The sequence below is a fragment of the Oncorhynchus mykiss genome, chromosome 2 (assembly GCF_057628025.1).
Source record: "Oncorhynchus mykiss isolate SJ-2025 chromosome 2, ASM5762802v1, whole genome shotgun sequence".
Taxonomy (NCBI): domain Eukaryota; kingdom Metazoa; phylum Chordata; class Actinopteri; order Salmoniformes; family Salmonidae; genus Oncorhynchus; species Oncorhynchus mykiss.
The window spans coordinates 9,681,612-9,736,482 of record NC_143023.1 but is presented as its reverse complement, the minus strand read 5'-3'; the positions used below and the strand labels follow the sequence as shown (position 1 = coordinate 9,736,482).

The window sequence follows — 54,871 nt, the reverse complement described above, 5'->3', positions numbered from 1 at the left end:
TTGAAATGCAAAACTTCTCTAGAGCCACAAAATTATTCCCACGAAATAATATATTATATTTATTGCTTAAATATAGCCTATAGCCTGTCTATAGTATATATTTGAGTAATCTCGGCAGTAGCACCCAGAACCAAATCAGCTACTGGATTTGGGAAACAGTGCAGCGGTGCATGTTTCACCTGCTGTGGGAAAAATGTAGGCTACGTTAATATACACAACTCTTAGAACTATTAATAAAACAAATATGTAACGAAGTGAATACATTGGCGAAGAATAATACATGTCTCCCAAAATGTTTTAGGTTGACTTGACTGAGAAGAGCATGTACGATAGGGATAACTGGTTCATCGCTTCATGTTGGGCCTTTTGAAATAGGCCGACATCGTTTAACACCAAGCCTGGGACTATCACGATTTTATCATTTTACGATTTTGATGACAACAAAAATATTTTAACGTGTTTTTTAAATCATTTTCTTATGGCCAGCTTTAGACTTTTATTTCTGATTGAATTCGGGAGGTTGAAATACAATTAATGTTGCCGACGTGCAAGATAAGAAATGTTACCTTTACACCATTTTTTGGGGAATGTAAACCAAATAAGATAATTTCCATAACACTAGACTAAAACGACGTGGTCATATATTTCTACAATTATGCCACCTAGTGCTATTTAAACCTTCTTTTACAGTTGGAAAACAAGTGGCATTTTTACCGAAGTTAGCCGTGGTTTGAGATAGGCTACATTTAGCGGCATTTGAAATAGGCCTCAATCGAATGGAAGTCTTTTCAAAGTTCTACTACCCCACTAACGTGTTTCATTGGCAACGGGCGCCATCTTGTGTCCATCAGCCCTCTGTAGCCTTCAGTAGCCTATTTAGTCTCATTTAAAATGAACGAGTTCCAAGTTTATTTGAAAATGTATTGACATATTCCCCACAATCTAATTTAGATTGTAGATGAATCATTATGTCACTTTAGAATCAGGTTAAAAATGACATGTTATGGGATGTAATGTTTTATTTGAATGCATATTTACAAACAAGTAACAGCCTTACATAGTGTACTCATTTAAATATATAGATATTCTTCAAATGCATACTTTGCCTTTTAGAGCATAGTGTCCCTGTTTAAAATAATAAAAATATCACAGTATACAATAACATACAACAGTCTTCTGAACATCAACCTCTCATATTTACAGGTATACAACCTTTCCCAATCACTGCTTTTATCCAGTCATTTAACTGTGATAATGTGTCTTTCTGTTTTTCTTATAGAAATACATACTGTACCTGTTGTCTTCAGACAATGAAAGGTGCCATGGTCAAGAACAGTTCATTCATTCGAGGCAGCTTATCAAAACTTATTTGTGCTGATGTCCGTGCTCCAGCATTACTGCTAAAGTGAGTAATACAGTGAGTAACCAATAGCACAGTAACCCAATAGGCTACATTTCAGTGCACCACCTACATGTGATCAAACCAATTGACACTGAGACAGTTTGCATCATGCAATTGAACATCATTTTAGCAGTCCGTTCAAAGTGAGTTATGGCTGCCATATCATTGTCCATATAGATTCCTTATTCTTTATACATTTTTATAAATAACCTTCATTTAACCAGGAAGTCCCATTATGGACAGGAGACCTCTTTCTCAAGGGGGACCTGGCTAAGAAGTGCAGCTCAATAAAAAGAGCTCACAAAACAACATTCAACAGAACAGTACATACGCTGCAAAACATCAATCTGAATATGAGTTAGTGGTTGACCTGTGCGTTGACCAGGGCATAGTAAGCCCCCCTTTTAGCCATGAGGTCAGTATGTGTACCCTGCTCTGTCACCTGACCATACTGAATTACCGCTATCTGGTCTGCGTTCTGGATGGTAGACAGGCGGTGGGCGATCACGATGCAGGTGCGGCCCTGCCGGGCGGCGTCTAAAGCCTGTTGGACAATCTGGGGGAGGGAGGGATAGGGAGAGAAGGAGGGAGGAAACAGAAAGACAGAGAGGTTATTTGGGAAGGAGGGAGAGGACAGACTGTGTGAAGATAAGCATTTGTGTGTGACCTGGCCATTAAGTAATTAATGAATTAATGAATAGGTAGAAAATGAGATGGCTGGCACTCAATGTCCATGTGACTTACCTTCTCACTCTCTGTGTCCAGGGCGGAAGTGGCTTCATCCAGCAGCAGTACTTTAGGCTGCCTGACCAGTGCTCTGGCGATGGCTATCCTCTGTTTCTGACCTCCAGACATCTGGGTCCCCTTGTCCCCAACCCTGGTATTGTATTTCTGACAAAAACAGCACAAATTATAGTGTTTGTCTATATTGAACACTTTTAAAATATAAATTAAAATATAAAGTCATAACAGCCCGTCTTGGGCTAGTCAATAGCTATTCTACATGAATATCTGTAGAGACATTAGTTTAAGTTCTACTGTGACCTCACCAGTGACATTTTTTGGATCCCCTTTGAGAAGACTTCAAATATCATCCTACAGCTACAGCCTATCATGTCTCCTCCAATCTCCCTCACTATACTGTTACTATACCTCTGGCAGGCCCATGATGAAGTCATGGATGTTGGCGTTCTTGCCTGCCTCCTCTATCTCATCCTGGGAGACCTCTCTGCTGTTGTCCCCATACTGGATGTTCTCTGAGATGCTGCAGTCGAACAGGATGGGCTCCTGGGACACCAGGCCCAGCTGAGACCTCAGCCACGACAGGTTCAGGGTCTTAGTATCCAACCCATCCACTAACTGAGACACCACAATAATACCACAGATTAAGGTCAACCCCTTCATTAACTGAGACACCACAATAATACCACAGATTTAGGCCAACCCCTTCATTAACTGAGACACCACAATAATACCACATATTTAGGCCAACCCCTTCATTAACTGAGACACCACAATAATACCACAGATTTAGGCCAACCCCTTCATTAACTGAGACACCACAATAATACCACAGATTTAGGCCAACCCCTTCATTAACTGAGACACCACAATAATACCACAGATTTAGGCCAACCCCTTCATTAACTGAGACACCACAATAATACCACAGATTTAGGCCAACCCCTTCATTAACTGAGACACCACAATAATACCACAGATTTAGGCCAACCTTCACAAATATTAAAATGCTAAAAAGTGGCCTAACAGTTTTACTATATTTGTTACATTCCAATTCACAGTATACTGGTTTAGCACTTTGAAATAGTTCTGAAAGCGTGCTTTATATTACATTTATGATTTGATTATTTTTGGTGTTGGTCTCACCACTTGTCCTTCAGCAGGGCTATAGAAGCGCTCCAGTAGTTGTATGGAGGTGCTTTTACCACAGCCACTCTCCCCGACCAGGGCCAGGGTCTGACCAGGCCCCACTGACACGTTCAACCCCTGGAGAACCCTCACGTTCTGACGGGTCGGGTACGCAAAGTGGATCCCTCGGAACTCAATGTCCCCGACAAAGTCCGTCTGGAAAAGACAACATTGTCCCAGACAAAACACAATGTTATATCATTGTCCCAGACAAAACACAATATTATATCATTGTCCCAGACAAAGCACAATGTTATATCATTGTTTTTATGTTTATATTGGAGTAAGACACATTATATCTCACTCACTGGCTTCTCTCCCTCCTCACTGTAAATGTCAATCTCTGGTTTCTTCTCCAACAAGCCAAGAATTCTCCCCGCAGCTGCTTTCGCTTTGGCAAAGTCAGGAGCAAAAGATGCTGATTCTCCTATGTTCATGGCAGCAAATATGATCACAGAAAACACACTGCGAAAGAAAAGGACAATGTTGTACTATCACTGCCACTATATCGGCAGACCCTGGTCATGACCCAACTCAACGAGGCTGTCTCAGGGAGATTTGGGATATGCAAAAAACACACATGTGCATTAATACACATGTGTGAAATAGGACAAATATAAGCACCCACCAAATTAATGTTATAATTATATTATTACTATAATTTTTATGTTACCGTGTAGTGACAATGTGGCAGCCAAGGGTTCTAGTCAGGGTTGGGGTACATTCCATTTCAATTGCAGTCAATTCAAAACCCAATTCCAACAGCACATTTTCCTCAATGAAAAGCATTGAAGACAACTGGAATTGGAATTTCAGTGTACTTCCTGAATTGACTGGAATGTAAATGGAATGTACCCCAACCCTGGTGTGAATGTATTCATTTGAGATATAACAGTACCAGAATGTATACTCACAGGAAAACATTTTCATATTCTGTGTGACAGTGAGCAATAAGCCAGGACCCGAAGCGGAAGATTGCAGCATTGACCATGTAAGGGATTGCTTGGGCAACGGCAAATGTTAGTCCGTAGATGGGAGCCTTCACCAAACCGTTCCTGATGTATTCAGTTGAAATCTAATCAGTACTTGACTGTAGGTTATAAGGTCAAACAATCCAAAAGCTGAGTCTATAACAAAGTGAATTACTGTACTCTTACTGGTATGGTCTTTCTAGACTGTCCATGAACTTGTGAAAAAAGACGTCCTCCCGTGTCAATCCAACAACTGTCTTGAAGTTTTCAACGGTCTCTGTAGATATCTACAAAAGATGAATAAAGATTTATTAACGTTTTATTTGAACACATGGTGTCACACACTGATATAGCCCACTGTCTCAAAGTGCATTGCAATTAGGGTTGCATAATAGCAGTAACCTTCCTGAAATTCCCTGGTTATCCAGATATCCTGTTTTAAGGTTTCCCCGATTTTCTGCTTATTCCCTCCTGATTCCGGAAAACCTATAACTGGGATTACTGGAAAATCTGGGAATTTTGGAAACATTTTGCAACCCCAATTACAATAGAAAGTTGATGTTAACCTTCCCAGACTGCTCCAGGGCACCCTGGTCTTTGGAGGCGTGGCCTGCCATGGCCCTCATCTGAATGAAGTTGGCTCCAATGAGGAAGGGCACACAGGCGAGGATGAGGAGGGTGAGCTGCCAGCTGTGGATGAAGGCCACCACAATGGCGATGGTGAGAGCACAGACTGTGTTGGTGGCCAGACCCAACCTAGACCCAGTCGCCTGGTGGTGAGGAGAGAGGAAACAAGTAGGTTCCATCCATTATCAGACATTGCAACTCTAAAGAACGCAACTGTAAATACATGGAAGCATATGTACAGGTAGACATTTTTAAAGATTTGTACAGTAGAATGATTCTGAATTGACATCGACTTGATGTGATAGATTTTGATCTGTATCTCAATGTGTAAATCAGAGCATTGTGCTTACCCCTTTAACCAGAGATGCATCTGTGGCCAATCTGGTGGTTAGAACTCCCACTGCATTGTTGTTGTCATCAAACCATCCAATCTCCTGTAAGGAATGCATTTTAGCAAGGTTCTGAGGCAGAACACTGCAAAGTGGCAGTTCAGAATCGTAATTTTAGCAAGGTTCTGAGGCAGAACACCACAAAGTGGCATTTCAGCATCATCCTTTTGCTGGTATTATCAATACAGTAAAGTAAATTAGCAATGACAAGTCAGTCTTTTTAAATTGATGTACAATTGCTGAAGTATACATGTTCCCGCATGACAGTTTATCCTACCTGTCTCATCATGGCATGGAATACCTGCCTCCTCAGCCTCATGGTAAGAAGCTCTCCTGATTTTCCAAACATGTAACCCTGAAACATAGAACATACAGCAGAAATGTACCCAACCAGACATACCCACAACATATTACATGTTTGAGATAGTGCACTGTATAGGGCATAGGTTGCCATTTTGGACACAGTTTAGATCTATAAATTAGAAAACCTTTAGGAAGTAGGTGACAAAAGCCACTCCTCCGATGAGAAGGAAGAGCAGGGAAAACATCATGGTTTTCTGTCGTTTGACTTCCGGGTCAACCTCGGAAAACACCTAGAGAAGGTCACGGGGTGGAGAGAAACCCCCCCAAAAAATAGATAACAACAGAAAATGAAAAGGCTGCTTTGGAAAATAAGAGCCAAAACCCACCAACCAACGACCATCAAATAAATGATGTGGAAAAATAAGACCACCTTGTTTAAATCAAACTCAATGAAGACACCTAGGACATGTGAATAGTCTCTGCAGTATTTAACAGTGCTTCATATTATGAAGACAAGGAGGTGGTCTTGTGAAACACTTACTCCAATGATCTTGGCGAAGATGATGGCGACACAGGGATAAACGGCTCCCCCCACCAAGCTAGACAGGGTTCCTACCAACATGTACGGCCACTCGGGCTTGTTCAAGGCCAGGATTCTGGTGAAGGGGATGTCTGGAGCTTCATCTGGTTTCTTTTCCTTCTGTCATCAAACATTGTCATCAATGACAAAACTAAATGACCAAGGACCAACATGATGTAACAGATCTTATTTCTGAAGACAATGAACTACCACTATATACAGTAGGGTGGCAGGTTCGAATCCCCGAGCCGACTAGGTGAAAAATCTGTCGATATGCCCTTGAGCAAGGCACTTAAACCTAATTGCTTCTGTAAGTCGCTCAAGAGCTTCTGCTAAATTACTAAAATGTAAATGAATGCAACCATACATTATATACCATTCATTATATTCACCATACATTATAAACCATACATTATATACCATTCATTATATGCCATACATTATATAATAGGTATGATGATAGTTTAGCAATAGCACTATAACAAAGCCATGTTCCTATAGAGCACATGAAGGACGTCATAAAGGATTATCTATGTAATAGTACCTTCTTGTCCTTCTTGGACTTCTTAGATTTCCTCCTGGTCGGTTTCATTTCCACACGGCCACTGCTGATTGAGTTCTTTTCAAAGCCGCCATTTTCTATTCCTTCCTCGTTTCCCACTTCCAGCTCATCCATGTCAGATGAGTCATATAGGACATAATCCAGATCCTCATATTTAGGAGGGTTATCCTCTTCCACAGGGTCCTCTTCATCTTCCTCTGGCTTCCCTTGACTCTGAACAACAGACAAGGTGTGATAGTGGATTTGAACATGTTACACACAGAGCCTGTTTATTACTGATCATATAGAAACAGGCTTGATAAGGTATATTGCTCTGATACTGATGATATACGTCTCTAAATATGACTCTGATCAACATGATTTAGACGTTGGCTGATTCTACTGTTGAGGCAGAGTTGGGGCCCTGGTGGTCAAAAGCAGTGCACTATAAAGGGAATAGGGTGCCATTTGGGATGTAGTGAGCGTGATACAGTACCTGCTGCATGACCAGAGAGTAGTAAACCCCCTTCTTGGCCATGAGTTCCCTGTGTGTTCCCTGCTCCACCACCTCTCCGTTGCTGAAGCCAGCGATCACGTCAGCAGTTCTGATGGTGGACAGGCGGTGGGCGATCACTATTGTGGTGCGGCCCGCTCTGGCCTATGGGAATGGGAGGAGACAATATTGCCATCATTTGTTCCATATCATTTTTTTTATTACGTCTTCATTTTCGCTGAGATGGATTCCAACAGGATCTCATGGATTCACTCTGATTCTTGACGTTTGTCAACTGCTGCAAACGTGAACTTGCAAGGCTGCAGTCAAACAAATCCAATCAGGCTATTAGGTTGCGCAAAAGCAGGTTTGAGAACAACCTTAACCACGGGTCTGGTCCTCAGGGAGGGTACTGACCTTATCCAGAGCGGCCTGAACGACCGACTCACTCTGGGTGTCCAGGGCGGAGGTGGCCTCGTCCAGCAGGAGGATCTTCGGGTTTTTGACCAGGGCCCGGGCGATAGCTATCCTCTGCTTCTGTCCTCCACTGAGCTGGGCTCCCCGCTCCCCCACCATGGTGTTCAGCTTCTGTTAACGCCACATGAAATGGGATGGAGATGAAATAATCATGTTTAAATTTGTCCATTGGGATAACATCATCACTATTTGGCCATTTCCTTACACTGTATACAATTTCAAAACAAAAACAAAAAAACATTTCAATTCAACACAGTCGCCATAGAAACAACAGAATATCTGCTGTCCTACTCACTTCAAATCATTTGTACACCATAGATCATTTAATGTATAATACATGTGAAACACTAAAGCCATTGTATGTACTCATTTGTCAGTATCCCCACGTACATCGGGGAGTTTGGAGATGAAGTCGTACGCGTTGGCCTCTCTCACAGCCCGTTCGATGTCCTCATCTGTGGCGTCCTCTCTGCCATAGCGGATGTTTTCTGCAATGGTTGTTCCGAATAGCACAGGTTCCTGACTGACGATACCCATATTCTCCCTCAGCCACTTCACATTCAGGGTCCGGATGTCCCGACCATCCAGGGTAATCTGACAACAAACCAGGGTCATATTCATTAGGCATGCAAATGTCTCTGCTTTGCTGACAAGTATTTTCTATGCTCATACAGAAGTAATAAAGGTGGGAATGTTGTTTATTATTATTGTAATTATTTATTTCTTATTTTGATTTATCAGGAGGTGCTGCAGCAGCCTCAGCACCCCTACCACCCTCAGCTATGCAAACAAAACATACAGCGTTTCTGACAAATGATATATCAACATTCCACAAGAGGGCACTACAATACTATTTGACTTTTTACTGAACTGAATTCAACACTAAACCTGATAAACCAGAACTTGGGAATGAGTGTACGTGAGTGAATGTTTGTGTGTACATTACACGTGTGTGTGCATGTGAGTCTCTGTATGCACTATGGGTCAGGTGTTTGAACTTTAATGCGCTCGTGTACTGCATACCTCTCCTGAGGTTGGATCATAAAGCATGTGAGTCCTTCACTGGAGGATGGTGGGTGGAGCTATTGGAGGATGGGCTCATCAAATGCACTTTAAACACACTTTGAATAAGCCTCGATCAGATTTGTTCATACCTCTCCTGAGTCTGGATCATAAAAGCATGTGAGTCCTTCACTGGAGGATGGTGGGTGGAGCTATTGGAGGACGGGCTCATCAAATGCACTTTAAACACACTTTGAATAAGCCTTGATCAGATTTGTTCATACCTCTCCTGAGTCTGGATCATAAAAGCGCTGCAGCAGCTGAATGGTGGTGCTCTTCCCACATCCACTGGCTCCAACCAGAGCTATGGTCTTCCCACGAGGCACTGTCAGATTCACTCCTTGAAGAATCTACAGCGACAGGGAACACATCCCACAACGTATTTAACGTGTATTTTTACCTGTCATTTTACAATTGTACGGCTTGTCATTTTGTTTTTGCTAATCCAACTGGAAACTGAACATTTAACTTAGCTTCTTCCTTATTGTGCATTTTTTCAAATCATTTGGAGACAGGTTAGTGTCTGGATCTGGTTCGATTCAAATCCACTACTTACTTTGACGTCTTTCCTGGAGGGGTAGCTGAAGTGGATGTTCTTGAATTCAATGTCTCCTTTCACACAGTCTGGTTTGTGACCTTCCTTTGAACTGCTGTCTATGGGCCGCGGCTATGACAAACAAATCAACTCATCAACCGCGGCAGTAGGACAAATGTCTAAATTCGACTTGAGTTCTTGAAATCATGTTGTTCTGAGTGAGTTAGAGTGAGTTCATACGGAGTCAGTGCTATGGTGATTTAGGGGTTAAACTGAATACTTCCGGTACCTGGTCAATGGTATTGTAGACTTCATAGGCAGCACCCCGGGCTTTGGCGATGGCTTCCAAGTTAGGCGCACCCTGGCCCAAAGAGAACGCCCCAATCATCACAGAGAAGAAGACCTAAAAATAGCAGCAACAAAGAATGTAATGAAGAAAGGAATTATATTAATATCAGACAGAGTAACAGGTGTGAAGACATTGCAGAGGCCTCTTCACAATAAAATGTAAATGCATCTATTGGAAAATAGTACATTCCTACTTAAAATCTTCCATAAAAGCTTACTGTAATGGTTTTTCCAATGGTGTAGTTTTCAGGCTCGTCTACAGAGAGCTTGGTCCCGTACCAGAAAGCCAAGGCGTACGTCCCAAATATGACAAACTGGGTGAAGCCCATGGACACGTTAGTGGTGATGGCTTTCTTTATTCCAAAGTTTTTAGCATCCTCCAAGTTTCTTTCATACCTAAAATATATAGAAGACATGCCTAAATAGGGGAATGTGTCTTGGTTTTGGTAAATCATATGAATAATTATGGAAAGATCCACTGTTTTATGCAACTCATTAATTAGTTAGTAACTGACTAACCTTTCCACAGCTTTCTTCTGTCCATTGAAAGCCACAACTGTCCTGATAGCCACCAGTATCTCTTCAGCTACCGCCCCTGCTTTGGCATAGGCAGACAGCTCCTTACTGGTCAGGGTGGCAAGTATCTGAAATCAAATAGAAACTGTTCATGAATACGGTATCTTACAATGCTGATGTAAAAATGTCTGTGATGTGATTGTGGAAAACTGAGAGGATTGTATAAGCATAAACTAGGGGTGGATTTGGGATTGGGCACAAGAGTAGTGATGCGACCACTGTTTAGTGACACATATGAAAACAATATGGCACCTTATTCCCTATATACAGTGCCTTGCGAAAGTATTCGGCCCCCTTGAACTTTGCGACCTTTTGCCACATTTCAGGCTTCAAACATAAAGATATAAAACTGTATTTTTTTGTGAAGAATCAACAACAAGTGGGACACAATCATGAAGTGGAACGACATTTATTGGATATTTCAAACTTTTTTAACAAATCAAAAACTGAAAAATTGGGCGTGCAAAATTATTCAGCCCCTTTACATTCAGTGCAGCAAACTCTCTCCAGAAGTTCAGTGAGGATCTCTGAATGATCCAATGTTGACCTAAATTACTAATGATGATAAATACAATCCACCTGTGTGCAATCAAGTCTCCGTATAAATGCACCTGCACTGTGATAGTCTCAGAGGTCCGTTAAAAGCGCAGAGAGCATCATGAAGAACAAGGAACACACCAGGCAGGTCCGAGATGCTGTTGTGAAGAAGTTTAAAGCCGGATTTGGATACAAAAAGATTTCCCAAGCTTTAAACATCCCAAGGAGCACTGTGCAAGCGATAATATTGAAATGGAAGGAGTATCAGACCACTGCAAATCTACCAAGACCTGACCGTCCCTCTAAACTCTCAGCTCATACAAGGAGAAGACTGATCAGAGATGCAGCCAAGAGGCCCATGATAACTCTGGATGAACTGCAGAGATCTACAGCTGAGGTGGGAGACTCTGTCCATAGGACAACAATCAGTCGTATATTGCACAAATCTGGCCTTTATGGAAGAGTGGCAAGAAGAAAGCCATTTCTTAAAGATATCCATAAAAAAGTGTCATTTAAAGTTTGCCACAAGCCACCTGGGAGACACACCAAACATGTGGAAGAAGGTGCTCTGGTCAGATGAAACCAAAATTGAACTTTTTGGCAACAATGCAAAACGTTATGTTTGGCGTAAAAGCAACACAGCTGAACACACCATCCCCACTGTCAAACATGGTGGTGGCAGCATCATGGTTTGGGCCTGCTTTTCTTCAGCAGGGACAGGGAAGATGGTTAAAATTGATGGGAAGATGGATGGAGCCAAATACAGGACCATTCTGGAAGAAAACCTGATGGAGTCTGTTAAAAAAGTTTGAAATATCCTATAAATGTCGTTCCACTTCATGATTGTGTGCCACTTGTTGTTGATTCTTCACAAAAAAATACAGTTTTATATCTTTATGTTTGAAGCCTGAAATGTGGCAAAAGGTCGCAAAGTTCAAGGGGGCCGAATACTTTCGCAAGGCACTGTAGTCTACTACTTTCAAGTAGTGCACTATATAGGAAATAGGGTACCATTTGGGATGAAGCTTTTGTCTTTGCAGATCATTGGTAGTCTTACTTTGGACCAGACGGCAGCTGATCCTGCCAGGAGAGGACTGACGGCCAGGATGACGAGGGTTAGCTTCCAGCCGAAGATGAAACCAATGATGAACCCTGACAAGAAGGTGCAGAAGAACTGCACGAACACACAGATCTTGTCTCCAAGGCCTTCGTTGATTGTGTTGATGTCACTGTAGAAAGTAAAAGTATTAAATTATTTATATTATAATAATTTACATTATTGAAACAATCTGTAGTTGCTCAATGTGATCATATATGCTAAAATATGACATTGTCTTTGATTTAAAAAAAATCCCAATCATTCATCCAATGTATCAAACTCACTCTGTTAACCTGACGTTGAGAACTCCTATCTGGTGTGTATCAAACCAGGACATCTGTTGGTGGAGGATGGCATGGAAGTATTTCTCCCGGATCCGTTTGGTCTGTTTGGTGGCTGTCAACAAGAACAACATCACCTGAAAGGTCCCCAGCAGGAACACAGCACAACCGATCCCAACGAAGTAATAGGCATGTCTGGAAATTCAAATGTATGCATCACACAGTATGTTTTTAAGCAATAAGCAATGGGGGGGGGGGGGGTGTATATGGCCTGTTCTTATGCACAATGCAATGCAGAGTGCCTGGATACAGCCCTTAGCCGTGGTATATTGGCCATATACCACAAACCCCAGTGCCTTATTGCTATTATAAAATGGTTACCAAAGTAATTAGATACGTAAAAATGTATTTTTTTGTCATACCCGTGGTATACGGTCTAATATACCACGGCTGTCGGGCCAATCAGCATTCAGGGCTCAAACCACCCAGTTTATAATCAGAAATAAAAGCCACATTGTATTTACATGAGGATATATTTATGATATAATATATTGATAATGTGTGTCTGTTATCTACTGTACTCATTATCACTTGCCGAGTCATTAGAGCCTCTATATCAACTCCAGGAATTTGAATACATCCGTCAGTTGAGTTCAATAAAGCGCTGATCTCCTCCACAGTGAAATTGGCTATGGAGAAATGACAATACCAGTAGTCAATGTTCACAATCTGGCGTGCCTAACATATGATATGTGTAGTATAAAACATAATCCACAAATCACCATTGTACATGGTGAAGATATGCCTAAACAATGCAACCCATAATAGACATAATCACATATGTAGCTCACTGTAATACATGGCCACAAAGGATCCCTGCACTTTATAGCCAATACACAGATGTAAAATCTTAATTTGAGCCAGTTTGCAACAGCAGGAAAATAATCCTGCAGCAACAGGACAGGTGGATTATAATGAATGGGCATTGAATGGTGCTGGATTGGATAGCGGCCGTTTGACTAGTTCCTGACCAATTCTGCTGTTTAGTGTATTTTTTTGTGTGTGTTTTTTTTGCATATCCCCCTGTGTTTGATGGTCTTTTTTGTTAGGCTACATATACATTTTACACACGTTTTACATACATGGCACTTTTTTAATGATTAAAAAAACTATTTACATACCGTCAGGAGTCAATTATTTGAGTACACAATATGACATTTCATAGGAAGGAAGTAGAGTTTATAATACAATATGACATTTCATAGGAAGGAAGTAGAGTTTATAACACAATATGACATTTCATAGGAAGGAAGTAGAGTTTATAACACAATATGACATTTCATAGGAAGGAAGTAGAGTTTATAATACAATATGACATTTCATAGGAAGGAAGTAGAGTTTATAACACAATATGACATTTCATAGGAAGGAAGTAGAGTTTATAATACAATATGACATTTCATAGGAAGGAAGTAGAGTTTATAATACAATATGACATTTCATAGGAAGGAAGTAGAGTTTATAACACAATATGACATTTCATAGGAAGGAAGTAGAGTTTATAATACAATATGACATTTCATAGGAAGGAAGTAGAGTTTATAACACAATATGACATTTCATAGGAAGGAAGTAGAGTTTATAATACAATATGACATTTCATAGGAAGGAAGTAGAGTTTATAATACAATATGACATTTCATAGGAAGGAAGTAGAGTTTATAATACAATATGACATTTCATAGGAAGGAAGTAGAGTTTATAATACAATATGACATTTCATAGGAAGGAAGTAGAGTTTATAATACAATATGACATTTCATAGGAAGGAAGTAGAGTTTATAATACAATATGTTCTATATTATTCTCAGAAAATAAAATGTCGTCCCACCACTCACATTGTAGGTCTGTTGCTTGGTCAAGAGTTGTTGATACCTGATACAGTTTTACATAATACATCCCATGCATCAACTGTATTTGTCCGAGCATTGTTTATCACAGCCACGGATCGCTCTATGCAAACATTATCTTGAAAATATGATAACCATGTTTGTGGTGAGAGGATTGCAGGGGTAATCGAAGCACTAAGGATAACTTGTTTTGTTGCTGTTAACTCTGCATAAATGAAATGGTCATTTTCTGAACCAGCTGCAGTCATACATGGTACTTTTATACACAGTAATTACACAACAAATATATCTGTTTCTGGATTATACACATTACATTTTGGATAGATACTGGATATGTACTCAGACATCTATATAGTGTTTTCAGTAATAACTATCACTGATCATAAGCGTTTTAATCTCACCCCTCTGCTACTCTCAGTCCAGCCCACCTAAATGTATGTCCGTAAGACCATCCTCTTTTGATTTCCACGAGCCATATATCTTTCGACTGTGCTGTGATGTCTTATATGAATTTTGAACCTTTCTAATGACATAGTATCCAAAGATTGTAAGTTTTAAAGATGAATATTTTCACTAAAATTATTATAATTTTATTGAATGATTGACTTTCCAAATCTTCCAACAGTGCAAATAGCCGAGTTAATTTTAGGTAAATGTAATGATTTTTCAGCCATTCCTGAAACTGAGACCAGAAACAAACTCCATTGTGCTGATCTAAACTTTTTTGTACATAATGTTTCCCCCATGGTTTGCTATCACCAAAAAGAGCTTCTGGACATCAGAACAGCAATAAATAATCTTGTGTTGGATGAGGATTTCTACTTCAACCAGTTGGCGGTGCAGGACATACTTTTCACCCCGGACCAGACCCTAATCCTCTGCACTCGGAGGAGAAAGTGCAAGAGAGGCCGATGTGCGGGCACCCTGACAAAACTACAGTCGTGGCCAAAAGTTGAGAATGACACAAATATTAATTTTCACAAAGTCTGTTGCCTCAGTTTGTATGATGGCAATTTGCATATACTCCAGAATGTTATGAAGAGTGATCAGATGAATTGTAAATCATTCCAAAGTCCCTCTTTGCCATGCAAATGAACAGAATCCCCCAAAAACATTTCCACTGCATTTCAGCCCTGCCACAAAAGGACCAGCTGACATCATGTCAGGGATTCAGTGATTCGTTAACACAGGTGTGAGTGTTGACGAGGACAAGGCTGGAGATCCCTCTGTCATGCTGATTGAGTTCAAATAACAGACTGGAAGTTTCAAAAGGAGGGTGGTGCTTGGAATCATTGTTCTTCCTCGGTCAATCATGATTACCTGCAAGGAAACATTGCCATCATCAATGCTTTGCACAAAAAAGGCTTCACAGGCAAGGATATTGCTGCCAATAAGATTGCACCTAAATCAACCATTTATCGGATCATCAAGAAGTTCAATTGTTGTGAAGAAGGCTTCAGGACGCCCAAGAAAGTCCAGCAAGCGCCAGGACTGTCTCCTAAAGTTGATTCAGCTGCGGGATAGGGGCACCACCAGTCCAGAGCTTACTCAGGAATGGCAGCAGGCAGGTGTGAGTGCATCTGCACGCACAGTGAGGGGAAGACTTTTGGAGGATGGCCTGGTGTCAAGAAGGGCAGCAAAGAAGCCACTTCTCTCTAGGAAAAACATCAGGGACAGACTGATATTCTGTAAAAGGTACAGAGATTGGACTGCTGAGGACTGGGGTAAAGTCACTTTCTCGGAAGAATCCCCTTTCTGATTGTTTGGGGCATCTGGAAAAAAGCTTGTCCGGAGAAGACAAGGTGAGCGCTACCATCAGTCCTGTGTCATACCAACAGTAAAGCATCCTGAGACCATTCATGTGTGGGGTTGCTTCTCAGCCAAGGGAGTGGGCTCACTCACAAATGTACCTAAGAACACAGCCATGAATAAAGAATGGTACCAACACATCCTCCGAGAGCAACTTCTCCCAACCATCCAGGAACAGTTTGGTGACGAACAATACCTTTTCAAGCATGATGAAGCACCTTGCCATAAGGCAAAACTGAGGACTAATTGGCTGGGGGAACAAAACATCGATATTTTGGTTCCATGGCCAGGAAACTCCCCAGACCTTAATCCCATTGAGAACTTGTGGTCAATCCTCAAGAGGCAGGTGGATAAACAAAAACCCACAAATTCTGACAAACTCCAAGCATTGATTATGCAAGAATGGGCTGCCATCAGTCAGGATGTGGCCATGAAGTTAATTGACAGCATGCCAGGGCGGATTGCAGAGGTCTTGAAAAAGAAGGGTCAACACAGCAAATATTGACTCTTTGCATCAACTTCATGTAATTGTCAATAAAAGCTTTTGACACTTATGAAATGCTTGTAATTATACTTCAGTACTCCATAGTAACATCTGACAAAAATATCTAAAGACACTGAAGCAGCAAACTTTGTGAAAATTAACATTTGTGTCATTCTCAAATCTTTTGGCCACAATTGTACATAGATGAATACATAAACTGCCTCTACCCTCTGTTCTATTAGCGAACGTGCAAGAGAACAAACTGGACAAGCACTTTGAGACTATCCTATCAATAGAACCTGAAGAACTGTAATATCCTATGTTTCTTAGAGTCGTGGCTGAACAAGGACACGGATAATATACATCTAGCTCAGGTAAGATCAAGGGGGGAGGTGAGTGTCTCTGTTAACAACAGCTGGTGAGTGATATTAAGGAAGTCTCGAGGTTCTGCTCACCTGAGTAAGAATACCTCGTGATAAGCTGTAGACTATACTATTTACCAAGATAGCTGTGGATTTAACACCACAAGCCTAGAAGACGATGTGTGCCCTCAGACATGGAGGGAGGCAAAGGTAATTCCGCTACCCAAGAATAGAAGAGCACCCTTTAATGGTTAAAACACCTGACAAGTCAGCCTGTTACAAGTGCTTAGCAAACTTTTGGAGAGAAAAAAATAGTTTGATCAAATACAAAGTTATTTTACAGAGTTAACAACAGACTTTCAGCATGCTTATAGGGATGGGCACTCAACATGCCCAGCACTGACAAATGGCTGATGATTGGATGAAAGAAATGAATAGTAAGAAGATGGTGGGAGGTGTTTTGTTAGACTTCAGAGCAGCTTTTGATGTAGTGATCCTAACCTATTGCCGAGGATTTTCATCCGCTGCCTTATTATGGATTGAGAGTTACCTATCTGATAGAACACAGAGGGTTTTCGTTAATGGAAGCCTCTCTCATGCAAATTCCGTTGAGTGTGATGTACCGCAGGGCAGCCGGCTAGGGCCACTATTGTTTTCTGTTTTTACAAATGACCTTCCACTGAACTTGAATAAAACCTGTTTGTCTATGTACACAGACAAAATCAACAGCATACACGTCTTCTGCAACAGTAACATAAATAACTGACACCCTTAATATAGAGCTCCAGTCAGTTTTAGAATGGGTAACTAGCAATATTCTGGTGATACATATCTCAAAACAAAAAGCATTATTTATTTAACAAATCAATCAGTCAACGTTCAACCTTGATTAGATCTATTACTGAATAATGTGGCTATTGAGCAAGTTGATGAGACTAAATGTGAAAATTAGCGATGTAACCCTAGGTAGTAAGCTGTCATGGTCAAAACATATAGACTCAATGGTTGCTAAAATGGGAAGAGATCTGTCCATGATAGGGCATTGCTCTGCCTTCTTGATATCTCAGTCAACCAGACAGGTCCTACAGGCCCTAGTTTTGTCGCTTCTGGACTACTGTGGTCATGTGCAGCAAAGAAGGACATAGGTAAATTGCAGTTGGTCCAGAACAAAGGAGCACATATCGCACTTAGATGTACAGTACATGGAGGGTAAGTGTCAGTAACATGCATATCAGTCTCTCCTGGCTCAAAGTTGAGGAAAGATTGACTGAACCTCTATTGGTCTTTGTGCAAGGTATTGATGTGTTGAAGATACCAAACTGTTTGTTCAAGCAGTTGGAACACAGTTCGGACACTCATCGGTACAGCACATGACATGAACCAGAGGTTTCTTCACAGTCCCCAGGTCCAGAACAGAGGCTGGGAAACGTACAGTATTAAATAGAGCTGTGACTACATGGAACTCTATCACTCCAGGTAACTCAAGCTAGCAATACAATCAGTTTAAAAAACAGGTAAAAGAACACCTTGCTGCACTGCCATTTTATATATTTTGTACTGTAATGCTAATTGCACTGTTTAGATCTAGATATTGTGTGTATGTACTGATACGTAGGCTATGTGTGATGTTTCAAATGTATGCATTTCAGTGCTTAACTAATAATGTGCTGTACTATGTATGATGTTAGTATGTTTCATGTGGACCCCAGGAAGAGTAGCTGATGCTTCTGCAGCGGCTAATGGAGATCCTAATAAATGTCAAATACCAAAACGATGCTGGCACTAAGACCGCACTCAACAAGCTGTATAGGACCATAAGCAAACAAGAAAATGCTCACCCAGAGGCAGCGCTCCTAGTGGATGGTGATTTTAATGCTGGAAAACTGAAATCCTACCAGCATGTCACCTGTGCAACTAGAGGTGAAAAAAACTCTAAATCACCTTTACTCCACAAAGAGAGATACATACAAAGCTCTCCCTTGCCCTCCATTTCTGCAAATATGACCATAACGCTATCCTTCTATGCTCGCTTCGAGGAAAGCAACACTGAACCATGTAGAGCACCACCTGTTCTGGATGACTGTGTGATCACACTCTCCGTAGCCAGTCTGAGTAAGACCTGAAGGGCTCTTTTGCTCTCAAAACAGCCTCAATTCATCGGGACATGGACTCTACAAGGTGTCGACAGCGTTCCACAGGGATGCTGGCCCATGTTGACTCCAATGCTTCCCACAGTTGTGTCAAATTGGCTGGATGTCATTTGGGTGGTGGGCCAATCTTGATACACATGGGATACCAGCAGCGTTTCAGTTCTTGACACAAACCGGTGTGCCTGACACCTACTACCATACCCTGTTCAAAGGCACTTAAATATCTTGTCTTGCCCACTGACTGCTCCCCGAGAGCCAATGACATCGATTAAGGCAGCCCCCCGCACCTCTCTGATTCAGAAGGGTTGGGTTAAATGCAGAAGACAACAGTTGTGCAACTGACTAGAGATCCCCTTTCCCTTTCCTTGGCTGAGATGGGAGAAGCTGCCAGAATGACAACAGTCTCTACAGCACTTCACCAATCTAGGCTTTATGGGAGAGTGGCCAGATGGAAGCCACTCCTGAGAAAAAAAGAACATGACAGTTGGAGTTTGCAAAAAAAAGGCACATGAAAGACTGAGATCATAAGAGAAAAACATGCACAGCTCATCACCTATTTAACACCATCCCTACCGTGAAGCTTTTAAGTGGCAGGGACTGTGAGACTGGATAGAGGGAACAATAAATAGAGCCAAATCCTTGTTGTGAACATGCTTCAGAGTGTAAATTATCTTAGACTGGGGCGAAGATATTTTTAGGGGTGTACTTTTTACCCCAATTTTGTGATATCCAATTGGTAGTTACAGTGTAACTCGTTGCAACTCCCGTATGGACTCGGGAGAGGCGAAGGTCAAGAACCATGCATCCTTCAAAATACAACCCTGCCAAGCCGCACTGCTTCTTGACCCACTGCTTCCTTAACCCGGAAGTCAGCCGCACCAATGTGTCAGAGGAAACACCGTACAATTAGCGACACGAGTCAGCGTGCATGCGCCCGGCCCGCCACAAGGAGTCACTAGAGCACAATGGGACAAGGACATCCTGGCCGGCCAAACCCTCTCCTAACCCGGACAACGCTGGGCCAATTGTGCGCCACCTCATGGGTCCCCCGGTATCGAACCCGGGTCTGTAGTGATGCATCTATCACGGCAATGCAGTGCCTTAGACTGCTGTGTCACTCGGGGGGCTGGGGCAAAGATTTACATTCCAAAAGGACAATGACTGCTGACAGAACCAGGAAGTGCTGGAGTCAGTCAACATTCTCAGTGGGGAGGGGTGAGGTATATACAGTAAACATTCACAAGGTGGGATACACTAGCAGGGGGGACAGGGTGAAGTATAAACAGTAAACATTATCTGCGTTGTTGGGAAGGACCCACTCTATTTTTGGCTGGCGTTATGGCAGGGCTAGTGTCAAACTCACTTTCATTTGCAATTTCAACCTCTTAAAACCAGCGCTATTGTTAAACTATTGCACAAGGATTGGTCATTTCCCTGTCTTGTTCCAGCTTGCTTGCGCTCAGATGGGAGGGGTGGAAATATTTGAGGTGCGTCCTTAAAAACATGATCAAAGTGCTAATTTCAGGGAGTGCTGGCAGGGATATTTAAGACCAAACAGAAGATGGTTTTACCGATTTATACAGCGGATATCCAGCTGTGACTCACACTGCCCATATGAACATGGAACAAGAGTAATGGGCTTTTGGTGCCTGTATAGGCCTTCATAGTATTTAAAAACATAAAACACTATATTTTCCCCCCCATTTTGTTTTATTTGATAAAAAACCAAGCATAGCCTCCGATTCTGTCAATGAAGGCTGTTTTCTTTTTGTCCTGCCCAATGCAATCAAGTAGGCTAGTCAAGATTGTAAAAGGGTTGGAAACAAATCTTAATCACCAAAGCTTTATTAAAAGATCATGTTTGAGAGGAGTAATTATGGAGCCTGTAACTGTATTTAGACATAGCCTATTTAATACAAGTGCATTTTTTGTTTCAAATGTGATTAGCTCTCTTTTTAGACCTTAGCTTAGCCATAATGCAATTTACAGTAGGCCTAGCCCCTATATCAGTGTGAATGCTATGTATTTATGTCCACATTGAAACCATGCAATTACTTAGAACAATAAAGACTGGAAACAAGTTCAAGTTGACCTATTTAGCAAAGAGAGGATAGGTCTACATTGTGTTATTTAATTTCTGTAAGCTGTTTAAACTATAATGGACTAACTTTGGAATTGGAGTTAATTCCAAGGTGATACATAAAAGACCATAAATACACAACTTGAATAAACCATATATTTAGCCATTGAGCACTTTCTGAATGGCCAGTGAGGGGCCAAGCCTGACACACCCACAACTAGTTTAATCGTCAAAACTAAGCCCTTTCTCGCCACCGTCAGCACTGCGCCAATCATTTTTGGTTGTGAAAATATAAAAATATTTTCTGACAAACCCCCAACCTAAAGCCCTACCGCCAGCATTTAGATTTACCATTGCATTAGGTTTGTTAAAATAGAGCCCTTGTCCTGCGACAGAGTGATCAAATTAAGATTCTACATCTGTACCTTGTCAAACAGAATATGTACCTGTAAGGTTGAGCTGCTGTCCACTTTGTACAAAGCTGTCGGTCATCTGTCCAAACACAACACACATAAGGGGCAGGGCTATCCCGTGGAGGGCAGCACATAGCAGGCCGATTATCATCAGGAGCACCTCACAACCAGTAGCGTAGCGGAACTGCAACCACAACACACATAAAACCACAGTCAAATGCAGCAGACATTGGAATGACTGGAGAATATGAATCTTGATCACTTGTAACAAATTATCCCATTTTGACATAGACTACATGTACTACCTTGCCAAAAGATTCTTGTGTATTTCCTACTATTTCTGAAACCAAAATCAGGACATACCAACTGGAAAAATCCCACTGCTTTGGCTGGTTCTTTTTTCTTCCTTCTTGAAAATGAAACAGATTCATGAGCAAACCAAAATATATTTAACAGTAATAGCACACTGTAATAGGAGTAAAGTAGGAATGGCAATGTTGCTTACCCGAGGCCCTTCTTTGGCTTGCGCTCCGTGTCAACGGTTGGCTGCCCCTCTGTCATCCGCTCCTGAGGCTTCTTATCCTCATGGAAGGCCAGGTTAGGGTAGCTTTTTGCAAATACCTCTGAATCAATTACCAATGATCAATTAAACATAGACATCATTTAGAAGACACTCTTTGTCCAGATTTAAAGGGAGGTTAATTGCCATGCTAAAGGACACATGAACAGATTTATCACCTAGTCAGCTTGGGGATTCAAACCAACGACCTTTCATTTACTAGTCCATTGCTCTTAACCACTAGGCTACCTGCCATCCAATGATACAGCCTGGTCTCATTGATTAGACATAACATAGTAAATGTACATTCGGGACACTCAATTTTAATGTTAGCTAATCCTTCCCCTAACACTAAATGTAATCATTTTAGCTAACCCTTCCCCTAACCATTATCCTTTTAGCTAACCCTTCCCCTAACCCCTTTAGTTACCCTTCTTAGAACTCTAACCTTAACCCTTTAACCTAATTTCAAACTTAACCCTAACCTTAACCCTAACCCCTAAACCTTACCCCTAGCCTAGCTAACGCTAGCAAGCTAGCTAAAGTTACCCACCTAGCTACCTAGCTAGAATTCGTAACATATCATACTTTTTCTAATTCGCAACATATAATACAAATTGTAATTCCTAACATGTCATACAAAATGGGTGATGGACATCCACAAAGTAATACATACCATACAAAACTTAACATATCATACTAAATTGATTTTAGGATTTACATAGAGAATAATATGAAGTGCTCTGAAACCAGGTTGAACGACACCTCTCACTTTGGTGTACTGACTGTACAGAATTATTTAATTTCACTTACTGATTATATCAGTCAACCACAACTCCTTCTAATCTACTCTTAACTTGGAATTCTATGCTAATAAATAAGACCTTAAATGGTGTGAGACAGACAATACCCTCAGGGATGGTTGGTAGAGAGTCTGGCATGTCCCCATCCTCTCTCCCCATGGTGAATGAACTCTGACGCTACGTTCCTGCAATTCAGAGAAAGCGATTTTAAACTGTAATTTCAATATAGTAAATATGAGAATATTTGCGGACCCTAAATAAACGAGTTAATGTACATTTTGAAAAGTGAATAATGATTTATGTACTAAACAATCTGAATGCTATGCTAGGGCGAGTTGAGGTTTGCCTTCATGTATGTATGTATGCATGTTGTAGTACATGTTTTTAAGCTGCTTTGAACTAGACAAACTTGATTTACATACAAGTTAACTTGTGTAACGTCTATAAACTGTGATGTCATTTAGCAAATAATTACAGTAATGTATTTTAATGGAGGGTTCTTTCCGGGAACCGGGAGGCCAGGGAGCCAGGGAGGCTGTACAAGGGTAATGCTCATCAACACTTGCTTTTCTTACAGCATCTCAAATTATTTTATATTTTCAATATTCATTAAGGGAGCATTAAATTGCAAATATTGGCAAATGTAGTATTATAGTAATAATATCTTTACATTTCTAATACCGTGTTAAGCTACATATCAAAAAGTGCATATTGGCTTTTATATCTTGTGGAACTAAGTTCAACATTTAAAATGAATGAATCACAATAAGAGGGGTTTTTGTCAACAACAACAACAAAATTAAAGCTATGTAATATTTTTTTTTAAAGCATGTTGTACCAAATATTGTAGTCTACAAACATAATGTGTACAGATGTGGGCTACTTACCTTCAGAGAATCCAGTATGAGGCTTTTAGACAATCCACAAGCTATTCTCTCAACATAATACCACCCTTACTAATTGTCAGATGAATGTAATCATTCTTTTGGGAGTTGGGAGATTATATATCGCTATGCAGGACAGCATCATATATCAGGTGTCAGGTGTCAGGTTACCTCAAGTTCAGGATCCTATTGACATTCCACACGGCTGGGGGAGGTGCTTCATGACACATTATACAATTCATCAATAATGACACTTCATGTCACTGATGGCATATTTCATAGACAGGAAATTTGATAATGATTTATTCTGCCTTCGATTTATGTGATAAGTGTATGAACTTATGAATTGAAGTTCTTCTGACAGGTGCACTGTCACACCTCAAAGTCATGTGGTTGGCATCATAGTTCTGCTTCTGTGGGTGTGACAAGCAACTTTCATAACCTTTGAAATGCATCCAAGTGCTAATCTGAAATTGTCCTCAACTAGGATCCTGAAATCTCAAAGGAAAAGAGAGACACATCGTCATTGTAAGTTATTTATTTCATTAATGAATATTCAGCATACACATTTGTACCATTGTTCTAATGGCATGATGCATTCATTCAAATTATATTTGCCATGGCCTGCCAAGTGAATATTAGGGTAATCAACAACCTGTTTGAATATTCCACTTATTTTTTAACCTTTATTTAATTAGGCAAGTCAGTTAACAACAAATTCTTATTTTCAATGATTGCCTAGGAACAGTGGGTTTATCTGCCTTGTTCAGGAGTAGAACAACAGATTTTTAGCTTGTCAGCTCAGGATTTGATCTAGCAACTTTTTGGTTACAAGTTCAACACTCTAACCACTAGGCTAACTGCCACCCCACCATGTTAAAATATTGGAGGATCAATAACATGTCTTAATATTAGGCTAATCATACCAATGTCCAAATATCATGAGGATCAATACAATGTTTGAATATTAGGATGATCATGTTTGGCCCCACTATGGTTCTTCTTCAGGACTATGGTTGCCCAAAACACTGGCCCCTCAAAGCCAATGGTAATGTCGTACTTCATACATTCATCCCATCACATATCAGTAAAAGTGGAATAAATATAATCCTTATAAGTGGAATAAGACCACTCTTACTAGCAGATAGTCTCCCATCAGACAACAATGTTTTTCGTTTTCAGAATAAAACGTATGATTAAATTAGATGCCAACCTAAGAATCTTGTTTCTTGTTATTTTATGTCCAGAATAATATCTGGACCAAGACTTTAATTTGAATGAGCATTTAAATGTTTAATTGTATTAATATTAATAATCTCGACCCAGTGATCAAGTCAGATTAATCAACCTGACATTGATCTGATTTTCCTTACTGATTTTTTCCTCTACTTAATTGCGCATCTCATGAAAGTGTCATTACTTTCATGACATGTTAGTGATCGTGCTACTTAAGATAAACGAACTCTCCTAACACCATGTTGTTGAGGAACTACAGTATGATCTGGTTTCGGGAACTAAGAAATACCTGATATGTGCGTGTGTGTGCACAACCGTGTGCGTGTGTTTGAATAATGCACAGGTCATGGCGAGAATGCAGACGATGCTATCTACAATGCATGAGATGCTATCTAGAAAAAACAGGTTTGTCTGAGTATTTGGAGAACTGTATTGTTCAACATATATGAACTCTGAACACACTGGCTTGTACAACCATTCATTCCAGATAGATTGAATTACATAAACTACTACCTTACTGTTTAATCTAGAAAAAGGGTTCAGGCTAACTATGTTCTCAACAACTGTTGGTCCCACTCTAGACAAAATGTAACTGTTAAGGCTTAATTGAAGCCCATGGACAGTAGATGCTGTGTTCATATTGCATTCAAATGCAACATTTGGAAAAGCATAAGAAGTAAAGACCTTTTTATATCACAATGAATGTTTGCATATCAATTGTTTGTGAATCAGTATAGCTTAAAATATGAACATACTGTACTGTGAGAGTCAATACTAGCCTACACATGTGTAGGGCTAACATAGCACACAGTAAATGAACTTTCTTCACATTAAATGAACCTGCTATGGCATTTGAAGCACCAGGAACCTGCATCCACTAGGTTCCCTGGAGGTAAACAGTCCCACTGATATAATCTATAGGTGTAGGATCTTAATTTGATCACTCTTTTGTTGCTCAGAATGTATGGCCTAAATGTTTAAATCCTTATTTTGCTGTGACAGTATAGGTCAAATTAAGATTCTACATCTGTACAAACTTTTAACTTTTAACCAGGTGAGAGGGCTTAACCCCTTGCCACTGTCACGTCTACTCCCGCTCATGAGACTCACCTGGACTCCATCACCTTCCTGATTACCTTCCCTATATCTGTCACTCCCTTTGGTTCTTTCCCCAGACGTTATTGATTCTGATTTTGTTTCATGTCTACACTAATCGTATTTCATGTTTTGTTACGGTATTTATTAAATTCACTACCTGTACTTGCTTCCCGATTCTTAGCGTACACGTTACAGCCACGTGCAGGAGCAGTCAAGTTTGGACACATACTCATTCAGGTTTATTAACTGCGTGAATAAAGCCTTCGTGGTCGAATTGCTGCAAAGAAACCAATACTAAAGAACACCAAATAGAAGAGACTTATCACATTTAAGCTATAACCCAGATGCAGACAGTTTTGAAGAAACAAAAGTTTATTCCTTAAACAGGGGCAGGCAAATGACAGGGCAAGGCAGGCAAGGGTCAATAATACAGAGAGGGTGTAAGGGTTGATGACTAACACGTGAAACGTAAGCATGCAATGCATACATTATTTTCTTCTCATCTCAGAGCTAGTTCACGCCCACTAACGCTCATATCTGCTTTTGGTTAGGTTGTAATGATGGTAGAACTCTTTCCATGTTCTAAAAATAATGTATGCATTGCATGCTTATGTTTCACGTGTTAGTCACCAGTTATCTTGCTTCTATCTTTCTTTCTGTATCCTGCTGACCATAGTATGTCCAGCTGTCATAAATGTTTGTATGGTCTTGGTTAATGTACTCTTTCAAAAATAGAGTATAGCCTGGGTGTCATAAGGCCTGGGTGTCATCTTCTCTTAATGTGCATGTCCTTGCTATTTCAGCCTGGCAACTAGACCTATTTAATGCTCAGCTCTCTCCTTAATGGTTCGCTCCAACAGGGTCCAGAACGCAAGACAGTCTCAGGGTCAGGGCAGGCAGTGGTCAAAAACAGGGAAAGACAAAACAGGAGCAAGAAACAGGCAGGAGCAGGGAAACAAATGCTGGTAGGTTCTACGAACGAAATAAACTGGCAACAGACAAACAGAGAACACAGGTATAAATACACAGGGGATAACAGAAAAGATGGGCGACACATCGTTCCAGTTCTCTGCTGCCTGTGATTGGAACGAATTGCAAAAATCGCTGAAGTTGGAGACTTTTATCTCCCTCACCAACTTCAAACATCTGCTATCTGAGCAGCTAACCGATCGCTGCAGCTGTACATAGTCTAAAGCCAAAAGCTAAGCCTAAAGCACATAGTCTGGAGCCAAAAGAATCCCAATACCACGGGAACCTGCAGAAACTTAACTAGCAGGAAATGGAGCGTCTCGCTGTGGTTCCCTGACACTCGTAGGTTGATGGGGGTGGTATGGTGGGTGACCCGGCCTATGGAGCACCCATCCAGCGCTCTAACATTCATGGGAATTTTATTTATTTTATCTTTATTTAACCAGGCAAGTCAGTTAAGAACAAAATCTTATTTTCAATGATGGCCTAGGAACACTGCCTGTTCAGGGGCAGAATGACAGATTTGTACCTTGTCAGCTCGGGGGTTTGAACTTGCAACCTTCGGGTTACTAGTCCAACGCTCTAACCACTAGGCTACCCTGCCGCCACAGAATGGGGTAAGGATTGATTGAATATGTCCGTAAACACACCAGCCAGCTGGTCTGCGCATGCTTTGAGGATGTGGCTGGGGATACCGTCTGGGAGTGCAGCCTTGCGAGGGTTAACATGTTTAAATGTTTTACTCAAGTCAGCTGCAGTGAAGAAGAGCCCGCAGGTTTTGGTAGCGGGCTGTGTCAGTGGCACCCTATTGTCCTCAAAGCGAGCAAAAAAGTTATTTAGTCTGTCTGTGAGCAAGACATCCTGGTCCGCGATGGGGCTGGTTTTCTTTTTGTAATCCGTGATTGACTGTAGACCCTGCCAGATACCTCTTGTGTCTGAGCAGTTGAATTGCTACTCTACTTTGTCTCCATACTGACACTTAGCTTGTTTGATTGCCTTGCGGAGGGAATAGCTACACTGTTTGTATTCGGTAATGTTTCCGGTCACCTTGCCCTGGCTAAAAGCAGTGGTTTGCGCTTTCAGTTTCGCGCGAATGCTGCCATCAATCCAGGGTTTCTGGTTTGGGAATGTTATAATCGTTGCTGTGGGTATAACATCGCCGATGCACTTTCTAATGAACTCGCTCACCGAATCAGCGTATTCGTCAATGTTGTTGTTCGACGCAATGTGGAACATATCCCAATCCACGTGATCGAAGCAATCTTGAAGCGTGGAATCAGATTGGTCGGACCAGCGTTGAACAGACCTGAGCGTGGGAGCTTCTTGTTTTAGTTTTTGTCTGTAGGCTGGAAGGAACAAAATTGAGTCGTGTCAGCTTTTCCAAAAGGAGGGCGGGGGAGGGCCTTATATGGAAGTTAGAATTACAATGATCCAGGGTTTTACCAGCCCTGGTAGCACAATCGATATGCTGATAGAATTTAGGGAGTCTTGTTTTCAGATTAGCATTTTTTAAATCCCCAGCTTCAATGAATGCAGCCTCAGGATATGTGGTTTCCAGTTTACATAGAGACAAACAGAGAACACAGGTATAAATACACGGGGATAATGGGAAAGATGGCTGGAAGAGGGTGGAGACAAACACAAAGACAGATGAAACAGATCAGGGCATGACAAGACTTGCTGGTCCCAAGAAACATGAGCAATGGACATTAGTCTGGTGGAAATCTGTTCTTTGGTCTGATGAGTCCAAATTTGAGATTTTTGGGTCCAACTGCTGTGTCTTTGTGAGACGCAGAGTATGTGAACGGATGACATTGCATATGTGGTTCCGACTGTGAAGCATGGAGAAGGAGGTGTGATGGTGTGGGGGTGCTTTGCTGGTGACAATGTCTGTGATTTATTTAGTATTCAAGGCACATTTAACCAGCATGGCTACCACAGCATTCTGCAGCGATACTCCATCCCATCTGGATTGTGCTTAGTGGAACTATCATTTGTTTTTCAACAGGACAATGACCCAACACACCTCCAGGCTGTGTAAGGGCTATTTGACCAAGAAGGAGAGTGATGGAGTGATGCATCAGATGACATGGCCTCCACAATCACCTGACTTCAACCCAATTGAGATGGTTTGGGAAGAGTTGGACCGCAGAGTGAAGGAAAAGCAGCCAACAAGTGCTCAGTATACAGTATGTGAGACCTCCTTCAAGACTGTTGGAAAAACATTCCAGGTGAACTTGTTTGAGAGAATGCCAAGAGTGTGCAAAACTGTCATCAATGCAAAGGGTGCCTACTTTGAAGAATCTAAAATCTAAAATCTATTTTGATTTGTTTAACACCTTTTTGGTTACTACATGATTCTATATGTGTTATTTCATAGTTGTGATGTCTTCACTATTATTCTACAATATAGAAAATAGTCAAAATAAAGAAAAACCCTTGAAGGAGTAGGTGTGTCCAAACCTTTGACTGGTACAGTACTTCTTTCCATCCTAGCTGGTTTAGACATGTATTCATACATGTTGCTGGTCTGAAGTTAGTGGCAGTTGTGAAGTAAAAATATATATATAATAATTACGGTCTCTTCTAGCCCATAGACTGCTTTCAGGGCAATGAATCGCCTAATGTTGTAATTTGGGTAAAATATATTCATGCAATTTCGAACATGCTGCTGCCCCAAAGTTAACAGTTAAAAACTATTTGAAATGCTGAATACGGTCTCTTCTGGCTAATAGATGACTTCCAGTGGTTCTCAACCTTTTTTTATTGTACCACCAATTTAATTTAGCTCTGACCGGAGTGCCCCTGAAGGAGCCCCTCATGTGCCATTTACCAGTAGGCCTATGGTCTCATGAGTCTTCTCAAGTACCCTCTGTGTGTAGGTCAAGTACCTGTAGCGGTCCAAGTAGACCTGGTAGGGAACCACTGATGTAAGTAATGTTGTAATTTGGGTGAACTATCCCTTTAATACAAAGTGATTAACATATTGCTACTTTCCACAGAGACTCTAGCCCCATTTATACCTGGTTCTAACATGCGTCCCTTGTCTTGATCTTGTCCACATTCAGATTGTGGCCACATTTTTAGACAGGTGTAGATGATTAACAGATGCATTATGAACTGATTTTGATCAGATTTTATGAGTGTAAACGGATAAGATTGGGACAAGATCAGGGCAAAGGATGCATGTTAGTGGCAGGTATAAACGGGCCTTATGATGATGTCCATGAACTCATTTTTGAGTAGCAAGGCTCTATATGAGGGGAAAGACTTTTTCACTAAATGTACATTCCGTCAGTCATCTAGTAAATGTTTATCCTGGCACAACAATACTTTAAGAACACCACTAGAGAGCAGACTTTAGTCAACTTTCTCAACAGCATAGTATCTAACCAGCATTGTGATGCAAGTTTGTTTGAGGATGACCAGTAGGAGGCATATCTGTCTCACTTCTTTCAAGTCATTGTCAGTAGAGTTGTCCAAAGCATCGACTACTACAGTACCAGTTTCAGGGGTATGATATGTACAATACTGAAATATTTGATCAATCATGTTTTATCAAAAAAAGTTTTAATTTGAGGTTTGAGCACCAAAAGGGTATAACCTTAATCTGTAAGTGAAGTTTTATTTGCATTTTGCCTTTCACAATAATTGTATGTGTTACCCAGAGTTTTAAATAGGTGCTGTATGACCTCCTTTTCCCCATAAAAAATGAACATTCATAATCTACTCAGGAGCGCTTAGTCGCATTCCTCCAACACCAGCTACTTTCAGAGACCAAGGTCAACACGACACCACACCGGCTCTGGCCACAATAATAGTGGTTCTGGCCACAATTCATCCACATCAACTTTTCATTGAGTTTGGACATTGGGTTTGGATATTGAGTTTGCATATTGGGTTTGGATATTGAGTTTAGACAAGATATATGAGTGCAAACTCAACACCACAAACATATGGTGTGCATTTTTTTTTATATAGTTTTTAAAAATATTTTTATGTCATCTTTATTTAACCAGGTAGGCAAGTTGAGAACAAGTTCTCATTTACAATTGCGACCTGGCCAAGATAAAGCAAAGCAGTTCGACACATACAACAACACAGAGTTACACATGGAGTAAAACAAACATACAGTCAATAATACAGTAGAAACAAGTCTATATACGATGTGAGCAAATGAGGTGAGATAAGGGAGGTAAAGGCAAAAAAAAGGCCATGGTGGCAAAGTAAATACAATATAGCAAGTAAAACACTGGAATGGTAGATTTGCAGTGGAAGAATGTGCAAAGTAGAAATAAAAATAATGTGGTGCAAAGGAGCAAAATAAATAAATAAATAAAATAAATAAATTCAGTAGGGAAAGAGGTAGTTGTTTGGGCTAAATTATAGGTGGGCTATGTACAGGTGCAGTAATCTGTGAGCTGCTCTGACAGCTGATGCTTAAAGATAGTGAGGGAGATAAGTATCTCCAGTTTCAGAGATTTTTGCAGTTCGTTCCAGTCATTGGCAGCAGAGAACTGGAAGGAGAGGCGGCCAAAGAAGGAATTGGTTTTGGGGGTGACCAGAGAGATATACCTGCTGGAGCGCGTGCTACAGGTGGGTGATGCTATGGTGACCAGCGAGCTGAGATAAGGGAGGACTTTACCTAGCAGGGTCTTGTAGATGATATGGAGCCAGTGGGTTTGGCGACGAGTATGAAGCGAGGGCCAGCCAACGAGAGCGTACAGGTCGCAATGGTGGGTAGTATATGGGGGCTTTGGTGACAAAACAGATGGCACTGTGATAGATTGCATCCAATTTGTTGAGTACGGTATTGGAGGCTATTTTGTAAATGACATCGCCAAAGTCGAGGATTGGTAGGATGGTCAGTTTTACAAGGGTATGTTTGGCAGCATGAGTAAAGGATGATTTGTTGCGAAATAGGAAGCCAATTCTAGATTTAACTTTGGATTGGAGATGTTGGATGTGGGTCTGGAAAGAGAGTTTACAATCTAACCAGACACCTAGGTATTTGTAGTTGTCCACGTATTCTAAGTCAGAGCCGTCCAGAGTAGTGATGTTGGACAGGTGGGCGGGTGCAGGCAGCGATCGGTTGAAGAGCATGCATTTAGTTTTACTTGTATTTAAGAGCAATTGGAGGCCACGGAAGGAGAATTGTATGGCATTGGCTGGAAGAAACACCCACGTTTATACTAAGAGAGAGGATCACAATGTTATTCACATACAGTACCAGCCAAAAGTTTGGACACACCAACTCATTCAAGGGTTTTTATTTATTTTTACTATTTTCTACAATGTGTAATCTCAAATCTCAAATATATTTGGATTTGTTTAACACTTTTTGGGTTACTACATGATTACATATGTGTTATTTCATAGTTTTGATGTCTTCACTATTGATCTACAATGTAGAAAATAGTAAAAAAATTAAGAAAAACCCTTAAGTGAGTAGGTATGTCCAAACACATACACTAAATGCACTAATTGAGTAACACAATATATAACTTCTAATCAAAACTCTTTGTTTAAAGCAATTAGTAAATAGCTTATACGTGTGTTATTATGACCCATTATTTATAATAGCTTAAATGATTATGCATGATGAACCAATTTTGTAATTGAACTGTCTGCCCTTCACATAATTGCATCCGCGGGAGAAAAAAAAAGTATCTCTACCGTAATGACAGAACACTGAACCGACCTAGTTTCTGCTGCAGTTTCAGGTGTTGCAACACTCTTTGCGTAAATACAGGATTGCATTACGGATATTGTAGTTGTATAATAAAGTTAAACCAGCTCATTTGAAGAGTAGCCTCATTGTTTTGAACTACTAGTCCCGGAATGCTTGTAGTTTCAAAGCAAACAGAAGCCGAGAGCTGTGGCGTGAAGGTGTAAAGATATGATTTGGTTAGTGTCTAAATAAGGCTATGGCGGAAACCTTATTACCATGGATCAAAAGTGAGATTCCCGACATCTCTGATACACAGTTTGGCGAGACATGGTAAGTAAGTATTGTTACAATATTTCTGCTCTTTCTACCGACGCTGGAAATTGTAGGCAAGTGTGCAAATCTAGTAGCTGAACGGAATCATAACATTTGTATGAACATAGTACAGGTAGGTCTATCTTGTGTTTGAAAGTTTGACAGCGACGCTATATATTTATTTATTATTATATATATATTTCATCTTACAGAACTACATAGCCACTGGTTTACCGTAGTTGAAGCGCACAAGCGAGCGTTTGTAATACACCTGTTGACTCTGCGGAAACAGTATTTTTGTAAATCTGGCATAGACAGAGGAGCAGCATTTCTACATGTGAAAAATCAACTATTACAATAGTCATACTGTATGTAGCCACATTTTGATGATGGTTTGTCGATGATGATGGTTTATTCACACCTAGCTCTGTCTCTATATATTTTCTCAACGATAAGGTAGGCTATGTAACAGGTGCGCCTGAACAAGGCTTCTGTATTTCGAGATAACGCGAAGGTGAAATTCGACAGGAGGGTTGGCTACCCACCCACCCACACATTCAAGAATCGGCTTTGCGGAATAACTGATTGTTGAATCCCAGACAAGAGCAACCTGTTTGTGTGCACTCGTGTACAACCCAAATTAATTATTACTGACTCACTGCGACAGCAACATAGGGTATACATGAATCATAAGAAGTATCCCTTTACGCAAACAAATTACAGCCTGAATGAATTCATGCTTTATGCTCTGTAAAATAGGTTACCTCAAACTAATCCCACAGGTAGCCCCAGGTAAAGAATCTCAGGTGTGAACCAGTGTGGAGGAAAATGACTAACAATGGCATAGGGCTGGGCAATCGGGCCCAAAAATATGAATTTGAGATATCGGCCAGCCCTACTACAAAACAACTTTTGGTAAACGAAAGAAACTGTAGGCCTATCTAGATATGTTGTTTCTCTGTGTTTTCATAGGCTTTTTTTAGATTCCGCTGTAGGCTACTTTATCCGTATTCTTAAACTATCATGTTTGTAGCCACGTTTTATAGAATAAACAGCCAGGGTAGAAAACATATAACATTGGCCAATATATTTTAGCGACCTTAACTCGACACCTAGCGACCTTGTCAAGTGGTTCGGACCTCTTGGCATAACGGTTAATGTCTTGGCTTCACAGCCGCTGGACCCGAATTCGAGCCACGGCAACCCTCCGAATTCTGAAAAATATTATATAGGTTATACTGTGTACTCTATATTATTATGCCAACTGATTGCAATTTGAGGTGTAGTAATTGTGTGTGTAACTTATGAATCTTATTGTTTACAGATGTATAGATGGCAGCTGTCAGAGCAAAGTCATTTCGTCGCCAAGGAAGTCTCATTAGGAGCAAATCTGAGGGGACGTTGATTGATCTAGATGACACTGGAACGCTGAACATCAACAATTTAAATGGTAGCCTACTCTAACGTTTATGAAATATATTGTCTTTGAACTAGATGTCATTAATAGGTTTCCAAGGTTTTCCAGAGATTCCAGTTGGAAGATTCACGGAATCAGAAGAGAATAAGCAGGAAATCCAGAAACGGGATTTTTGGAAAGCCTGGTAGTCTTGGGAAAGTTACTAGATGTTTGCAACCCTGGTTATGAAACAGTTTCAAATAGAGGATTGCATTATGTGTTTTGTACAGTAGCTCCTTTGAGTGGTACCCTCGTTTAAAATAATGCCTCTTTAAAGAGCAACAACCAGTATTGAAGCCCATTCTGTGTGATTTTACCATGCTCTCATATGTATGTTTTATATTAGTAAGTAAGGCTTTGATTTGACACAGATATTTTGTATTTTCACAGGGAGTAGTTACATAATAAATCAAGTGGCAAAACATTCAGAGTGGCCTGTGTTGCAGCCGGAGGTCAAACATGGAAGTCAAACCACAAATCCATTCTGGAACAAACTGTCTATATCCAATCCGTTTTTGGATGACATTTTACACACAAACAATGACAAAACATTAAACAACGCTGATCTATCAGTACAGAAAGATGAACCTTCGACTCTGTTTGACACTGAGAACTTTGACGCCAGTAGCACATCTTCGGACGAAACAAACTTCGCCCATTTTGCGGATACGAAGCAAAAGAGCATAAGACAATCAGGGAGATGGAGGAGTGCCTCGGATATTCTCGACGACCAGGAGAGAAAGGAACCGAAAAGGGAAAATGGCCTCAAATTGTCAGCAGGCCCATTTCTGAATGCAGATTTTGAGTGGTTGAAAAATGACCGGGAGGCGTACAAAATGGCCTGGTTGAGTCACAGGCAGCTAACGAGGTCATGTCTTGACCTAGGCCTGATGAGTCAGAGTCCAGGATGGGCCCAGACCCAAGCCACCGACTCTCAGATAGTCTGCAAGATAGGTCACAGCGGAGGGTCACTACAGTTACCAGACTCTGATATTACCGCCCATATCCCAGAGGGCCATGTTCCTGCTGGGGAGGTTCAGGAGGTTGCACTGAAAGCCATCCTGGAGCCCCCTCACGGGCTGAACAACAACTACATGACAACCGTGAGTCCGCTCCTGGAGGTGAGTCTCAGCAACACGAGCGGAAAGGAATCCATCACGCTGGAAATGAAAATGGTCGCAGAGGTCAAGAAGGATCCGATAAGTCAGGTCATGACCACATTTGTGGGACTAGTGTCCAACAAGAGAGAGGGACCTTATCAGAAAGTGAAGGACTGTTACATTTACAAGAACATCATGCAGATGAATCTTCAAGACTTAAAGTCTCATTTCTATGTTATTGTAGCCGCAGAGGCCTCGGTTATCCAGCCCCCTGCTACATCCGTTTGGGATTACCTGCATCGTCAAGTCACCGTCGCCGTTTATGGCCCAAAGTATATCCATCCATCTTTCAAAGTGGTCGTGGTCGTCTCTTGCCACGATAACGTTCCACCGAGGCTTCCGTTCTCAGACATCCACAGGGGCAACAGAAACTTGCCCCCTCTGGTGCTACAGCTCTGGGAGAAGCACCAGTTTAGCCCAGAGAGACTGAATGACCTACACATTGTGACTTCCGTCATAGCGTCAAAGTTCGAAGTCAAAGCCCAGGATAAAAGGAAAGAGGTGAAACAAGGGCTACTCAAACTGGGTAAAGTCATTCACCTGCCTCTTGAGCTGGCCAAGATGGGCAATGGGGAGATGGATTCCTTTAAACTATGCCTCCAGGTGAGGGATTCAAACAGCGTCACAGTAGCAGAGTTCCAGGTGTCTTCCCCTGCAGCGGCACCTATTCGCTCTGAAAAGCGAGATCCCATGCGAAACAAAATGTGTCAATCGCTATCTATACCGGAGGAATCCGTCCCAGAGTTCCCCAAATTCTGGACCAGACCTGTGAAGGTGCAGTGTTACGGGGTGGCACTGAAGTCAGTGCTCCGTCAACCGCGAGTGGAGTACCTCCTGGAGTACTTCAAGGGTGACACCGTGGCTCTCCTCTCCAGAGAGACCGTGAGGTCGGTGGGCCAGTCCAAAGTCAAGGAGTGGTACATCGGCTTCCTCCGAGGCAGGACCGGCCTGGTCCATTGCAAGAACGTCAAGCTCATCACCCGAGACCAAGTGATCGACTTCAACGGCACTGACTTCACCACCGAGACCCTCTTGGACAACATGGCACTGCCGTTCAAGAAGCTCACCTACATCTACTCAGACATCCAGACACTGGTGACTGAACACATCCCCAGCTGGAGGGGCTTCGCTGATGCCCTGGGCTACTCGAGCTTGTTGCTGGACACAATCACACGGAGACATGCTGAAACAGAAGCCGAGAAGGTGGCCTGCGTGCTGGAGAAACTGAAGGAGGACTGCCACACTGAGAACAGCAAGAAGAAGTTCCAGCACAAGCTCATGATCGTAAGTGTAGAAAGGACGGGACATGTTTGATAGTATTCCGGTTTAGAGAAGAATCTTCAAACCAGCTTGACCTTTGTTTTGAATGACTTTTTCTCTTTTCCAATTGCACTTCATTTGTTGCATTTCAAGTAAGTGTTTTGTATGTTGCTTTTTCCATCCTAGGGTCTGTTGAAGATGGACTCTCAGGCTCTAGTGGCTCATCTGATCCAGAACACGGTCATCCTGTCCACAGCGGTGGAGCTGGGTATCAGGTGGAGGGAGCTCGCTGAGAGGCTGGGGAAACTCTCCAGTGCTCAGATCGCTGCTTACGAGGCACCACACCGGGGGAAGAGTGGAGAAGTTAGCGCCGTGGTTAGTTCATTTGACTTTTATTTGTTCTATTTAGGAAAATGTGTTGTTCTTAGGAGATCACCCCTTCATGATCTCATTGGATCAACAGACAACGATTAGGGAGGCTTTACCAATACTTTTTTTGTATAGTCCATTATAGATGTGCTGTAGATTTATTTCCACTGCTTTCATTGTACCATTTACACCCTGCGTATCCTGTGCATATGACGAATAAACTCTGATTTGATAGTTAGTTGATAGTTCGAGAATCTATCAACTGAACTTGTGGATCCTCCTCTCTCTATTGTAGTCTATGTGGAAACCTGCCTATGACTTCCTGTACTCATGGAGCCAGTTGTACGGGGAGGGCTACCAGGACATGATCCAGGACCTCCACCTGGCCCTAGACAAGATGAAGAGCCCAATCACCAGACAGTGGAGGCAGCTGACCGGGGCGCTAATCGCAGTCAACTGTCTGGAGATCCTCAGGGTCTCAGCCTTCCCCAAACCATAGAACCATAGAACCCCACTGAGGAGAAGAATGAGCATGCTGGAGAGCTCAAATGGGTAACAACTGTAGAACTGAGGCCACAGAGGCCCTTTGATCAAGCTTACTGCAGTTCCCACTGTCTTTGAATATGGAGGTCCTTGTTACGATGCAGAGGGGGAGGCGAAGATGAAGTCAATGTTTGTTCTTGTTCTTGTATTGTGTCGTGTCTTTGCCCACTTTGTCAGAGTTTCTTCTTAGAGTTCACTTCATGTCGTAAACATAATTATAGCTATATTTAATTATTAATTGGGGCTAGATACTTAAACTATATTGCTAGATGTTGTTCATACAAAGCCAGAACCAGTGTATGGACAGATTCTGTTACACAGGATGCAAACTAACATATATCTCAGCCATATTAACCATATGTATCTTTACATGAGTTTTATAAAGGTTTCGTTTTGATAATTTGTCTAACAGATATCTGCTTCCTTTGACATCATTTCTTAAGACCAAACAGCAGAAACTATATTGAGGTCTGTTACTTTGGGTTTTTCTGTTAGACACTATGTGATAGCGCTTGTTATTGATTTTACATTAATAGTGAGGCAACATACAGTAGAGTTACTTCCAGTTCCAGTTGTCACACGGTTTCATACCTTTTATATTTTATGTTACAATGTTACATTAAATCCCCCTGGTTTTTCATTACATTTTACATTTATTTACGTTTATTTTAGCTGTATTTACGCTAATTTTAGTTAAGGTTGGAAGGGATTACATTAGTTTTTTTCTGCCAAATCCAATCCTCAGTATTCAGATTGATATTTTTTTAACTCCGTGTCTTAAGCCCATACACTGAAACCTTTTTCAGTGCATTTAGTTTTGTCTACTTGAAAATAGCATATTATGTTAAAATATATTTGAAATATGTAATATAATGTAAAACAACCTTGTTGTGATTTTTCTGAAATATAATATTTCACAATGTTGATTTATAACTGAAATGGTGACCTGGTGTGTATGAATTAATATCACTTACATTTAGACAGATAAGTAATATATAACTGAAATGGTGACCTGGTGTGTATGAATTAATATCACTTACATTTTGACAGATAAGTAATATATAACTGAAATGGTGACCTGGTGTGTATGAATTAATATCACTTACATTTAGACAGATAAGTAATATATAACTGAAATGGTGACCTGTTGTGTATGAATTAATATCACTTACATTTTGACAGATAAGTAATATATAACTGAAATGGTGACCTGGTGTGTATGAATTAATATCACTTACATTTTGACAGATAAGTAATATATAACTGAAATGGTGACCTGGTGTGTATGAATTAATATCACTTACATTTAGACAGATAAGTAATATATAACTGAAATGGTGACCTGGTGTGTATGAATTAATATCACTTACATTTTGACAGATAAGTAATATATAACTGAAATGGTGACCTGGTGTGTATGAATTAATATCACTTACATTTTGACAGATAAGTAATATATAACTGAAATGGTGACCTGGTGTGTATGAAGTATGAATTAATATCACTTACATTTAGACAGATAAGTAAAATATAACTGAAATGGTGACCTGGTGTATATGAATTAATATCACTTACATTTAGACAGATAAGTAATATATAACTGAAATGGTGACCTGGTGTGTATGAATTAATATCACTTACATTTTGACAGATAAGTAATATATAACTGAAATGGTGACCTGGTGTGTATGAATTAATATCACTTACATTTAGACAGATAAGTAATATATAACTGAAATGGTGACCTGGTGTGTATGAATTAATATCACTTACATTTTGACAGATAAGCAATATATAACTGAAATGGTGACCTGGTGTGTATGAATTAATATCACTTACATTTTGACAGATAAGTAATATATAACTGAAATGGTGACCTGGTGTGTATGAATTAATATCACTTACATTTTGACAGATAAGTAATATATAACTGAAATGGTGACCTGGTGTGTATGAATTAATATCACTTACATTTTGACAGATAAGTAATATATAACTGAAATGGTGACCTGGTGTGTATGAATTAATATCACTTACATTTTGACAGATAAGTAATATATAACTGAAATGGTGACCTGGTGTGTATGAATTAATATCACTTACATTTAGACAGATAAGTAATATATAACTGAAATGGTGACCTGGTGTGTATGAATTAATATCACTTACATTTTGACAGATAAGTAATATATAACTGAAATGGTGACCTGGTGTGTATGAATTAATATCACTTACATTTTGACAGATAAGTAATATATAACTGAAATGGTGACCTGGTGTGTATGAATTAATATCACTTACATTTAGACAGATAAGTAATATATAACTGAAATGGTGACCTGAGTGTAGCGAAATGCTTGTGCTTCTAGTTCCGACAATGCAGTTATAACCAACAAGTAATCTAACTAACAATTCCAAAACTACTGTCTTGTACACAGTGTAAGGGGATAAAGAATATGTACATAAGGATATATGAATGAGTGATGGTACAGAGCAGCATAGGCAAGATACAGTAGATGGTATCGAGTACAGTATGTACAAATGAGATGAGTATGTAAACAAAGTGGCATAGTTTAATATATAACTGAAATGGTGACCTGGTGTGTATGAATTAATATCACTTACATTTTGACAGATAAGTAATATATAACTGAAATGGTGACCTGGTGTGTATGAATTAATATCACTTACATTTTGACAGATAAGTAATATATAACTGAAATGGTGACCTGGTGTGTATGAATTAATATCACTTACATTTTGACAGATAAGTAATATATAACTGAAATGGTGACCTGGTGTGTATGAATTAATATCACTTACATTTTGACAGATAAGTAATATATAACTGAAATGGTGACCTGGTGTGTATGAATTAATATCACTTACATTTTGACAGATAAGTAATATATAACTGAAATGGTGACCTGGTGTGTATGAATTAATATCACTTACATTTTGACAGATAAGTAATATATAACTGAAATGGTGACCTGGTGTGTATGAATTAATATCACTTACATTTTGACAGATAAGTAATATATAACTGAAATGGTGACCTGGTGTGTATGAATTAATATCACTTACATTTTGACAGATAAGTAATATATAACTGAAATGGTGACCTGGTGTGTATGAATTAATATCACTTACATTTTGACAGATAAGTAATATATAACTGAAATGGTGACCTGGTGTGTATGAATTAATATCACTTACATTTTGACAGATAAGTAATATATAACTGAAATGGTGACCTGGTGTGTATGAATTAATATCACTTACATTTTGACAGATAAGTAATATATAACTGAAATGGTGACCTGGTGTGTATGAATTAATATCACTTACATTTTGACAGATAAGTAATATATAACTGAAATGGTGACCTGGTGTGTATGAATTAATATCACTTACATTTTGACAGATAAGTAATATATAACTGAAATGGTGACCTGGTGTGTATGAATTAATATCACTTACATTTTGACAGATAAGTAATATATAACTGAAATGGTGACCTGGTGTGTATGAATTAATATCACTTACATTTTGACAGATAAGTAATATATAACTGAAATGGTGACCTGGTGTGTATGAATTAATATCACTTACATTTAGACAGATAAGTAATATATAACTGAAATGGTGACCTGGTGTGTATGAATTAATATCACTTACATTTTGACAGATAAGTAATATATAACTGAAATGGTGACCTGGTGTGTATGAATTAATATCACTTACATTTTGACAGATAAGTAATATATAACTGAAATGGTGACCTGGTGTGTATGAATTAATATCACTTACATTTTGACAGATAAGTAATATATAACTGAAATGGTGACCTGGTGTGTATGAATTAATATCACTTACATTTTGACAGATAAGTAATATATAACTGAAATGGTGACCTGGTGTGTATGAATTAATATCACTTACATTTAGACAGATAAGTAATATATAACTGAAATGGTGACCTGGTGTGTATGAATTAATATCACTTACATTTTGACAGATAAGTAATATATAACTGAAATGGTGACCTGGTGTGTATGAATTAATATCACTTACATTTAGACAGATAAGTAATATATAACTGAAATGGTGACCTGGTGTGTATGAATTAATATCACTTACATTTTGACAGATAAGTAATATATAACTGAAATGGTGACCTGGTGTGTATGAATTAATATCACTTACATTTTGACAGATAAGTAATATATAACTGAAATGGTGACCTGGTGTGTATGAATTAATATCACTTACATTTAGACAGATAAGTAATATATAACTGAAATGGTGACCTGGTGTGTATGAATTAATATCACTTACATTTTGACAGATAAGTAATATATAACTGAAATGGTGACCTGGTGTGTATGAATTAATATCACTTACATTTTGACAGATAAGTAATATATAACTGAAATGGTGACCTGGTGTGTATGAAGTATGAATTAATATCACTTACATTTAGACAGATAAGTAAAATATAACTGAAATGGTGACCTGGTGTATATGAATTAATATCACTTACATTTAGACAGATAAGTAATATATAACTGAAATGGTGACCTGGTGTGTATGAATTAATATCACTTACATTTTGACAGATAAGTAATATATAACTGAAATGGTGACCTGGTGTGTATGAATTAATATCACTTACATTTAGACAGATAAGTAATATATAACTGAAATGGTGACCTGGTGTGTATGAATTAATATCACTTACATTTTGACAGATAAGCAATATATAACTGAAATGGTGACCTGGTGTGTATGAATTAATATCACTTACATTTTGACAGATAAGTAATATATAACTGAAATGGTGACCTGGTGTGTATGAATTAATATCACTTACATTTTGACAGATAAGTAATATATAACTGAAATGGTGACCTGGTGTGTATGAATTAATATCACTTACATTTTGACAGATAAGTAATATATAACTGAAATGGTGACCTGGTGTGTATGAATTAATATCACTTACATTTTGACAGATAAGTAATATATAACTGAAATGGTGACCTGGTGTGTATGAATTAATATCACTTACATTTAGACAGATAAGTAATATATAACTGAAATGGTGACCTGGTGTGTATGAATTAATATCACTTACATTTTGACAGATAAGTAATATATAACTGAAATGGTGACCTGGTGTGTATGAATTAATATCACTTACATTTTGACAGATAAGTAATATATAACTGAAATGGTGACCTGGTATGTATGAATTAATATCACTTACATTTTGACAGATAAGTAATATATAACTGAAATGGTGACCTGGTGTGTATGAATTAATATCACTTACATTTTGACAGATAAGTAATATATAACTGAAATGGTGACCTGGTGTGTATGAATTAATATCACTTACATTTAGACAGATAAGTAATATATAACTGAAATGGTGACCTGAGTGTAGCGAAATGCTTGTGCTTCTAGTTCCGACAATGCAGTAATAACCAACAAGTAATCTAACTAACAATTCCAAAACTACTGTCTTGTACACAGTGTAAGGGGATAAAGAATATGTACATAAGGATATATGAATGAGTGATGGTACAGAGCAGCATAGGCAAGATACAGTAGATGGTATCGAGTACAGTATGTACAAATGAGATGAGTATGTAAACAAAGTGGCATAGTTTAATATATAACTGAAATGGTGACCTGGTGTGTATGAATTAATATCACTTACATTTTGACAGATAAGTAATATATAACTGAAATGGTGACCTGGTGTGTATGAATTAATATCACTTACATTTTGACAGATAAGTAATATATAACTGAAATGGTGACCTGGTGTGTATGAATTAATATCACTTACATTTTGACAGATAAGTAATATATAACTGAAATGGTGACCTGGTGTGTATGAATTAATATCACTTACATTTTGACAGATAAGTAATATATAACTGAAATGGTGACCTGGTGTGTATGAATTAATATCACTTACATTTTGACAGATAAGTAATATATAACTGAAATGGTGACCTGGTGTGTATGAATTAATATCACTTACATTTTGACAGATAAGTAATATATAACTGAAATGGTGACCTGGTGTGTATGAATTAATATCACTTACATTTTGACAGATAAGTAATATATAACTGAAATGGTGACCTGGTGTGTATGAATTAATATCACTTACATTTTGACAGATAAGTAATATATAACTGAAATGGTGACCTGGTGTGTATGAATTAATATCACTTACATTTTGACAGATAAGTAATATATAACTGAAATGGTGACCTGGTGTGTATGAATTAATATCACTTACATTTTGACAGATAAGTAATATATAACTGAAATGGTGACCTGGTGTGTATGAATTAATATCACTTACATTTTGACAGATAAGTAATATATAACTGAAATGGTGACCTGGTGTGTATGAATTAATATCACTTACATTTTGACAGATAAGTAATATATAACTGAAATGGTGACCTGGTGTGTATGAATTAATATCACTTACATTTTGACAGATAAGTAATATATAACTGAAATGGTGACCTGGTGTGTATGAATTAATATCACTTACATTTTGACAGATAAGTAATATATAACTGAAATGGTGACCTGGTGTGTATGAATTAATATCACTTACATTTTGACAGATAAGTAATATATAACTGAAATGGTGACCTGGTGTGTATGAATTAATATCACTTACATTTTGACAGATAAGTAATATATAACTGAAATGGTGACCTGGTGTGTATGAATTAATATCACTTACATTTAGACAGATAAGTAATATATAACTGAAATGGTGACCTGGTGTGTATGAATTAATATCACTTACATTTTGACAGATAAGTAATATATAACTGAAATGGTGACCTGGTGTGTATGAATTAATATCACTTACATTTAGACAGATAAGTAATATATAACTGAAATGGTGACCTGGTGTGTATGAATTAATATCACTTACATTTTGACAGATAAGTAATATATAACTGAAATGGTGACCTGGTGTGTATGAATTAATATCACTTACATTTTGACAGATAAGTAATATATAACTGAAATGGTGACCTGGTGTGTATGAATTAATATCACTTACATTTTGACAGATAAGTAATATATAACTGAAATGGTGACCTGGTGTGTATGAATTAATATCACTTACATTTTGACAGATAAGTAATATATAACTGAAATGGTGACCTGGTGTGTATGAATTAATATCACTTACATTTAGACAGATAAGTAATATATAACTGAAATGGTGACCTGGTGTGTATGAATTAATATCACTTACATTTTGACAGATAAGTAATATATAACTGAAATGGTGACCTGGTGTGTATGAATTAATATCACTTACATTTTGACAGATAAGTAATATATAACTGAAATGGTGACCTGGTGTGTATGAATTAATATCACTTACATTTTGACAGATAAGTAATATATAACTGAAATGGTGACCTGGTGTGTATGAATTAATATCACTTACATTTTGACAGATAAGTAATATATAACTGAAATGGTGACCTGGTGTGTATGAATTAATATCACTTACATTTAGACAGATAAGTAATATATAACTGAAATGGTGACCTGGTGTGTATGAATTAATATCACTTACATTTAGACAGATAAGTAATATATAACTGAAATGGTGACCTGGTGTGTATGAATTAATATCACTTACATTTTGGCAGATAAGTAATATATTACTGAAATGGTGACCTGGTGTGTATGAATTAATATCACTTACATTTTGACAGATAAGTAATATATAACTGAAATGGTGACCTGGTGTGTATGAATTAATATCACTTACATTTAGACAGATAAGTAATATATAACTGAAATGGTGACCTGGTGTGTATGAATTAATATCACTTACATTTAGACAGATAAGTAATATATAACTGAAATGGTGACCTGGTGTGTATGAATTAATATCACTTACATTTTGACAGATAAGTAATATATAACTGAAATGGTGACCTGGTGTGTATGAATTAATATCACTTACATTTTGACAGATAAGTAATATATAACTGAAATGGTGACCTGGTGTGTATGAATTAATATCACTTACATTTAGACAGATAAGTAATATATAACTGAAATGGTGACCTGGTGTGTATGAATTAATATCACTTACATTTTGACAGATAAGTAATATATAACTGAAATGGTGACCTGGTGTGTATGAATTAATATCACTTACATTTTGACAGATAAGTAATATATTACTGAAATGGTGACCTGGTGTGTATGAATTAATATCACTTACATTTAGACAGATAAGTAATATATAACTGAAATGGTGACCTGGTGTGTATGAATTAATATCACTTACATTTAGACAGATAAGTAATATATAACTGAAATGGTGACCTGGTGTGTATGAATTAATATCACTTACATTTAGACAGATAAGTAATATATAACTGAAATGGTGACCTGGTGTGTATGAATTAATATCACTTACATTTTGACAGATAAGTAATATATAACTGAAATGGTGACCTGGTGTGTATGAATTAATATCACTTACATTTAGACAGATAAGTAATATATAACTGAAATGGTGACCTGGTGTGTATGAATTAATATCACTTACATTTTGACAGATAAGTAATATATAACTGAAATGGTGACCTGGTGTGTATGAATTAATATCACTTACATTTAGACAGATAAGTAATATATAACTGAAATGGTGACCTGGTGTGTATGAATTAATATCACTTACATTTTGACAGATAAGTAATATATAACTGAAATGGTGACCTGGTGTGTATGAATTAATATCACTTACATTTTGACAGATAAGTAATATATAACTGAAATGGTGACCTGGTGTGTATGAATTAATATCACTTACATTTTGACAGATAAGTAATATATAACTGAAATGGTGACCTGGTGTGTATGAAGTATGAATTAATATCACTTACATTTAGACAGATAAGTAATATATAACTGAAATGGTGACCTGGTGTGTATGAATTAATATCACTTACATTTTGACAGATAAGTAATATATAACTGAAATGGTGACCTGGTGTGTATGAATTAATATCACTTACATTTTGACAGATAAGTAATATATAACTGAAATGGTGACCTGGTGTGTATGAATTAATATCACTTACATTTTGACAGATAAGTAATATATAACTGAAATGGTGACCTGGTGTGTATGAATTAATATCACTTACATTTTGACAGATAAGTAATATATAACTGAAATGGTGACCTGGTGTGTATGAATTAATATCACTTACATTTTGACAGATAAGTAATATATAACTGAAATGGTGACCTGGTGTGTATGAATTAATATCACTTACATTTTGACAGATAAGTAATATATAACTGAAATGGTGACCTGGTGTGTATGAATTAATATCACTTACATTTTGACAGATAAGTAATATATAACTGAAATGGTGACCTGGTGTGTATGAATTAATATCACTTACATTTTGACAGATAAGTAATATATAACTGAAATGGTGACCTGGTGTGTATGAATTAATATCACTTACATTTTGACAGATAAGTAATATATAACTGAAATGGTGACCTGGTGTGTATGAATTAATATCACTTACATTTTGACAGATAAGTAATATATAACTGAAATGGTGACCTGGTGTGTATGAATTAATATCACTTACATTTTGACAGATAAGTAATATATAACTGAAATGGTGACCTGGTGTGTATGAATTAATATCACTTACATTTTGACAGATAAGTAATATATAACTGAAATGGTGACCTGGTGTGTATGAATTAATATCACTTACATTTTGACAGATAAGTAATATATAACTGAAATGGTGACCTGGTGTGTATGAATTAATATCACTTACATTTAGACAGATAAGTAATATATAACTGAAATGGTGACCTGGTGTGTATGAATTAATATCACTTACATTTAGACAGATAAGTAATATATAACTGAAATGGTGACCTGGTGTGTATGAATTAATATCACTTACATTTAGACAGATAAGTAATATATAACTGAAATGGTGACCTGGTGTGTATGAATTAATATCACTTACATTTTGACAGATAAGTAATATATAACTGAAATGGTGACCTGGTGTGTATGAATTAATATCACTTACATTTTGACAGATAAGTAATATATAACTGAAATGGTGACCTGGTGTGTATGAATTAATATCACTTACATTTTGACAGATAAGTAATATATAACTGAAATGGTGACCTGGTGTGTATGAATTAATATCACTTACATTTTGACAGATAAGTAATATATAACTGAAATGGTGACCTGGTGTGTATGAATTAATATCACTTACATTTTGACAGATAAGTAATATATAACTGAAATGGTGACCTGGTGTGTATGAATTAATATCACTTACATTTTGACAGATAAGTAATATATAACTGAAATGGTGACCTGGTGTGTATGAATTAATATCACTTACATTTTGACAGATAAGTAATATATAACTGAAATGGTGACCTGGTGTGTATGAATTAATATCACTTACATTTTGACAGATAAGTAATATATAACTGAAATGGTGACCTGGTGTGTATGAATTAATATCACTTACATTTTGACAGATAAGTAATATATAACTGAAATGGTGACCTGGTGTGTATGAATTAATATCACTTACATTTTGACAGATAAGTAATATATAACTGAAATGGTGACCTGGTGTGTATGAATTAATATCACTTACATTTTGACAGATAAGTAATATATAACTGAAATGGTGACCTGGTGTGTATGAATTAATATCACTTACATTTTGACAGATAAGTAATATATAACTGAAATGGTGACCTGGTGTGTATGAATTAATATCACTTACATTTTGACAGATAAGTAATATATAACTGAAATGGTGACCTGGTGTGTATGAATTAATATCACTTACATTTTGACAGATAAGTAATATATAACTGAAATGGTGACCTGGTGTGTATGAATTAATATCACTTACATTTTGACAGATAAGTAATATATAACTGAAATGGTGACCTGGTGTGTATGAATTAATATCACTTACATTTTGACAGATAAGTAATATATAACTGAAATGGTGACCTGGTGTGTATGAATTAATATCACTTACATTTTGACAGATAAGTAATATATAACTGAAATGGTGACCTGGTGTGTATGAATTAATATCACTTACATTTAGACAGATAAGTAATATATAACTGAAATGGTGACCTGGTGTGTATGAATTAATATCACTTACATTTAGACAGATAAGTAATATATAACTGAAATGGTGACCTGGTGTGTATGAATTAATATCACTTACATTTTGACAGATAAGTAATATATAACTGAAATGGTGACCTGGTGTGTATGAATTAATATCACTTACATTTTGACAGATAAGTAATATATAACTGAAATGGTGACCTGGTGTGTATGAATTAATATCACTTACATTTTGACAGATAAGTAATATATAACTGAAATGGTGACCTGGTGTGTATGAATTAATATCACTTACATTTTGACAGATAAGTAATATATAACTGAAATGGTGACCTGGTGTGTATGAATTAATATCACTTACATTTTGACAGATAAGTAATATATAACTGAAATGGTGACCTGGTGTGTATGAATTAATATCACTTACATTTTGACAGATAAGTAATATATAACTGAAATGGTGACCTGGTGTGTATGAATTAATATCACTTACATTTAGACAGATAAGTAATATATAACTGAAATGGTGACCTGGTGTGTATGAATTAATATCACTTACATTTTGACAGATAAGTAATATATAACTGAAATGGTGACCTGGTGTGTATGAATTAATATCACTTACATTTAGACAGATAAGTAATATATAACTGAAATGGTGACCTGGTGTGTATGAATTAATATCACTTACATTTTGACAGATAAGTAATATATAACTGAAATGGTGACCTGGTGTGTATGAATTAATATCACTTACATTTTGACAGATAAGTAATATATAACTGAAATGGTGACCTGGTGTGTATGAATTAATATCACTTACATTTTGACAGATAAGTAATATATAACTGAAATGGTGACCTGGTGTGTATGAATTAATATCACTTACATTTTGACAGATAAGTAATATATAACTGAAATGGTGACCTGGTGTGTATGAATTAATATCACTTACATTTTGACAGATAAGTAATATATAACTGAAATGGTGACCTGGTGTGTATGAATTAATATCACTTACATTTTGACAGATAAGTAATATATAACTGAAATGGTGACCTGGTGTGTATGAATTAATATCACTTACATTTTGACAGATAAGTAATATATAACTGAAATGGTGACCTGGTGTGTATGAATTAATATCACTTACATTTTGACAGATAAGTAATATATAACTGAAATGGTGACCTGGTGTGTATGAATTAATATCACTTACATTTAGACAGATAAGTAATATATAACTGAAATGGTGACCTGGTGTGTATGAATTAATATCACTTACATTTTGACAGATAAGTAATATATAACTGAAATGGTGACCTGGTGTGTATGAATTAATATCACTTACATTTTGACAGATAAGTAATATATAACTGAAATGGTGACCTGGTGTGTATGAATTAATATCACTTACATTTTGACAGATAAGTAATATATAACTGAAATGGTGACCTGGTGTGTATGAATTAATATCACTTACATTTTGACAGATAAGTAATATATAACTGAAATGGTGACCTGGTGTGTATGAAGTATGAATTAATATCACTTACATTTAGACAGATAAGTAATATATAACTGAAATGGTGACCTGGTGTGTATGAATTAATATCACTTACATTTAGACAGATAAGTAATATATAACTGAAATGGTGACCTGGTGTGTATGAATTAATATCACTTACATTTTGACAGATAAGTAATATATAACTGAAATGGTGACCTGGTGTGTATGAATTAATATCACTTACATTTAGACAGATAAGTAATATATAACTGAAATGGTGACCTGGTGTGTATGAATTAATATCACTTACATTTTGACAGATAAGTAATATATAACTGAAATGGTGACCTGGTGTGTATGAATTAATATCACTTACATTTTGACAGATAAGTAATATATAACTGAAATGGTGACCTGGTGTGTATGAATTAATATCACTTACATTTTGACAGATAAGTAATATATAACTGAAATGGTGACCTGGTGTGTATGAATTAATATCACTTACATTTTGACAGATAAGTAATATATAACTGAAATGGTGACCTGGTGTGTATGAATTAATATCACTTACATTTTGACAGATAAGTAATATATAACTGAAATGGTGACCTGGTGTGTATGAATTAATATCACTTACATTTTGACAGATAAGTAATATATAACTGAAATGGTGACCTGGTGTGTATGAATTAATATCACTTACATTTTGACAGATAAGTAATATATAACTGAAATGGTGACCTGGTGTGTATGAATTAATATCACTTACATTTAGACAGATAAGTAATATATAACTGAAATGGTGACCTGGTGTGTATGAATTAATATCACTTACATTTTGACAGATAAGTAATATATAACTGAAATGGTGACCTGGTGTGTATGAATTAATATCACTTACATTTTGACAGATAAGTAATATATAACTGAAATGGTGACCTGGTGTGTATGAATTAATATCACTTACATTTTGACAGATAAGTAATATATAACTGAAATGGTGACCTGGTGTGTATGAATTAATATCACTTACATTTTGACAGATAAGTAATATATAACTGAAATGGTGACCTGGTGTGTATGAATTAATATCACTTACATTTAGACAGATAAGTAATATATAACTGAAATGGTGACCTGGTGTGTATGAATTAATATCACTTACATTTTGACAGATAAGTAATATATAACTGAAATGGTGACCTGGTGTGTATGAATTAATATCACTTACATTTTGACAGATAAGTAATATATTACTGAAATGGTGACCTGGTGTGTATGAATTAATATCACTTACATTTTGACAGATAAGTAATATATAACTGAAATGGTGACCTGGTGTGTATGAATTAATATCACTTACATTTAGACAGATAAGTAATATATAACTGAAATGGTGACCTGGTGTGTATGAATTAATATCACTTACATTTAGACAGATAAGTAATATATAACTGAAATGGTGACCTGGTGTGTATGAATTAATATCACTTACATTTTGACAGATAAGTAATATATAACTGAAATGGTGACCTGGTGTGTATGAATTAATATCACTTACATTTTGACAGATAAGTAATATATAACTGAAATGGTGACCTGGTGTGTATGAATTAATATCACTTACATTTAGACAGATAAGTAATATATAACTGAAATGGTGACCTGGTGTGTATGAATTAATATCACTTACATTTTGACAGATAAGTAATATATAACTGAAATGGTGACCTGGTGTGTATGAATTAATATCACTTACATTTTGACAGATAAGTAATATATTACTGAAATGGTGACCTGGTGTGTATGAATTAATATCACTTACATTTTGACAGATAAGTAATATATAACTGAAATGGTGACCTGGTGTGTATGAATTAATATCACTTACATTTAGACAGATAAGTAATATATAACTGAAATGGTGACCTGGTGTGTATGAATTAATATCACTTACATTTAGACAGATAAGTAATATATAACTGAAATGGTGACCTGGTGTGTATGAATTAATATCACTTACATTTTGACAGATAAGTAATATATAACTGAAATGGTGACCTGGTGTGTATGAATTAATATCACTTACATTTAGACAGATAAGTAATATATAACTGAAATGGTGACCTGGTGTGTATGAATTAATATCACTTACATTTTGACAGATAAGTAATATATAACTGAAATGGTGACCTGGTGTGTATGAATTAATATCACTTACATTTAGACAGATAAGTAATATATAACTGAAATGGTGACCTGGTGTGTATGAATTAATATCACTTACATTTTGACAGATAAGTAATATATAACTGAAATGGTGACCTGGTGTGTATGAATTAATATCACTTACATTTTGACAGATAAGTAATATATAACTGAAATGGTGACCTGGTGTGTATGAATTAATATCACTTACATTTTGACAGATAAGTAATATATAACTGAAATGGTGACCTGGTGTGTATGAATTAATATCACTTACATTTTGACAGATAAGTAATATATAACTGAAATGGTGACCTGGTGTGTATGAATTAATATCACTTACATTTTGACAGATAAGTAATATATAACTGAAATGGTGACCTGGTGTGTATGAATTAATATCACTTACATTTTGACAGATAAGTAATATATAACTGAAATGGTGACCTGGTGTGTATGAATTAATATCACTTACATTTTGACAGATAAGTAATATATAACTGAAATGGTGACCTGGTGTGTATGAAGTATGAATTAATATCACTTACATTTAGACAGATAAGTAATATATAACTGAAATGGTGACCTGGTGTGTATGAATTAATATCACTTACATTTTGACAGATAAGTAATATATAACTGAAATGGTGACCTGGTGTGTATGAATTAATATCACTTACATTTTGACAGATAAGTAATATATAACTGAAATGGTGACCTGGTGTGTATGAATTAATATCACTTACATTTTGACAGATAAGTAATATATAACTGAAGTGGTGACCTGGTGTGTATGAATTAATATCACTTACATTTTGACAGATAAGTAATATATAACTGAAATGGTGACCTGGTGTGTATGAATTAATATCACTTACATTTTGACAGATAAGTAATATATAACTGAAATGGTGACCTGGTGTGTATGAATTAATATCACTTACATTTAGACAGATAAGTAATATATAACTGAAATGGTGACCTGGTGTGTATGAATTAATATCACTTACATTTAGACAGATAAGTAATATATAACTGAAATGGTGACCTGGTGTGTATGAATTAATATCACTTACATTTTGACAGATAAGTAATATATAACTGAAATGGTGACCTGGTGTGTATGAATTAATATCACTTACATTTTGACAGATAAGTAATATATAACTGAAATGGTGACCTGGTGTGTATGAATTAATATCACTTACATTTAGACAGATAAGTAATATATAACTGAAATGGTGACCTGGTGTGTATGAATTAATATCACTTACATTTTGACAGATAAGTAATATATAACTGAAATGGTGACCTGGTGTGTATGAATTAATATCACTTACATTTTGACAGATAAGTAATATATTACTGAAATGGTGACCTGGTGTGTATGAATTAATATCACTTACATTTTGACAGATAAGTAATATATAACTGAAATGGTGACCTGGTGTGTATGAATTAATATCACTTACATTTAGACAGATAAGTAATATATAACTGAAATGGTGACCTGGTGTGTATGAATTAATATCACTTACATTTAGACAGATAAGTAATATATAACTGAAATGGTGACCTGGTGTGTATGAATTAATATCACTTACATTTTGACAGATAAGTAATATATAACTGAAATGGTGACCTGGTGTGTATGAATTAATATCACTTACATTTAGACAGATAAGTAATATATAACTGAAATGGTGACCTGGTGTGTATGAATTAATATCACTTACATTTTGACAGATAAGTAATATATAACTGAAATGGTGACCTGGTGTGTATGAATTAATATCACTTACATTTAGACAGATAAGTAATATATAACTGAAATGGTGACCTGGTGTGTATGAATTAATATCACTTACATTTTGACAGATAAGTAATATATAACTGAAATGGTGACCTGGTGTGTATGAATTAATATCACTTACATTTTGACAGATAAGTAATATATAACTGAAATGGTGACCTGGTGTGTATGAATTAATATCACTTACATTTTGACAGATAAGTAATATATAACTGAAATGGTGACCTGGTGTGTATGAATTAATATCACTTACATTTTGACAGATAAGTAATATATAACTGAAATGGTGACCTGGTGTGTATGAATTAATATCACTTACATTTTGACAGATAAGTAATATATAACTGAAATGGTGACCTGGTGTGTATGAATTAATATCACTTACATTTTGACAGATAAGTAATATATAAC

At 37.6% G+C, this 54,871-nt stretch overlaps 2 protein-coding genes across 8 annotated transcripts; one reads left to right on the top strand and one right to left on the bottom strand.

The window, feature by feature from the left end:
- Nucleotides 1-1,004: 1,004 nt before the first annotated feature.
- LOC118936502 (ATP-dependent translocase ABCB1) lies at nt 1,005-23,765 on the bottom strand. 7 transcript variants are annotated; one of them, XM_036937049.2, is made up of 29 exons: nt 23,608-23,765; nt 22,828-22,905; nt 21,864-21,981; nt 21,722-21,767; nt 21,392-21,542; nt 12,746-12,839; nt 12,154-12,345; nt 11,828-11,999; nt 10,177-10,301; nt 9,876-10,053; nt 9,599-9,712; nt 9,331-9,441; nt 8,999-9,124; nt 8,103-8,306; nt 7,653-7,823; nt 7,239-7,400; nt 6,746-6,976; nt 6,163-6,321; nt 5,807-5,911; nt 5,596-5,673; nt 5,280-5,363; nt 4,869-5,072; nt 4,489-4,589; nt 4,246-4,386; nt 3,640-3,796; nt 3,290-3,487; nt 2,555-2,761; nt 2,147-2,293; nt 1,005-1,958 (listed from the first exon to the last, which is right to left on the bottom strand). In XM_036937049.2, exons 2-29 carry the CDS (start codon nt 22,877-22,879, stop codon nt 1,761-1,763), a joined length of 4,026 nt encoding a protein of 1,341 aa, XP_036792944.2. In that variant the 5' UTR covers nt 22,880-22,905; nt 23,608-23,765; the 3' UTR covers nt 1,005-1,760. The 7 variants fall into 7 exon arrangements, with proteins under 7 accessions (XP_036792944.2, XP_036792951.2, XP_036792948.2 ...); XM_036937056.2 differs by having other exon boundaries at nt 6,163-6,318; nt 23,608-23,719; XM_036937053.2 differs by having other exon boundaries at nt 21,722-21,764; nt 23,608-23,719.
- Nucleotides 23,766-32,592: 8,827 nt separating this feature from the next.
- On the top strand, nt 32,593-38,558 carry LOC149984831 (metastasis-associated in colon cancer protein 1-like). Its single transcript, XM_090216409.1, has 5 exons — nt 32,593-32,908; nt 34,215-34,340; nt 34,737-36,790; nt 36,953-37,141; nt 37,431-38,558. Exons 2-5 carry the CDS (start codon nt 34,223-34,225, stop codon nt 37,632-37,634), a joined length of 2,565 nt encoding a protein of 854 aa, XP_090072535.1. The 5' UTR covers nt 32,593-32,908; nt 34,215-34,222; the 3' UTR covers nt 37,635-38,558.
- The last annotated feature ends 16,313 nt before the right edge of the window (nt 38,559-54,871 follow it).

What these genes read in the sequence shown, in the direction of transcription:
- LOC118936502 (XM_036937049.2), bottom strand. Translation starts at nt 22,879, where the DNA reads ATGGGGAGAGAGGATGGGGACATGCCAGACTCTCTACCAACCATCCCT. An exon ending in ACTCTCTGGTCATGCAGCAG is followed by an intron (nt 6,977 to 7,238) that starts GTACTGTATCAC and finishes TCTGTTGTTCAG; the next exon opens with AGTCAAGGGAAGCCAGAGGA. An exon ending in GCCCTGCTGAAGGACAAGTG is followed by an intron (nt 2,762 to 3,289) that starts GTGAGACCAACA and finishes GTGGTGTCTCAG; the next exon opens with TTAGTGGATGGGTTGGATAC.
- LOC149984831 (XM_090216409.1), top strand. Translation starts at nt 34,223, where the DNA reads ATGGCAGCTGTCAGAGCAAAGTCATTTCGTCGCCAAGGAAGTCTCATT. An exon ending in TCCAGCACAAGCTCATGATC is followed by an intron (nt 36,791 to 36,952) that starts GTAAGTGTAGAA and finishes TTTCCATCCTAG; the next exon opens with GGTCTGTTGAAGATGGACTC. An exon ending in GTGGAGAAGTTAGCGCCGTG is followed by an intron (nt 37,142 to 37,430) that starts GTTAGTTCATTT and finishes TCTCTATTGTAG; the next exon opens with TCTATGTGGAAACCTGCCTA.